Source organism: Vipera ursinii (genome assembly GCF_947247035.1).
Source record: "Vipera ursinii genome assembly, chromosome: Z".
Taxonomy (NCBI): Eukaryota; Metazoa; Chordata; class Lepidosauria; order Squamata; family Viperidae; genus Vipera; species Vipera ursinii.
Genome location: NC_139517.1, coordinates 79,377,296 through 79,449,384, shown reverse-complemented (window position 1 = coordinate 79,449,384; position 72,089 = coordinate 79,377,296). Strand labels below are relative to the sequence as shown.

At 35.8% G+C, this 72,089-nt stretch overlaps 2 protein-coding genes across 3 annotated transcripts in view; both read right to left on the bottom strand.

Moving 5' to 3' along the window:
- The window catches only part of TCAIM (T cell activation inhibitor, mitochondrial), a 23,054-nt gene extending 7,335 nt beyond the window's left edge, over positions 1 to 15,719 (bottom strand). Inside the window, exons 1-9 of one of the 2 annotated variants that reach the window (XM_083378557.1) lie at positions 15,626 to 15,719; positions 14,319 to 14,383; positions 13,609 to 13,732; positions 10,917 to 11,070; positions 8,997 to 9,249; positions 6,414 to 6,536; positions 2,352 to 2,449; positions 1,555 to 1,646; positions 404 to 636 (exon numbers count right to left, since the gene is read on the bottom strand). In XM_083378557.1, coding sequence (XP_083234683.1) covers positions 404 to 636; positions 1,555 to 1,646; positions 2,352 to 2,449; positions 6,414 to 6,536; positions 8,997 to 9,249; positions 10,917 to 11,070; positions 13,609 to 13,732; positions 14,319 to 14,347 — 1,106 coding nt within the window. In that variant the 5' untranslated portion in view covers positions 14,348 to 14,383; positions 15,626 to 15,719. The remainder of the gene's footprint in view (positions 1 to 403; positions 637 to 1,554; positions 1,647 to 2,351; positions 2,450 to 6,413; positions 6,537 to 8,996; positions 9,250 to 10,916; positions 11,071 to 13,608; positions 13,733 to 14,318; positions 14,384 to 15,625) is intronic. The other variant, XM_083378558.1, reaches the window with a different exon arrangement.
- A 7,701-nt stretch (positions 15,720 to 23,420) lies between these two features.
- TOPAZ1 (testis and ovary specific TOPAZ 1) lies at positions 23,421 to 67,345 on the bottom strand (the record flags this gene model as incomplete). The annotated part of the gene is made up of 23 exons (XM_083379016.1): positions 23,421 to 23,845; positions 24,069 to 24,252; positions 25,407 to 25,610; positions 28,532 to 28,696; positions 31,067 to 31,232; positions 32,535 to 32,635; positions 35,999 to 36,014; positions 36,722 to 36,846; positions 37,977 to 38,151; positions 42,687 to 42,753; positions 47,024 to 47,130; positions 48,988 to 49,080; positions 49,566 to 49,717; positions 50,817 to 50,880; positions 54,110 to 54,226; positions 55,615 to 55,721; positions 56,256 to 56,374; positions 59,465 to 59,532; positions 60,543 to 60,625; positions 61,279 to 61,346; positions 62,731 to 64,025; positions 64,101 to 65,026; positions 66,934 to 67,345. The coding sequence occupies 23 exons, from the start codon at positions 67,343 to 67,345 to the stop codon at positions 23,635 to 23,637; spliced, it is 5,025 nt and encodes a 1,674-aa protein (XP_083235142.1). The 3' UTR covers positions 23,421 to 23,634.
- Positions 67,346 to 72,089: the final 4,744 nt, after the last annotated feature.

The window sequence follows — 72,089 nt, the reverse complement described above, 5'->3', positions numbered from 1 at the left end:
TTTTTTTAAAAAAACAACAACAACAATAGTTTGGGGCAATCTCCTGAATTAAAATAGAATGTTATTGTTGGGTTTTTTTTCCTAAATTATGCTTCAGGACTGGAAATAAATTAGAACATATTACTCCTAGAGCAGCCTGGGAAGACTGGACCATTCTCAAAGCATGAGATTCAGCCCTTTAAGCACATTAGGTGGCTTCCTGCACATGTCTCTTTTCCAGCAACTATACCCAACAGCAGAAACTAAAATGTCCTTATGTTCGAGCACTCCCCCACCATTTCCCCACCCCTAGAAGTGCTCCGATCTTAGCCAAAGTAAGTATTTCAGAAAAATCAACTGACTATAACATAACTACCATTAAAGATAAACTTGGGAAACAATATCTACTTCTTTAGATACACACCTTTCTAGAATCATTTGCAATCCACGCAGACTATTAGGGTGAAATGGAAGTCTCTTACTATGGACTTGATCATAAAAGTTGTCAAGAATAGAATAATACTCTTCAATTGTCAACATTGGTTGAAGCTCTTCAATATATATTATTTGTATGCCTCCCAAAAGTTGGCTAATGCGCTCCTCTAGAAACAGCACTTTTTTTTGAAGTGTAGAGTAACTTGGCAACCTCTCAAAAATCTGCACAAAATGAAACATTTTCTTAAAAGTTCATGACAGGATTAAACACTTTCAATCCTCCAAACTAAACAATTTTAAATAATATCTCAGCATTAAACTATTTTTTTAAAAATGTACACACCAGTTTTTCAGTTGTTACTATAGTGAACACTGTTATATATTCAATACAATTTGCCCAGAATTTGCTGTACAATTTTCACTTCTACCCATTGGCAACTTATTGGAGAAAGCTGGTGTAATTTTTCAAAATAAACAATATAGACAGGGGTCACTAGTATTACTATACTCTACTTGCTATTTTAGTTCTTATATTATTTGTGCCCCAAATAATATTAATGTGCAGAAACATGAGAAGTCATACTTGCAATTAACTAAAGTGCTGATGCATATGTCAGCTTTCCTTTGAAGCAAGGGAAGAGTTCAGAAGCCAATCAAAAAATATATGCATCCCAACACTGCCCCCCTTACCAGGTTAAGAGATACATTGAAACTAATTTCAATCAGCTTCCACTTATTAATTTTTTACATATTAAATGGTAAATATAAACACTAATTTATCAATCTATTATTAAGATTTCTAGGTGACAATTTTATGCATCTAGGTGTGATTTTTCTTGCTTTCTATAAATAAATATTTCAGAGAGCATTCTGTGCAGGGAATGCCATTGTAATTGAAGAGTTATCAAGTGGGAGTGGTTGTTTAGAAGGGAGATTAATGATTATTTGGTTATGTGACTATTTTGTGTGTTTTTGTGGTAGATGAAAGCCTTCTAGTGTGTGTAATGCATAAAATCTCAGGTAATAAATAAGGCAAAAGATAGGTAGGCAGGTAGGTAGACAGACAGATACAGACAGACAGAGAGACTCATGTGCTGAATACTGAAAGAAAAAAACATTAACTCAGTTTCCAGATCTTACTTTTGTCCAATGGTGATGAACATCCATTGTTCCTAGCATAACATAGCCTGTTGCATTCATTCCTGAGCGGTCTGTAAATATCACCGTTTGTCCTATTGGAAAGAGAAATTTGTAATCTCTATCATAGATCAGGGTGGATATGGGAATGGTCATTTCACAGAAAAGGGAACAAGTAAGCTAGAGAATGAAACTTTCTTGATTACACATATTTTTCCCCCAAAATGAGTCAAATGTGTACATGATACATAAAAATATGGGTTGCTGGGAAGATAAAATAGTATTTCAATCCTCTTTCTCTATGGAGCAGGGGCAAAGATATATTTTTTATTCTAGGAGCTGCCATTGTTCCAAAGTTAGATTACTGAATTAAATTATTTTTTTGTACTCTGTTGGTTAACTAGAAGGAAACTAATTAGCTCAAGCTTCTCTATCTATTTCCAAAATTTGAAAGTCAGCAAAAGAGAAAAACAATCAACATTGCTGAGGAATTAGTAGTGTAAATAAGAAGTACAAATAGTGCCATGTGGAAGTGTTCTAAGTTAGACAAAGAGCTTAAGACCATAGTAAGGAATATTCTTAGTTATTAGAATTTAAGATAAACTGCTGAGGAAAACTCTGCTTACAGGTGTATAAAGACTGAGTTTCTTTAGGACAAACATAGCACTCTAATTTCTGTCTTGAAGGAAAGCTGGCAGATTTACTAGGTTGCTGTTAATATGCTTCATATTAGCTTAATGTTCTGAATTATTTTTGTTAATGAAATTACAACTAAAGGAAATTGCAACAGGAAAATTTACCTTTAGCATTCTTAGGTGCTTCTGGGCTCTGGTGTGCTAAGCGACTTAAACTATGTAACTGGCTACATCGATGAGCAATACCCCAACTCCTCTGCCACCTAAAAAAAATAAATTCAAAATTTTAATTATTTGAACATTTTACAGCCAAACGTGATATTGATAGTTGATTGAAAAAACAACTTTAAAATGCCACTGCAATGTAAACAATTCCAATTTCATATATATCATACACTTTCTTTATCAAATCTAAATGGAAAACAGGAAACTTAAAAAATGAGAAAAAATTAGTTAAGTGATTGTTTAGGAACAGTTTGCTTTTATTTAAATGGCAATAATGAATTAGACCATAGCTATAACTTTCTGCATCAGTATATTTACTACTTATAAAATGGGTCGGCAAGCCGTGGCTCTGGGGAGGGAGGGAGGGAGGGAGGGAGGGAGGGAGGGAGAGAGTAAGAGAAAAGAAAAGAGAGAGAGAGAGAAATTGTTTTCTTTGTAGCAGTTGATTGACTTCATAAATGCAGCACACTATAGTTTTTTTATACATAGCATAAAGATAAAAAACAATATATGCAGGGTTATCTTCATTTTAGATGTCAAAAGGGTTTTGTGGCTCCCAGTGTTCTTTTCGGTGGGAAACGGGTCCAAGTGGCTCTTTGAGTGTTTTAGTTTGCCTACCCCTGACTTATATTATCTATTTATACTATAATTTAGATATTACAGATAGAAGGCATTTCACAAAGTAAAATCTTGCTACCTGCTAAATGATTATAGTTGCTGGCCTTGTTGAGAAGAGAGTACAGGGCTAAAAAGGCTTTTGGATTGAACTAATTATTGAAAAACTGAAAAAGTAAGCTAATGGAATGTAATAGTACTCACTACCTAAATAGAAATGTATAAACTTTGGCTAAAAACATTTCATTATTAAATACTGGAGGTTTTTCTTAAGTGCATCAAATACAAGAAAATGTATCACACTTGGATGTCCTAAAGGTGCTTTTGCAAAAGGCAACTGGACTTTCTTGTTTTTCCTTGAAGACATTTTGCTTCTCATTCAATAAGCTTCTTCAGCTCTGCCAAATGGAAGGCAAATGGAAGGATTTATATTCCTTGCAGACAGCTGGTCATTTGCATTCTTTTAGAGAGCTGTTGAAGCCACTTGGAAACTTATCTGTGTCCTCAGGGTCACCTGAGTAGTGCAAATGGATGTGGAGCCTTCTTGGAACTTGTGAACATACTGTGTTGTAGATTGGAGATAGATGTCATATCCCTCCCCCTCTGTTGTGAGAGGGCCATTCAGTTTTGACATAGATGGCCTCTTTGACCTCTCTTTCAAACCAGCAGTCCTCCCTGTCCAAAATGTGGACTTTGCTGTCTTCAAAACAGTGGCCTTGTCTTTTAAATGCAGATGGACTGCTAAATCTTGTCCTGATGGATTTGTTCTCCTATGTTGTGCTATGTGTTTATGAAGTGGTTGTTTTGTTTCCCCAATGTACAGATCTGCACATGTCTTACTGCACATACCGTGTTACTCAGCTTGGATCTGGGTGTTTTATCCTTGGATGGACAAGCTTCTGCCTTAGTAGTCTTGGGTTTAAAAGAGGCCATCTGTGACAAAATTGAACAACTCTCTCTCAACAAATGGGGAGGGATACATCATCTATCTCCAGTCTACAATACAATCCTTTCAGCAATTCCAAAAAAGCTCCACACACATTTGCACTACTCAAGCGACCCTGAGAGTTCCGCAGCTGTTTTTTGTATGTTTTGGTCTCCAGGCCTTTGATCATCTTAGTTGATCTTTTGTGATTTTTTTCCAGTCTCTCAGCATCTTTTTTGTGATATGGTGACCAAAACTGGCTGCAGTATTCGAGGTGTGGTCTTACTAGGGCTTTATAAAGTGAGACTAATACTTCGCATGATCTTTATTCTATGCCTCTGTTTATACAACCCAAGATTGTATTCGCTTTTTTGGTTGCTGCTACACACTGCTGTCTCATAGTTAAGTGATTGTCCACCAGGACTCCAAGGTCCCTCTCACAGTTACTGCCTCCAAGCCAGATCTCGCCCTATCTGTTATTTGTTCCTTTGGTTTTTCCTGCCTAAGTGTAGGACTTTGTTTTTCTCCACACTGAAACTCATTTTTTTTGGCCCATTGTTCAAGTTTGTCAAATGTCTTACTGAAATCTAGGTATACCACATCCATTGCCTTTTATTGGTCTACTAGTTTGGTTACTTTATCAAAGAATGAGATCAGATTGGCTTGGCATGATCTGTTTTTAAGAAATCCGTGCTCGCTGTTAGTTATGACTTGGTTTGCTTCTAGTTGTTCACAGATCTCATTTTAGCTTCTAAAAATCCTCAGTTACTTTAGAAATACTAACTGATTGAAGGTACCAAAAAGATTTAACGATTGAGCCTAAATTTCTCCAGTTCAAAAATTGTTTCATTTGTTAAAAATAATAACAAAGGCTACTTTCTTTAAAAAAACATATTTGGAAAACACTATCTGTAATTAATATAAACACTTTTTTCAGTGATGGCTTTTGCTGGCTATTCTTTCATCTGCCCAGACATTCAAAACATTTTTACATGACTTGGTAAGTAGAAGCTGAATATAGAACAGATTTCCTGATGAAAATGTTCCTGTACAAAGAGGAAGGACTGTTGGGTTGACATTAAGTACTTAAAAACTAAGGACAGAAGAATAAGCATTAGAACTTTGATAGAATAGGTATAATGGCCCCCGACCTTCGCACCTTCCGGCGCGACTTAAAAACTTACCTGTTCCAACAGGCCGGCCTGGCCTGACAGCTCTTGGGGTTCATTTGTTTTTACTATTGTTTAACTGTATACATACGTTGCTCTGTACACCGCCCCGAGTCCCTCGGGAGAAGGGCGGTATATAAAACAAACAAACAAATAAATAAATAAATAATGGCAGGCAGCATGTATAAGTAGATCTAGACAGCAATGGCTGTTGAAAACTTATAGTTTTAAGAAAGAGCGCCCAACCTAAATTGGTCTGAGCAGTGCTAAAAACTGGTTGGTTTGTGCAATTTCAGAAAAGACTGAAGAGAACTGTTTGGTAAGATCCTGCTTTACAGAAGAAGATGAAGATACACCATGGAATTTTTTTTTTCTATTCAATGCAAGGGATTTCTCATAAACTGATGATGTTCTGCCAGTAAGAGTCTAGGCTATAAGCCTCTGTGAGTCTAAGAAAGAAAAATACTGTCAATATATTCACTTCTCTTTTAAACAGAATGCGAACATAGTAATCAGAAATACTTCATTACAGCTTGAAAAAGTCAAGTTAGAGTAAATTTAGGCTGTAATCTGTGCAGTACAAAAAATATTCCATTTCAGTACTTATTAACCTCAAATCACTCTATTGGCAGAAAGAAGAGGAGGAGATGGCCTTGTGCCTATCAAGTGGTAACTTGCTAAGAAATGTGATGAAATCAAAAGCAGTTTGCTTACCTTAATGGATTTTCTTAATAAATTCCTCAAAATATAAAAGCTACATTTACAATATACCCTTTCAATAAATCCTGTGAACCCTCGAGAAAACTTGGTCATAGGCTAATTTCAATTTAGGGGGAAAAATGCATTTTTGAAACAACTTCCTTTAGAAGTTGTTGAACTAGTAGTTTGTACTCAAGAATAGTCTTGTGTTTTAGTATTTTTACTAAAACATTAGATGTTGTATAATTAATTTTATGCAATACATATAAAAATAAAGAGAAACAAAACAATACTTAAAATACTTGGAGCATTATAAGCATGACATAAAAATTGTATCCACTACTTTACAGAAAAACTGAGAAAGCAATTATTTCTTGGAAAAGCACTTGTGATACAAATAATGCATTTTTTGAAAGTAAGAACTATTTTTAGCATACTTTATATATAATTATATTGAATAGATCACATGTTTTAGCATAATTTAAAATGTATTTACTAGGGCCCCTTTATTTTAGGTCTATTTTTCTTATTTATCTTGAAACCTATATAAAAAGTTTATATATATAAAGTTTCTTCAAAAAGTTAATGTATTACCTAATATCAGAGAGCTGCAACTGCTGACACAGTTCACTTTTCAAACGATCTAATTCTTTTCTGAGTGGTAAGCTGTCCTTTAGCTTCTTCTTGGCACTTTTTTCATTATTATCTAACCAGGAACTACATGGGTAAGAGGTGGTAAGAAACAAATACAGATTACCACTGCATTTAAAAATTAGCAGCACAATATATAAGTAAAACATTATTATTGGGAGTCTGCTATTCTCATGTAAGTTAAAAATCATGAAGGAATAGAAGAATATCTAATGGATATTAGCGCACTAACAATATATGTTATAAAGTTAAGACCCAGTACAGAATTGCCTTTATATAATACTGAACTGGGAATACGGTAGGTTTTTTTTGTGCATACAAGTCAGCTACCCTTTACCCTCTCCCCAAGATTCTCTAGTCCCCATCTAGTTGTAAACATGCATTTGATTCTAATGCTACATTTATTGCATATAGAGGGATTATATTTCTTTACAGCATTTTCTCATACAGACTCTTCTCTATTCATGAAATGTTAAATGAAAACGCATCCCTGTTTGATGTATATATTTTTAAAGAAATTTAAATCTAAAAAGCAAACACTTTCACTTCACTTTCCATGTGAAAAGTAGCCAGCTTTAGGGTTTTGGGTGTTAACATAAAGGGGGGACCTCACCTGGAGTGCTCATGTTATAGCATGGGTTAAGAAAGCCCAGCAGAGATTATATTTCTTGAGACTTCTCAGGAAACAACAGCTGAATGAAAAACTGCTGGTGACTTTCTGCTGCTGCTCCATAGAGAGCATTCTAACCTATTGCATTGGTGTGTGGTTTACCGACTGCAGATAGGAAAGCGCTCCAGAGGGTCATTACCATCGCCCAGACTATTGGCTGCCCTTTCCTCCCCCCCCCCGACAAACTGTACAGTTCCCCCTGTGTTAGGAAAGCTCAAAACATTCTTAAAGATCCATCTCATCCCGGATATTCTTTTTTTGAACTATTACCATCTGGCAGATGGTGCAGGGTAATAAAAACAAAGACAAATAGGCTGAAAAATAGTTTTTATCCCAGAGCTGTAACCATATGAAATACTACTGTATGGTGCATGGGTCTGAAACCTATGGCTCTGGAGCCACATGCGGTTCTTCCAGCCTTCTCCTGCGGCTACCAGTTTGCAGAGAGAGACAGAGAGAGAGAGGGGGGGAAACTTGCGCTTTCCTTCTCTCTCTCTTTCTGTGTAACACACGGTGTTCTCGGAGAAGCTGACAAGCTTATTGGGCAGGGCTCCTACCTTTGCTGCGTCTCCACAGGAAGCAGGAAGCAGCAGAAAGCAAGGCAAGAGAGCCAGCCCAATAGGAATGTGTGTCCGCTTGTCCAAGAGCAGCGTGAAGCCAGCTTGCCAGGTGAGCAGAAGATCTGAGAAAGGGAGAGGGGGGGGGGAGAGAGAGGGAGAGAGAAGGGAAGTGCAAGTCTCTCTCTCTCTCTCCCCCTCTCTCTCTCACACACACAAACACACACACAGAATGGGGGAAGAGGACTGGCAGACTAAGGCAGAAAGAGAAGGAGGGAGGGAAAAAGAGAGGGAGGGAGGGAGAAAGGAATATATGTGGTTGTCCTTACTGGAACGTTTAATGAAATATTTTGATGTTTGTTTTAATTTAAGAGGTGAGGTATGCGGATAATTATGCTGTATTTAAAGATAGTAGATACGCTACTAAAATTGTTTTTACCTGTTGGGATGAAGGAGAAAGGTTTTTTTCCCCACTTTCTCCTGTCCTTTTTTTCCCCTGCAATTTTTTTTTACTTTTCTGTTTGTAGTTTTTATAGTTTGCACTGGCTTTTTATTTCATAAATACGAGGAGGACTCAAATAGACATTTGAGTATTTTATTTGAAAGTAACCTTCGACCCAGCGTCTTTTTTTGGGGGGGGAGTTCAAAATGCTTTTGTTGCATGCAGAAATAAAAATTTGTTTTCTTTGTAGCAGTTCACTGATTTCATAAATGCAGCACACTATAGTTTTTTTTATACATAGCATAAAGGTAAAAAAACAATATATGCAGGGTTATCTTCATTTTAGATGTCAAACGGGTTTTGTGGCTCCCAGTGTTCTTTTCGGTGGGAAACGGGTCCAAGTGGCTCTTTGAGTGTTTTAGGTTACCTACCTCTGGTATAGTGCAACATTGAAGTGCAATATTAGAGGCAGCGCAATGGTGAATAGAATGTGAAGGATATTTGAATATAACGTATGTTTTTACTTGTGTCTCTTAGTAATGTGTAGTGTGCACTGTGGACAGCACTTTAATTTTGTTGTGAGATACACAATGACAATAAAGATATTCTATTCTATTCTATTCTATTCTATTCTATTCTATTCTAATTCTCTGCACTGAAAATTGGAGGATATAAAAATATTTGACTCAGGTGAAGACATATTTTCTATGCAGAAATTGTGTAGTTTGTTGATATCAAGTTTAAAATCTAAAGGTGCATGGTCAAAGAAAGACAATGGGCTAATTGGCTGGGAAAGATCTCTGCCTTAAACAGAATAGTTTGTAAAGAAGTCAACTGAGATGTTTTTACATCACTACCTCAGGGTGGTTTCCATCCTCTGGGCTTGCTCCAGTTCTTCCTCAGGATCCTTGAATCCAGTAAAAGAGTAGTATGTCTTGTCCCATTTAATAGGCCTGTGAAACATTCTTTTGGTTTCCTGAGCAGACTGAGCATTTGCACCGCCATTCAAGCTTTGAACATGATCCGTAGATAAACTGCAGGAGTTCAGGATATCTAACACTGTGCTTAACAAATCTCTGGTGTGCAAAGTAAAACTGACTGTTCGAAATCCTATGAAAGGCACAGAACAAGATTATAGTTAAATGAATGCAGCATTTATATTGTTTCTGTACTTGCTTTAAAACAGACAATTCAAATCAGAGCTGGAGAGTAAACTTCTATTGTTAGTTAATCATAATGCTAAACCTGAGATTACTATAAAGATCTGATTTCTACTGAGAATACACTCCTGAATTCAGAAGAACTTGTACCAAGACTGACAGCAATAGATTTTCCTATGAAGAGCTTTACTAACCTTATTTTTGATAATTACTATGTTTGGTCAGATATTTGATGTGCAAGAGCTTGATAAAAATATATAAATGTACAGTGTTTTTATGTAAGCCACACAGCACAATAAGAGTGTGGCAACATATTAACCTTCTAAATAAAGCTGCTATCTGTATATAAACCTAAGTACAGACATTTCAAAATAATTATCCATTTTAGTCATAATTTATCCATTACTGTATTTTGCAACCTTCTATAATTCTGTTGTCAGTTAAATGGTATACAAATGGAATAAAACAAACAAACTGGACATTAATCATTTACAGCAATCTCACCAACCTGGTGCATTCAAGATATCTTAAAGCTGAAACTCCTATAAAACTCAGACACCATGAAGGACACTAGATTGGAGAAGAATATCTTATTTTTCCCCCCAAGGTGATTTTCAATTATGCATTCTCGGGGATTTTTTCCTTTTGTTTAATCATGTCTGATTCTCAGAGACTGCCTGGATAAATCTCGGTAGTTTTCTTGGCAAAGTTTTTAAGAACTGATTTCACATTGCCTCTTTCCTAGGATTGAGAGAGTGACTAGTCCAAGATAACCCAACTGGGTAACTTTGTGATGAAAATGAAACTCATGGTCTTCCAGTTTCTACCCTGATGCCTTGACCACTGTACAAAGCTGGCCCTCACAAGGAAAATATTAATAACAGAAAAAAGCTAAGCCCCAAAGTACCATTTGGAAGTTCAAGGCTGTATGTAACTTTTAGTTTCAAGTGAATCTCCTACTGTTAAATCAGGCAAGATATTATGCAGTTTTACAGGTAGTCCTCGATTTATATCCATAATTGGGACTAGAATTTCTGTCACTAAGCAGTGTAAAGTCTGACTGCATAGCTTAGCAATATCAATCCCTGCAGACCTGGTTGACATCGTTAACTGAATCCCAAAGTGGTTAGGCAACTTCTTGCTGGCTTTCCACAATCAAAGTCAGTGGTGAAGCCAGCACAAAGTTGCAGATTTCAGCCCAGCAGGCAAGTAAGTAGCTGCTGGTAGGGAATGGAGTAAGGGATGTGGAGGAAGTCAGGAAAGGTACATGGAGCTACCTGAGAGGTGCCATGCAGATCAGGGAGGGTGTGCAGGGATGCGTAAGTCAGGGGAGGGGGCATAGATATGTTCAGCACCATTGTAACTTTTAACAGTTATTGGATGAGTGGTTATAAGTCAAGGACTACGTGTATATATTGCATTTATATACTGACAAAAGGAATAGTAAAGTCACCATGGATATAGAAGGAAATTATTTTATTGTTTTGATCCAGCACCTTTAAGGGGCTATATTGAAGATGTCCTAGCATATAATGTAAAAATTTTGCAAATACCAGAGGAGTGTCAATTATCCATAATCTGTCAGTGATTTAGTAAAATTCCAAATGTTAAAATTACCTGCAGCATCAAATGGTTCTTGGACACTGGAAGGGCTTTGTTCTCTCTCTCGTACATAAAAAGTGAGCTGAGTTGGTTTAAATGATCTGAAACCTGGTTTTTGGAGATTCTCCAAATACCCATTTAATCTTTTCAGAGAATTTTCATTGATTTCCTGAAAATAACAAAATACCCAAACACAGAGGCTGGTTACATTAAAGCAGATAACATTCCAAGAAACAGATTACAACCACCTTGCTTAATAGAATATATTCCACATGATCAAATACTTTTATTAACTAGATTTTTTTCAATTACACTGAAAAGATATGTGGTGCATTTTTTTAGAATATTGCATAATATCTAATAAGGTAAAAAGTAACACATTATTTCAATGATAAATGAAGAAAATTCACCTGTGCCAAAGAATCCCAGCAATCATTCAATTAATGAAATGTTGCTTACTTATGTTTTTTACATGTTTATTTTAGTAGAATTATATGCTAACTCCAATCTATGAGATTTTATACCTAAACAAATATACAGAATTCAAACAACATAAAACTAACAAAAACCATATAACTATCATGCAGCACCAATCAAATAAAGAAGTTATTGCCAAATTGCCAAAAAAAACTCCAAATGATGTAATTTCCATTCTTCAAGTCTGCCAAAAAAAAAATCAAGTTTGAATAGCTTTTCTAAATCTAAGGTTAGGGTCAGCCAAATTCCAAGTGAACATTGTTTTACAGAAAGCTCCAACTAACTGCATACATTTTAATTTCTTTATTATAAGTAAGCAATATTGTTCTCATATCCAAGTTCTTTTTGAGTGTGTGCTCTTGGTAATATTTTCAGGGCCATTTTCTTCTTCCTAAGGCTGAGAGGAAGTGGCTCAAAGTAACCCATCTGGTTTTATGCATACATCAGGATCAGAACTCATGGTCTTCCAGTTTCTCCCAGGTTTTAGCCTGGTGCTTTCATTCTTACACCAGTCTGATTCCTCCAATCAGTTTGATCTGTAAATACATGTATATATCCTGAAAGGTCAGGTCCACCATCACCATCCTGCGCCTTGCTGATATCCTGTCATTAAGAAGGAGGGAGGGGGTTTATTGGGTGCTATTGCTGAAACTTCAAACAATCCTTGTACCAGGATCTTCAACGCTGCTTGTCCTGAGAATGGACTGTAAGCAGTTTGACACCTTAGAGTTTCTCAAAGCATCTTATTGGCATTGCATTGGCTGACTAGGAAGACTGGTTATGGGGGCAGAGAGTGGGAAAGGAAAAGATAGCTTTATATAGTATGCTGATGATACCCAGCTTTTCATCTCTACCCCAAACCACCCCAGTGATGCCCTCGATGTGATGTCCCGTTGCCTGGAGGCAGTTCGGGTCTGGATGGGGAGGAACAGGCTTCAGCTTAATCCCGACAAGACTGAGTGGTTGTACGTACCGGCATCTCGGGAAATTCAGTTCATTCCATCTTTAATTATGGGGGGTGAGGTGTTACCCCCCGTAGATAGGGCTCGCAACTTGGGTATCCTCCTTGACTCACAGCTCAGTCTGGAAAACCACGTAGGAGCTGTGGCCAGGGGGGCTTTTGCCCAGGTTCACCTGGTGCGCCAGTTGCGGCCCTATCTGGACCGGGATGCCCTGCATACAGTCACCCATGTGCTCGTGACCTCTCAGATAGACTACTGCAATGCTCTCTACATGGGGCTGCCCTTGAGGACCACTCAGAGGCTTCAACTGGTGCAGAATGCGGCCATGTGAGTTGTGATGGGGGTTTCCCGATACTCCCATGTAACACCTCTTCTCCGCGAGCTGCATTAGCTTCCAGTTGCCCTCTGGGTGAGATTCAAGGTGCTGGTGATGACTATAAAGCCCTAAATGGCATGGGTCCTGGATTACTTACGGGAGCACCTGCTGCCGGCGTCAACTTCCCTTCGTCCTGTGCGCTCCCACAGAGAGGGCCTCCTCAGGGTGCTGTCAGTCAGGGACTGCCGGCTGGCGGCCCCCAGGGGGAGAGCATTCTCTGTGGGCGCACCAGCCCTTTGGAATCAATTACCTGTTGAGCTCCAGATGGCTCTCGACCTTCGCTCTTTCCGCCATGATCTGAAGACCTGGTTGTTTGAACAGGCCGGCCTGGACTAAGGGTTTGGGTTTACTTTTAACTATTTATTGTTAGGGCTAAATTAATTTAATTTTACTTTTAACTTTTGTATGTTGTATTTTATTGCCCTGTACACCGCCCTGAGTCCTTTGGGAGAAGGGTGGTATAGAAATTAAATAAATAATAATAATATATTTTGTGTGGAAACATCAGATTCCTCTTGACTTTACTCCAACCAATTTCTTTAAGTAAAAGTTCCTCTCCTTCAACCAAATGGAGTCATAAGTCTTACTTTCCTGAGAGTAGACTGGGGTAGAAGGCCTGACTCAAAGGCATAAGAATAATATTTATCTTTTAGAAAAGGATGTCTCTTTAAACAGATGAGCCATAGTTTAATAGTAAAGAATTTGCATGTGTTTTGTGCGTGGAAAGTACTACGTTACAATACTCATGTCAGATTAATAAGCTGCTAGTTAAGTACAAACAGACTTCAGTTAACACAGAAGTATTAAATAGTGTAGTCTTAGGCATGTTCAAAAGTCAGATTTTTTTAATACATAGAATTGTATCTCAAAAGATAGAAGAATTTTTTTTTACCCTTTCTCTGGGATGCTGACCAAAAAAATCTGGATGTACCGCAAAATAGAATGGTCGCAGAGCATTTATAGCATCAGCACCAGATAATGCTCTTGCCTGCAATTGTAGTTTCTTGAAACATAACCTTAAACAAACAAACAAGCATTGTTAGGCAACCAAATAGAACACAACATTTTCCTTAGGGTAATGACATGTTACATTAAGGATGGGTAAGGCATTAAAATTAGATTGGACCATTCTAAGTTACAACAGCATAGAAAAAAGTGACTTACAACTATTTTTCATACTTATGAAAGTTTCAACTTTCCCCACAGTCACATGTTCAAAATTCAGATGCTTGGCAACTAGCTCGCATTTATGGCAGTTGCAGTTTCTTGGACCATGTGATCATCTTTTGTGATCTTCTGAGAAACAAAGTCAATGGAGAAGCCAGATTCACTTAACAACCATGTTACTATCTTAATAACTGCAGTGATTCACTTTACAGCTATCTCACTTAGCAATGGAAATTTTCAACTCAATTGTGGTCAGAAGTTGAGGACTACCAATATTTTCTGACAAAAGGTACTTGCCTAACATTAAAAAAGTAATTTATAAGATTAAATTATTGAATCAAGTTAAGAATTCCAGGAACTCAATTCATTTTTTATTCAAAGGAATATAACTAACTTAAAATGGTATGTTAAAAACTGTACAACCAACCACTTTACCTTCTCACTGTCAACCAATGACAAAACATCTCTGTTTAATCTGGATTCCAAATGGAATCTAATTTCTATAAACAAAGAAAAAAATCATTAATTCATATTTTCTAGTGCTACTTATATTTCAAGTTACAACATTTAACTGAAAAATATTTGATATTAAATTATTTTAAGTAGTGGAAATTATTTTCTGCTTATCATTGTGGAACAAAAACTTGATAGCTTACAAATTGATGAAAACATGTGTCCTCAAAACAATAAATCCCAATCATTCTTATACGAAAATATTACAGTTGCTTCCCTTGGCATGCAATTCAAAATTAAGATGAAATGTACTAGAAGTTCTTTCAGAATTTCATTCTGAACAAAAATTTTAGAGGAACATAAAGGATAAATGGTATTGAATAAGAATTATTGCTGATGAAATGATACACTCTCTTCTCTATTATTTAATTGTATGTGTACTTAAAAAAATGCAAGACTACTTAAAACTGAGTTATGAACTGGTCATTTTCTTTCAACAATGCAGAAATTGTTAGGTAATGCCTTCTGTCAATATGTCTGATTTTCCAATAACTTATAGCACTGGGATTTTCTGGAATCCTCCTATACAAGGAATGATTAGATCTAAACATATTTAATTTTTTAAGATGAGCAAATGCTATCTAGGTCCTATTTTGTTTAAACATTATGTCTACAGGTTACCATATTCATCAAAGATTCTTGTTAACATTGTAAAAGTTTTTCAAAAGCTTATGTAAGGCAATTAACTTCATGTACTTAAAAACCTAGACAAAATATACTTCATATGCAAAATAAAATGGTGTACAATATAGATCCATTAAGCTGTGTGGCATTCGAAAATCCATTTCTTTCTTAGCCTCTTTGGGAGTGCCTGCATTGGGTATTTACCACACACACACACACACACACACACACACACACACACACGGAAGGCCAACTTGGATTCAATAGTTTTTAAAGGCCTATGCGAAGAACATAAACGGAGAAAGTCGCACAACAACCCAGACGAATGCCTAATGGGTTTTCCAACCTGAAATTACTAAAGCACTGAAAGCAAAAGTAGCTCCTCCAATCCCGTCAGACTAAGTACCAAACCAGGAGCTTCCATTCTCTTCCTTTCAGTCGTGGTTTCTTACACACTTCAGTCCTGCCTTCCTTCCAACCCTTTTACTTACAACCCAGTCATTAGGCGCTTGGGGCGTTACACCAATACTTTCCCGTCACAGTAACCGCTCCGCCTGCTGCCGCTCCCCACCTCAGCGGTTCCTTGAAGGGACCGGGATACATACCATGGCTTCACGCTGAGAAGCCCAAGTTGCAGACGACCTGATACAATCCCTCCACAAGCAACCTCCTCCGCCCAAGACCTTTTGAGGTGTAGCAGGTGCTCCGCCCACCGAACAACGTCACCGTATTACTGCCGCCCCTTTGACGTCACCACCACCACCCCTAACAGCCCCCCTCGCCACGCGCTTTTAAAGGCGGAAGGCAACGCCCATAATTCTGCGCTGCTGCCGTTTCAGGAGGTCGCATCACCTAGTAAACGAATTCAGCTGAAGCGGTATGCAGAGAACCGCATCCAGGTCCCTTTATAATTCCGGTTGAAAGGGCTCGGCCTTTAATTGGAACTGGAATTCAGCTTGTCTTTATTCGGGGGATTCGTGGAGCGCATGTACAAGCACTAGCCCTCAACCGGCTGGCAGAAACGTTCTCCGCAAGCTTATAGTTCAGGGCTAGGCAACCTTGGCTCTTTTATGACTCGTGGACTTCAACTCCCAGAATTCCTGAGTCAGCTGACTCAGGAACTCTGGGAGATGAAGTCCACGAGTCATAAAAGAGCCAAGGTTGCGTAGCCCTGGTATAGTTCATTCATTCTAGACTTCAGAGTAGACATAAGTCTGCGACCATCTCTGCTGCAGAAACAATATAATTCCCAAGACCAACCATTGCAGCTACTGCACAAATACTTGTAAAATGTTATCTTGTAAAATGTTCTCCAGCTGGCCTTGACCAATGGCTGCTATAAGGACAGATCAGAAATCTAAAGGCATCAGATTTCCTGAGTTGAATTTTATTTTGTCAAATGTGATGGAGAAAATGTAGTTTGGGATGCAGTTGAGGCCTTTTAATAAAATATTTAATCTGAAAAAATAGTACCAGAACCTTGATTTTTGGCCACTATAGTCTAACACAGCTGTCCTAAATGTCTCTCTGTGTGTCTGTGTGTCTGTTTGAGAGAGAGAGAGAGAAAGAGAGAGACCCTTTTGCATTCCTACAAGTTTTACTTCCCAATTTAATCTATAATCTTCAGATTTCTTGATGGTCTTCTATTAAACAAGTAACAAGATCTGACCAATTGTTTGGCCAGGTGCTATTGTGACATTCAAATATATAACAGTAAATTTATTGTTGAATTAGTTAAGGACTAAATTGTAATGTATTGGCCTTTTGTATATATTGTGTTTGCTCATTTCTTTGATATTTAGATTTGCTTCACATTTCTTATAATAATGAAATAATTCATAGTCCTGAAAATAAGAGTTGTGTGTTAAAGAATAATTACAGAATCAACATGCACACATAATAGTTGTCCATGCCTTCAAACCTCAAATTTGAACAAGACAATGCTTGGGTACTGATTCCAACTAGGCTTTATGAGTGTGGTATAATCAGCTGGGGTTAACCCAAAATGTGTTTCAAACTGAGTATCTGAAGGAGTATCTCTTCTTAAATATTCTTTCCTGAGGAATATTTAACTCCCTATATGATAAAGGTGTCACAAAAACAAAAAACAAAAATGAAGAGTGATAAGCTGTTCAAGGAGAACGATTTTGAGATTAATCTATGAAATCGCTTTGCTCTATTGCAAGAGTTGGAAGAGAGGAATATTATGGACCAAAACGAACAAATAGTCAAAAACATCCCTGAATCTGCTACATCTATAGCACCACCGGAAAAACACTTTATACCATCAAAAATCTGGTGTAACTATTGATTTAATGAAAAACAGACAATGAAGAATGTTGGAAGTTTCACTAATAAACTGGAGTACCTTGAACTTTGCAAGACCATAAGAAAACATATCCAAGAAGAAATGTGTCAGTTTAACATGAAGCTTGTGAAAAAGGCAATTAAAGAAAACAAATGGATTTATAGAGCAAATGCAAGCTTATAAATAGAAGAAAGGTTTTTGCATTAAAACATGAAGATGGCTCTGTACATAGAACAAGACAGGAAATGTTAGAAATAATTGGAAAATTCTATTCAGAGCTATATAAATATCAAGATCACTCAAAAGTAACAACACCCATGAAAGTGGAAATGCCAGCTATTCTAGAGGAGGGAGTATCAAATCACTGAAAAATGGCAAAGCTTCTGGAAATGACTATGTTGAAATGCTGAAAGCTGGTGGTCACAGTTTACACATGATACTAGCAAAACTATACTTAAGATGCCTCAGAGAAGAAAAAATACCCAATACATGGAAAAATGATGAAGTGATTCTTATACACAAGGAAGGTGCCCAAGATGATCTAAAAAATTATTGCCCAATAAGCCTTTTAGTCATCTGCAAGGTTTTCACCATTAGCAAAAAGAATGAGAACATTAATGACTAAGGCGTAGACACTGCTTAAACTTACTACAATCAATATATGCAAAAACAATGGCAACAATTTGCCTTAGTGATCTTAAAGTGAAAATCAACATAGAACGAGGTGTGTAACAAAGTGATGCAATATCACCTATCCTTTTCTTAGCCTACCTTGAAGTAGTTCACAAACTAGACTAGGAAAAAGATGGAATAAAAATAAATGGCGTCTATTTAAATCATTTTAGATTTGCAGATGATGTTCTCCTCACAAGATCAGAAGAGCTACAAAGACACAAACAAGAGCTGCACAAAGCAGGAAAACCACCTGACTTAAAAATAAACCAAAAAATGACTTCCGGTAGCGCTGCCGCACCGAATGGCGGCGTCTCGAAGCCGCCCGATCCTGGGAAGCGTCAAAGCGCCCGGAGGCAGCGAAAATCAGCTGTCCCGCGGCGCTGGAGCTTCTCCCTCGGGAGAAGAGGGAGAGGCGAGCCTACCTGGGTAGAGGTAGAGCTCCCCTGTGATTCTCCCAAGTAGTTTGGGGGATAACAGTGTGAGCCCCCTCGGAGCCCAGGCTTTCTCCGCTCTCAGGACATTTTCGCTCCAAAAGGAGTGGAACCAGACGCAACAACTGCACCTGCTGCTTAGATGGGACTGTAATTTGTTCTTTGAGAAGCAGGCAAAGCAAAGCAGGAAGATCTGAATTTTCAAGTTGGATTATAACTTTAACTCAGCTTTATTATCTTCTTCAAGTTTTAAGTTTGAAATGGAGCAAAAATGGCGCTGGAATGTTTCTTTCCTGTGCGAAGTGAAAACTGTTATATTTTGCTATAAAGCAAGAGATACAATTTGTAACTGACTTTACCCAGTATCGGATTTTGTTTATTTGAAAGCCTGTTACCCTTTGGGAGAATTTTTATTTTTTCTTTCCTTTTTCTTCTTTTTTTCTTTTTTCTTTTTTTTTTTGAACTTTGATTCTGCTGGGTTAAAGAGGAAATCGAAACCTAAGAGATGGCTGCGAGACGTGGGGGAGGGCCTTCAATCTCTAAACCCACAGTACAACCACCCTCCCCCCACCACCTCCTGCATTTACACTGACAGACATTCAGCGAGTTGTGATGCAGTCAACACAAGTTTTGCAGCAGGAAATAAAGGAAACAAGGGAAGAATTTGTTAACCAAAACAACCAGATGAGGGAAGATATAGTGCTCGCACTTCAGGGTCTGGCTGCACATATAGAATGCCTGGATGTTCGTGTGGACTCAGTTATGGAGTATGTGGAGAATTTGGAAAATAAAATCATTGATGCTGAACAGAAGATTGATAGAGCAGAGGCTAAGATTGACAGAACAGAGGACGAGGTTACTATATCAGAATATAAGAATATGGAGTTTGCTTTGCGTATCAGAGGCCTCAAAGAGAATCCTAAAGAAGACTTGGAATGGGAAATGGCACGAGCAGTGGCTCCTGTTTTGAAATGTGAACCTGAAGAATTACTTAAGGAAATGGATAAGACATTTAGGGTTAACTCCTGGATTGCTAGACAAAAAAAATTACCTAGAGATGTAGTGATTTATTTTTCCAGGAGATTAACCAGAAATTCTATTATCCAGGCTTTTTATTGGGAAAAATTTCAAATTGCAGGCCAAGATATTATGATTTTAAAGGAGATACCTCTAAAAATTCTTAGAAAACGGAAAGATTTTGCCTTTCTGTCTGATGATCTTAAGAGGCGACAAATCCAGTTCAGATGGGAAATACCTATTGGAATTGTGGTAAATTATGCAGGGACCAGATACAGATTGGATACAATTTTAAAAGCAAAAGATTTTTATACTAAAGTCCTGAAAGCAGGCTTACCACCGTCTCCTCGAATCAAAAGAACAGAAGTAAGACAAGAAGATAAACAATTGAGTGAAGGGGCAATGTCACTGCCTCTTGAGGAGATGCGGCAGGCGGAGTCTACGGAGCAGAGTTTGGCATTAAAGGAAGACCCAAAAGAACAGAGGATGACAAGAGCTGCATATAAGCGTATGGAAAAAGAGCAAAAACAAAAGCCTGTAACTGGTCCAGTTACGCAAGACACGGCTATTTCAGAGCTTGTGGGGGGAGCACGTCCGAAGAGAGCAACAGTTGATCTTCAGGCCATGTTCCAAAGGCTCATGGTCACCAGAGATGGTGAAGTTCCTGACATGGGATGTTAATGGCTTAAATTCACCACAGAAAAGAAAGTATTTTTTTATTTGAAACAACATAAAAATGACGTTTGTTTACAAGAGACACATATTGTATTAAGTTTCTTCTTATTGAATTATATGCTCCAAATCAACAATAGCAAAAATTCTTTAAATTTTTACATCAGAGACTAATCGAACTGGATTATAAATTTGTTATTATGATGGGGGACTGGAATGGAGTTTTGGTGCCGTTTGAAGACAAGAAGGGATCCTCTAAAAACTTTTTTAATTCAAAATTGCCTAAATCTTTTTTTGATTTGAAGGAAGATCTGGAATTAAGAGATGTATGGCGGGAAAGGAATATGAGAGACAGACTTGTTCTTGCAGAAAACATATGAAAGAATTTTTTGTTATAAATATGCATAGGTACCTCGATAGGTTTGGGATGCTAGTAAAGTTTATATGAGAGGGGTTTTGATTTATATGAATAATGTTTACAGGCATAAGCAAAAGCAAAAACGTTTAGATATTGAGGAAGAGATTAAAGCTAAGGTGAAAAAGCTTATTTTGAATCCATTGGATAATGGGGTATTATTGTAGATTGTGATGTTAAAGAAACTAATTTGATGTTGAATATGATGACAGCAGTACGGTTACTGGTGGGACAATATTGGAAAAAGGATAGTTTGTCTACTATAGAAGAATGGGTGTCTAAAGTTTTGAATCTTGCAGAGATGTCTACGATTTTTTGTGTATTTGAAAGATCATTCACAGGAAAGATATATTTCAGTTTGGAGGAGATGGATAGATTATATTTAGAACAAATATGGGACTAAAAAGTTCCATTTAGCTTATGAGTAGATCTTAGTGGGATATTGTTATTGGTACTTTGATTGTAGTTATGTTAAAGGGGAGTTAAAGCACATTATGAATTTGGTTAATTGTATATTTGCATAATTTTTATTTAGAATATGATTATTATAACTATAATCCTGTATTTAGCTCTAGGAAGTGGCGGGGGGAAGTGGGTGGGTTTGGGGCGGGGGGGATTTGGGGATATATTGTAAAACTGTTTTTGTAAAACTTTTTAATAAAAAAAATAAACCCAAAAATAAACCCCCAAAAGAGCCAGGTTGTTTAATAAATTCACCAAAGAAAAAAAATGTATATCTGGAAAAGTACTAGATGTAATAGACCACAACATGCATACCTTGGCCTATGGATCTCAGTGGAAGGTGATACAATAAAGGAAATTGAACAGCAAGATAAATGTGGTTGGCAGGCATTCAGCAAGCTAAGCATAATTTTCAAGAACAACCTACTCCTATGCCTGAAAAGTTTTCAGTGTGTACTACCTGCTCTAACATATGCCAGTGAAACATGGACCTCACAATCGATCCAAAGGTACGAGTGGTGCAAAGAGCCATACATGCTTGGCATTACAAGACAGGGTAGAAAGACATGCACATAGATTAGAAAACAAAAGTATATGATATCAAGAGAGTAAAAGAATTGAAATGGAAATGGACTAGTCACATAGCAAGAACTGATGGCAGGTGGACCAAGGCAGCTATAGAATGGATCCCACTTGATAAAAAGAATCTACGAGAGACCTAAAATAAGATCAATGACATCACCAAATATTGTGGGCCCAATAGGCGAAAGAAAGGCTCAGAACCGTAGTGGTTGGAAACATGCAGAAGAGGGTCTATCCTGCAGTAGATAGACGTGGCTAAAATGATGATTACTCCCTACATTTAATATTAGACATCTTCTCATTATGAAATATTCTTTAGGAAAGATCAACTGAACACTAAGAGACCTTTTAATGCCATCAAGCCTTCTAGCCCACTTTGATCATGCTGTATCAAGTAGATTTAATGGTACTAAATGGTACTAATGGTACGACCTACCTACCTAATCTTGTATGACATTAGATTAGTAAATAGGCTTGATCTAGACATGGCATACCACTAGCCAACACTAGGCTAGCCTGAGAAGCAGATTCAACAGGGAAATAAAGCAGAAGGAAACTACTCCTTTACTGTTGCAAACCTACAGACATGTCTGTAACTAGAAGCTGAGCTCAACTCAAAAGACTATCTTTTATTTAATGATTTCATTGCTTTGAAGCTTCTGCTTATGTTTAGTTCCTTTTAAAAACCTACCTCATTTAGTTTGAATAGTGGATTATATATTATGCTGAGCTATAAAATCAGTTTCTCACAATAGCCTTCTTTTCAGATAATGAAACCTCAAGTTTTAAACCTAAATTAGAAAAATATTTTAATATAGGAAATATTTTCATGAAGAACTGGCCCTTCTTGTCACTAGAAACATAAAGATACCTAAACATAAATAGTTAAATTGAATTGTGTACAAATTAAGAATATATTACTGCTAAAAACTATAAACTTACTAAAATTTGAAATGGAAGAACAAGTGAAAGAATGTATGATAAAATGGGCTAAATGTTGATTATAATATACAAGTGGAACAATTTGATAATATGTGGATGAAAGGATTAAAATTTACATTGTAACCTTAGAGAACTTTTATAAAATGTTGTACTGTTAGTATTCATCACCAGAAAAATTGTCTAAAATATATAAAGATACTTCAAATTTATGTTGGAAATATAAAACACGAGGGACCTTTTATATGGGCACGTAAAAAGCCAGTTTTAGATTCAATTACATTCAGAAGATTTTAAAGATTAATGACTGGCATCAGAGATGTTTTTTGGAACTGATGGACAAACAGAAAAAAAATCTTGGACTTTGCTCTTTTGTATCATAACAGCAGTGCTTATATATACAGGTGGTGGAAAAAAAATGACATTCACTACAATGGAAGAATGGATAGTAAAGATGAAGGTGGCTGAGACTGCAAAAATGATAGCTTTGATTACAGAAGACATCGAGTGAATTTTAAACGCTGACTGGAAGACCCTTTTCGGCTTTTTGTGTGAAACAGAAAAATAAATGGTATTATGATATATGGTTTTATATCATTATATCTTTTATAAAAAAAGACTGATTCTTCTCTATACGATCACATTAGAAAGCAAATTTCTCTATTTTCTTTTGTTAGAAACTAATATTGAACAAAGTAAGAGTCTGAGCATAATACAAACAACCTTTATTGATTCATTTTAAACAATTATTGTAATGAAAGTCTTTATTGACTAAAAAAGTCAACCATTTATATGTCCCAAACTATAAAATTTTATTATATACTGTCCTCAGAACTGTAAACTATTTGCACGGCAACAGCCTTGTTTTTGAAAGACAGTAAAGATTATGAAACCTCTAATTCTAACCCTGAACTGTGAGCATATTTTGATGCAGGAAAAAAAAGTAAATGATCACGAACTGGTCCTTCTGAATGACCATGCCTAGAAACCCATATTCTAAATTATTTTTTTCATGTTAGAAACAGAAAAACTGAATTATTAAGAGTCTGAACACAACAGAAACAACCTTTATTGATTTATTTTAAGCAATGATTACTGTAACCAAAGTCTTGACTAAAAAAGCCAGGCTTTTCCTGCCCATTTCATATTCTCTTTCAACCATTTAAGTACGGACACATGCTCCAAACCATAAATTTTGTCCTTATTAACATTGACAGTCAAATGCTTTATGAAAAGCTTTGGATTAGATATCTGAGCAGCCTGAAACAGTCTCTCTGTAGCATTCTGATATTCTTCATTGTTTCGAATATTGTTACCTTCACATCTGGAAAAAAATTAAATAAGAGTTATGATTAGCATTCTATTGTTCTGGAAGACTTTCACTAGCAACATTTCATTTCTATGACTGGAAGTGTCAGCAGAGTTTATGTTAGTTTTATTGTCAAATAAATATCTAAATAAATAATAATACATCTTTTGCAGGGGATAAATCAATACATGAACAACTTTTTCACCTGTTTAGACATGCTTTTTGAATATATACCAACCTTTTTAATACTATTTGAAGTATTTGACTGGAAGCCCCAGGACTCTGAATACTACTGGCATTTGAAACCAAAAAAATTTCAATTGCTAATAGCATTTCAACTTCACTCATATAAGAAGGAATCAGTAGAAGTTTACGATAAAGATTTCCCTCAGGTGATGGATAGCAACCCAATGCTAAAGCATCTAAAAATGACAAGAAATAAATGAGAAGGTTTAACATTAGCAAAACATGTATCTCTGGTTTCTGTAGCTTATTACAAATTTTAAGGTTACTACAATATATAGACAGCTCTGAATTTTCTCCATTTTTGTACTGTTAATCCCTTTGGATATTTTGGTAAGTGGAAAAGAAAAGAAGAATCAGCAATTTAGAATGCTCAAAAACATTTTAGATATGCCAGTAAACTAAGAAGCTGCAAACCAACTTTAACATTCTTCTACTAATTCTTAAACAATCTAGGACTTGCCTAGGGATTTTTCCTTTCTAAAAAGAAGCAAAGTTATATTGCCTAAGTATTTTTTTGCCTTAAATCTCTTCTAAAATAACCCAATGTGTGAAATTAAAAAAGGATCTACCTGAAAATATATGTATCATATTTTGAATCATAACAGACAGACAAGATCTAAATGTTAATAATTATTGGTAGAAATATGTTTTGTTATGAGCTCAAGCTATCATTATGTTCTAGACATTTTGTTGAATTGTTTCAGATTGACTGTAGTTCATTATAAATACAACCTGAAAAGTAATGGTTGCTTTAGAAGAATCCCCAAGTAATTTTACAGGGCAGGTAGATTATTACTACTGTATGCTGCCTGCATGTAGGGTTAGCATGCTGACCTGCCTGCTTGCTACCAGACCTTCTCTGTGCCATGCTTTAGTGCGACCATTGTCTATACATGTGCTCTCCAAGAAACTCCCAGCCTTGGTTTTACTGCTCTTTACTGTGTTCAAACAATTCCAGCCCAGAACAAATGTGTTTTAGTAGGTATTTAGAATAAAAGAATCCATTCTTCCCAGAAACAGACCAAAACATGTTTTAATTTGGGCATGAAGCATCAAAAAAATTCTATTCCATGCACAGAATGGTTACTTTGGACATGTCTTACACAATGCTTTTAATAATCTCAAATAATTTTACTATTTGCTCCTCAGACTACAAGATTTTGTGTAATCAGTTGTTTCATAAATTTAAAATGACATGTGAGTACATGTCTCCAAAATTACTCTGGACGGTATTCAATATTAATGTAATCATCATAATTTTTTTAGCATAAACATTTCCATATGAAGTTGGTCCAACATAAAAAAACGATGCATCTTTAAGAAAGCTTACTTTTATAATGTTTCCTGGCCTTAAGCCACAAACAACTTCTTCCTAGTGTTGTGATTAATGCTCGAAGTAAATTAAATTCAATAGGAATATTTCTTGCAAGTATGAATTCTACTACAGTAGATGATATTTCAATGTTTCTGCTTTCTGAACAAGCACTTAGCAGTTTATTAAACAAAAGGCCATACTGGGATACATCCAAAGAGTCTGTAAGAGAAAATTTAAGAATATCCTTCATCTATGAAGCATACTACTTCTTCCATCAATGAAATGATGAAAACATTTTTCCTATTTTTATATAAGAACAATTAAGAAAGTTATTTTTTCTCCTTCAATTTCATTCAATTTTATTAAATTTTAAGAGCTGGGCACATTGCAAAATTGTTACACATGTTTTATATTAAGAAGTCAAATAAAAGGGCTATAGTAAATCATATATAAAGTACTAAATCTCTCCTGTCAGTCTGTATCCTTCAATTAGCCAAAACAGTGCATCACAGGGCAACAATTTTTGAACCAAGATACCTGAAATAGCCTAATTTAAAGAATGTATTCAAAATCTGGGACCAATTACTCAAGTGAAATTTAAATTTCAAGGATATTCAGACTTGTTGTACTGGAAAAGTTCATCATCACAGCACTACTGCCAGGTGATCATGAATTCTGATGCTCCCTGCCAGCTTCTCACAAACAAAGTCAAAATGTAAGCCAGCAAGAAGCTGGAAATCACTCCTGCTCCTACTGCTTTTTTTACTCACTATAGCCATTGTTTATCCTTTTTGATAAGTAAATATTGACCGAGGATGACCAACGTACTATAGATTTGTGTAATACTATTGAAAATACATTTTATGAAAACACAACTTTTATGAATAACTGTAAACAGGGCTTAAAAATTTCAGATTTCTTAATTATTTAAGAAAATAAATTAATTTCCTTAAAGGATCCCCAGAACATAGAATACAAACAAAACAAAATAGTTCATATGAACTAAACAACAGTTTCCTCTTACTGAAGGAAGAAGTGTTGCCAAGCTTATGTTAGTAAAATAAGATATCCAGAGGAAACAGTAGAAGTAGAACAAAGATACAATTTTATGTGTAAGTGATCCCCATTTTCTATAGATCTAATTTTTTACTATTTACTATTTCTAAAAAATCTATATATTATATTTTGTTATCAGTTATCTTATGCACACAAAAATGGCACATGAGCTTTTATGCATGCAGATGCATTTTTTAAAATTTCAAGATCTCATTCAGGGTAATTGTTATCTAAATTTATCTGGCCATCCATCTTAAACTAGTAAAACTGGGCAGTTAAAAACAATGCACACAAACTATATTAATAAAAAAATCAAAATAAAATAGTACAAAATACAATCATCATTATCACACTATAGCTAAGGTTTCTCAAAACAAGTCATAATACCAACTTCCTGTAATCGGCATGGCAAGTGAACATATTGCTAGTTTTTTTGCTAGCTAGCAAGGCAGTTTTGCAAGAGGAATCACTCCTAAATGATGGATCTGATTCAGCATAACCTAACTGAACAAAGGAGATATCACTGAGATTATCCATGCAACTCTGCACAGCTATTCCTCATGAGTAGACTGGAAACTGTCATTTTTATGGTTGATTTCTGATTGGAATATCTGAGAGTTAGGATTTAAATCAAGCTCAAACTTAATCAGAGATTAAGGCACTTCAGGTTGTTAAGATTTTATTGTAAATTGTATAAATTTAATTTTTTTTTATTTTAATCCCATTTATATCCCGCCCTTCTCCGAAGACTCAGGGCGGCGTACAATTTAAGCACAAACCAATGTGCTTAGCAATTTAATTTTAAGAAATGTATATGACATTTTAAGCTATGCAAAAAGGGTGTTTATATAGGGAGATTTGGAATTGTAACTGCAAATTATTAAGAAGATACATTCTTATGGAAAAAATGGAGAGCCAGAGGATAAAGAAAACAGAAATCCATAGTGCAAACTTTTGATACTTTTCAGCTAAGCTTTTGTATTAAAAAATTGATAAAACTGACACAGCATATTCTAATGAACTTGTAAAATAAGAATGAGCTGCAACTGATGTTTATAACATTAATTTGAATGAGATTTAAATTTAATGCAAATGATATGATGGATGACATATTCCCTAAAGGAGATGAACAGACATTAAACCAGGATAATTCCTTTCTCTTTGATATAAAAAAATAGCTTTGCTAAGATTTGGAGGGCCTTTTTAGAAGTAATAAAAAGATAATTTTTAGTTACAGTTTGGCTACAAGACAGATCTGTTAAAAGTTCTGGAGGATTTTCACTTTAAGACACAAATGAACAGCAAATTACTTTTGAAACTCTTTTTAAAGGGTTAATATTTTTTTTAAAAAAAAATCGGAAGATTTATAAGATTGGTTTATTCGATCATGGTTAAAAGAAGAAAACTTATCTAGTTATCTTTACTGGACTTTTGCTGACAAAGATTGATGTAGCATTTTGATTTTATTTTCCTTACTTAAGAAATGAGCTATGGGGAGAGATTATAAATCCCAAAAATATAAGTCCCAAAAATAAATAAATAAATAAATAAATATTCAGACAGTGAAAATCTATTAAAAATTATTTTTACCTGCTTGGATGGAAGAGAAAGTTACTTCTTTTTCTTTCCCTTCCCTTTTCTTTTTCACACTCTCTTTTTTGTGTTTTTTGTAGTTTGCACTGACTTTCAATAATTCTTAATTAAAATTATTTCAAAAAAGAATAAGTCATAATACTAATAGACATATAGATCATTCTAATATCCTTGCCTTAACATCTTAGAAAAAACATGATCTTCATAGCCTTCCAAAAGGCCAAAAGGATCCAGGCCATCTGGATCTCATGGCATTTCAAATGTCAGGTCCTGTGGCAGAGAAGGCACAGAACCTCTATGAATAAGTAGAGCTACCTATATTAGTAAATCTGATTTATTTTAGTGACTGAAAACACTTAATAAACAGTGATTTTACATTATTTATACATTCCCAAATTACAGCACGTCTGGGTAATGAAAATTGCCATGATGTAGATTCAAATTAAAGTCTATTATTTTAAGTAATACGTAACAAGTAATTAACAACTTACCACAAGTATTCTGAAAACCTGGGAGATTTTTTAAGACTTCGAACGTTTCATCATACCGTTTTTTTGTCATTAATTCAGATGCTACAGCATATAGCAAATTATGTCGATTGAGGACATCCATTCTTTCACAAGGCCACGCTGCTGTATTTATTATCCATTCTGACCCTGTGGGAAGTAATGTTTTTTTTTAAAATTGTTAGAACATGAAGCAAAAAACAAAATTATGGGACTAATCTCAAATATTAGGCTTTCTAAATGGCCTTTAGAAGAAATTTAGGTTCTTAATATTCCTTAAGCTATATTACATAGTTTGAGGGAGCGTAGTAATATCCTTACAAAAACAGCAAGTCCTTATATTTGATTCTTGGAATAGTTGCTGAAAAAATTCCATAAGTATTACTAAAAGCAACACATCACAGGGCTTGGATACAAAACAAAGGGCATATCTGAGTGACGTTATAAGTTGTTATGTAATATTTTTGAGGAGCAAATCCTTCATTGCACATAAACTAGGAAAAGCTACTCGGGAGAAGGGCGGTATATAAAACAAATAAATAAATAAATAAATAAAATAGAATTAAAATAACAATTCTCTATGAAGTAAAACAAAGTTAGGTGTCTAACTTTAGATATCTCAAGTTGTGTGTGAATGTTCAAGAAAGATGTGATATTCAATCTTGCACATGTAAAGATTTTCTCAGCTTTTGTTCATTCAGGGATTGATGGAAATACTCAATTTGATGAGGGAGGATGGTGCACTGTATTTCTTCTTTGAGACTCATTAAATAATTGAAAAATAAACCTTTTATCACTATTTAATACTCTTTCTGAAATTTGTCTTTTAGATTTTAAGTCTGCTAATAAGAATATTTTTTTAGTAATTATTTCAATTATTCTTTGAAGATACCCTTTTGGCTAAATAGTTGAATAAAAATGCTTTGAATGTAGCATATGCTTGTTATGACATTATTCTAAATACATTCCAAAATCAGGAACTAAACATGTCTTTCCAAAAATGATTTTTTACGATATGATAATCTTTATTGTCATTGTCCCATACAGAACAATGAAATTGAAAAATCCACATCAACCCCACAAAAACAACAAAATACATATCAACATACCACCCACCCCACATATACACATTTAACCCCTAGAAACACTCTAACACTCTAAAAACTAAATACAGAAGTTCTCTCAGAAACTGCATTCTGCTGCATTCAAAGCCAAAACCGCTTTTGGATAAAAAGTATTTCTCAGGCGGCTGGTCCTGGTCTTAATGACCCTACACCTCCTTCTAGAAGGCAGAAGCTGAGAGAGATCATTTCTGGGATGCGTGCAATCCTGCACAATCTCCACAGCTTTCTTATAACACCTGGAGGCATAGATTTGATCTAAAGTAGGAAGAGTACACCCAATTATTCTCTCCGCAGTCTTTATGACCCTGGACAGCATTGTTTTTTCCCTGACTGTACAACTCCCAAACCACACACACAGACCATAGGTTAACACGCTTTCTATGGTACAGTGGTAGAATGCCAACAACAGGTCCTTTGAGAGATTATGCTTCCTGAGAATTCTCAAGAAGTATAACCTCTGCTGTGCTCTCTTCATCACAACTTTGGTGTTTGCTCCCCATGTCAGATCATCTCTTACCTGTTCCACATAATTCCCTTCAATAATAAGTGGATGAATGTTCGATTTGCATTTCCTAAAGTCCACAATAATCTTTTGTTTTTTTAAATTGAGGAATAAATTATTTTCCCTACACCAGTCCATCAGCAACTCAACCTTCTTCCTATAAGCTGACTCCCCTTCCCCAGCAGTAATCAGACCAACCACCGTTGTGTCATCTGCAAACTTAATGATCTTATTGCTGGGGTAATACGGAACACAGTCATATGTGTAGAACGTGTACAAAAGCTGGCTCAACACCCCCCCCTGCGGCGTCCCTGTATTTATACTGAGATCCTCTAGGCTTATGTTAAAATAAAACTATAAATATATAAATAAATTTAAAAAAAAATCACAATAAAAATACAGGTTTATTTATTTATTACACTTATATGGCTGCCCATCTCACCAGAAGTGACTTTGGGTAGCATACAGCATCAAAAATATAAAAACAAACTCAATACATAAAGCATACATTCAATCAGCAACAGAACCATCTCAAGAACTCATAGGTCCCCTAACAGCCCAGGCCTGATGACAAAACAGATCTTAGGGACTTTGGGAAAACAAGGAGGGATAGAGAGGGAGAATATTCCAGAAGCTAGTGCCATGGTAGATAAGGCCCATTTTCTCAAGAGTTGTCAAGCGTAGCTCCCTGAAAGACAGGAACCATAGCACGCCTTTCTTGCTGGATCTGATGGATGAACAGATAGAACTGGGGAAAGGCAGACCTTCAACTTGGCCCCATGCCATGAGGGGATTTAAAAGTCAAAATCAGCATCCTGAATTGGACCCAGAAGCAAACTATAAATATTTACATAAATGTGATCAATAAATCCAATTTTGTTAATTTAACTTTACCTCTCAATACCCATAGTACTCCATCAAGTTTCCCACATTTGAGAAAGATTTCCACAGCAACATTAACCATTTGACATCTTGATACTGACTGCTCTGATTCAAAAAGTCCTTTAAGAAGTGTGAAGTGTATCTTTAAAGCATGAAACACATCCAGAATCTTCTTGGCCTAATATAAAAATGGAAAAAGCAGGAATGAAAATTGCAACCAATTTCATGCTTTTTAACATTAGTTCACTTGTAGTTTGGTTAGTGTCTTTATCTCAAAGAGAGCACAGTATACTTTTTCTCATCTCATTTATTTATTTTATTTTTATTTTTATTCCATTTATATCCTGCCCTTTTTCCGAAGACTCAGGGCGGCTTTACAAACTTAGCAGTAGCCTTCATTCTATGTATATGCCTGCTAATTAGGGCTTTCACACACACCCCAAGCGGCATTATTACAAAGTCAGCTTAATTGCCCCCAACAATCTGGGTCCTCATTTTACCTACCTCGGAAGGATGGAAGGCTGAGTCAACCTTGAGCCTGGTGGGATGCGAACCTGCACTAATTGCAGGCAGCTGGTGTTACTTAAGGAGGCATTAGCCCACTGCTCCACCAAGGCTCTTTACCAAGAATTAGCTTCTTGAAAGAAATTGTGCACTATAATTAAGGATATATGTAGCTTTCTTTTCCCAATTACAGGTTCTGCATATGACCATGAAACTCACTGAAACTAGGATTTTTTTAAAAAACTTAGGCAATATTGCTCCTTTAGGCATTTTATTGCATTATTGTAAAATTCTGATATTTCTGACACATTTCAGAATAAAACACAAATTTTGAAATACTATATTTTCTAAGTTTGAATTGTTAATTAAGCACAGACATTGACAAAATTTTCCATCTTTTAATATTAAGGATATTCAAAACATAGCCAAAACTAGAATTCAGCAATGAGGAAGTTATTAATGTAACCTTTTAGGTATTTTTATCGGGGCAAGATTGGGAAAATATATAACTGATTTCTTCATCCCTACAATCAAAATATGCATCTATGAGAAATGATCCAAACATTTCACACTTATCCATACATATTGGCACCAAGTGAGAGAAATGTTTAAAATATCTTTACTTCAAACTTTTGTTTTATACAAATATCTCGATTTCACTTGCACAAAGAAAAATGATTTAATTCCCACTATATACTTGAAAGAAAATACGAACAGTAATTTATTTCTAATTCAACCGATGATCTCTTAGTTGATGGCTATTCAATAGGAAAGCATGTATGGGCTTGCAAGGCATGTATAAATATATAATTTGTTATTTCTAATTCAACTGATGATCTCTTAGTTGATGGCTATTCAATAGGAAAACATGTATGGGCTTGCAAGGCATGTACAAATATATAATTTGTTGCATCTATGGCCCACCCGTCAAATTTAAAAAAAATCACATAATAAACATTATAATTTTGTAAGTTACCTTTGACCACTGGTGTATTTTGTAATATGAAAACATGACACTAATGCCAATCCGTCCTAATGAAGAAATGTCTCTTTCTTCACGATAAGCACCAACATTAACTAAAAAATTAACAATAGTTATCTTAGATTAGCATTGTTTTTAAATGGGGCAAAGGAAGTAAAATTTTTGAAACAAGTATACATAAATATGATATGGAAAGCAAACAATATTCAAAACTTGAATTTCTTCAAGTAGGAAATTATTATTTATTCCATTTTTTTTCTTAAAAAACTCAAAAGTAGAATACATTGAGATTTCCCTTAATTTCCTCCTCAAAATCCTGTAAATTGGTTGGTATATCCAAAAATTAAAATTCATTCTTTTGATAAGAGGCTGAGTGAAAGTGCATTCTGGAAGTTCTGTCAAACTATTTTGGATTAGCTATGGCTTTGAAGAAATAAACACTTTGATTTTTCCAAGTTTCAACTAAAACATCATCTGCAGGAATTCTGGAATTAGTTTATGGAGTGAGACTGACAAGTGTACATTGCACCTCTCATTTCCTCTTCACACTGCTTGCTCCTTTCCCAAAGTTCTCCCTTCTCACCTTGCTCTCAGCTACTCCTGCCAATAGTATATCTCATTGGTTTGCCTGTTCCTGATCTTCCTCGTGCCTTTTCTTCCCTCCCCTGCCTACCCAAATATATTATTTTGTAAGAGAAAGCCCTCAACTTTGCATTTTTTTCTCCCACTTTTCTCGCTAACCAGTCTGGAACCAGGTTTTCCATACAGTGTAGAGATCAGTCCTTCTCAAACATGCATTTCCAGTTGAAGTGCAGACTATTTAATCCATGTTCAGAATTATGCAGATTTTAAAAGCCTATGTGTCTTATTTATTTGCATGTTACTCACCTTTTAAAATTCCAGGCAATTCATAAAGATGCAATGCAATATATCCATAGAATACAGAACATAAATTGGGTCCAGAAAGCTAGTGGCAATTATGCTGTTGCTCTAAATTTAATTATCAAACAGTATGGTAGCATAAACGGTGATGAGGAACATCTCTCTTTGCCAGGACTTTCCTGATCCACAAAGGGAAGCAAATGGCATTATAGTCTAAGCTATGTCTCCACCTGCTATTCTAGAAGTCACAAATCCAGGACATAGAACCATTCCTATAGGGAAAGTATGATTCCACCCAAGCCAATCATCAAAGATGTTACAAGTCAGTACATTTCTGGACTATCAGTATCTCTTTGGTAGGACTCAATCTAAGTTTATTTCAATCCATCCAACTTCTCATAACCTTCCACTACTGGATTAAGACCAGCACTGTTTATCTGTATGACCTCTCCCTGTAGTTTCATAGAAATGTTAAATGGTGAGAAAAGTCCTGTGGTAATCCACGTAATAACAATCATGAATTCGAGGCTTCCTTCCCACAATTAACTGGAACAGTATACTTAGAAAGAAACAGAGCTCCCTTAGAATGGAACCTTATTCTAATGTAGTTGGGCCAAAAGGATACTGCACAGAATTTGATATAAAAAATACCCAATGGGACACTTAAAAGACCAGGAGGAACATAGTCTCTCTATCCAGTTCCCAAAGGAAGTTACACTACTGATCAATGTTTATATATTATATCCATGTTTAAATCTTGATTTGATTTACACAATCATCTGACTTCCAGGTTCTTCTCCAATATTAGCAACACCAAGTCCATCAGTCAACTTGTACTCCTGGGTAGTACAGGATCTACTAGACTAGGCACTAGGAAGCTGAGAACACACTCATCACATTGCACTTCATGGAATTATAGCTGCCCAACTTTCAAGCAAAAGGCTGGAAGTGGGACCAAGCAAACCATCTGGATCCAGATTCAGGAATGTTGCTTATAAAAGGTGTGTGAAAAATGAAAAAAGTAAAGGAGCACTGTGGATTACTGCTTAAGAGCTGAAAATATAGGTTCTTCTGGGCCAACAGAGAACCAACAAGGTTACTTCTGCAAGTTCTCAAAAAAAAAAACACCCCACCTTGCTTGCATATTACTCTAGCAATCAGATTGCTACAAGTTTACAACCAATTAATAAAGAAAGTGGCCAGTCTGTTCTCAACAATAGAAATCAAGAAATAAAAAAAAATACTACACCCTCAGACTGATGGAAAAGAGGACATTTAATCTGCTGAAAAGTTCCTCGTATTTGTGCAGCTTCAAAATGCACCGTAAAAATGAAAGGAGGTTCTTCTATACTTTCTGGTGATCTCTCTCATGAAAAAAACAAAGCTTCACAGCCATTTGGCAGAGATGATCTACTTAAGATGACTGGTTGACTATAACAATTTATCTGATGTAATTCTACATCAGAGCTTGAAATTGCTGACTTCATCATTGCAACTCCAAGTAGCAGATTGGTACTTGATTTCTGATTCTCATTTGTTGTCGCACCCATATTGCCATATTGCTGGCAACTCTGTCCACAGCCTGGAGTTCAATCCTGATGGGCTCAAGGTTGATTCATCCTTCCAAGGTCAGTAAAATGAGGGCCCAGATTGTTGGGGGCAGTAGGCTGACTCTGTAAACCACTGAGGGGGCTGTAAAGTATGATGAAGTGGTATAGAAATCTAAGTGCTATTGCTAAAAGGGTTTCACATAGATTTTCCCTTCTCAATGCTGATGACAGTACAAATACATACTGCTACTGCAAGGGAATTGACACTAAGTTGTGGCATTTTTAAGCAATCTAATATTTATAGAAGCAACACTTACTGCTATTGCAAAGAATATGAAAGGACCAAAGTGATAAGGATGCTAATTAGTCCTTAAAGCTTAACTAGTTCCATCACTGCCTTGACAAGATTTTGTAGTGAACATTCTTCTGGTGTTTGTATGAAAATTGTATTTTTCTGGGAATAGACACTATTTTCTTATTGGAGATAGTTTTTGTCTCAGGCTGGCCAGCAATCTGCATATTGATAAATACTATAGTTTCTTAAATACCACTTGAACTCTGAACAAAATAATATAAATTAGGATGTTTATCAGGCCATGTTTTCATGTACTCACATCACTGGGATCTTGATAAGATATAGTGCAGACCAAAAAGGGGGATTGCTTATACAATGTGTATTTTTGAGGTACTTCTTATGATTAGGTGAACTGGATCATACCTCAAGATACATTCCCTTCTCAGAGCATTCCAGGATTCATTTCAATATCTCCATGTGAAATCTGTAGTAGCACACAAAGCACTTCACTCTCTTCAATTCCAACACTGATCTCTTCAGAACCATTGAGCAGGAGCCATAAAACCTGTTCAGGATTGCTCAAGTGCTTTGGAGATGCTGTGTATCTTTAAGCTTAGAACATAAAAAACCACTGGAGCGCCAGGTACCACTTATTTTTATACCTATGCATTTGGTTTTTCCTGCCTAATTGCAGGACCTTACTTTTCTCACCACTGAACATCAAGTTATACTTTCTTTGATGCAGACCTGGAAGATAAAACAATGATAGGAGGATAAACACATAGATCCCCATATATCAAAATTATGTTCAGGGTTATTTGCTCCTTAGAAGAAAAACCTCCAGGTAACTGTCCACTGACGTTTTGTAATCCAAGTTTCTGTTTTTCTTGTGGAGGATTGAGGAGCAGGTGCCCTTGGTGTGCTTCCATTTGACTTGTAGCCTTGTGCTTCTCTCCTTCCTCTCACAGTGTCATGTAGATCTATACAAGTAAAGGGTTAATGAAACAGCAACTCCTTTGCTTTCTTCTTGCTTGGTGGGTATGGTTAGGAGTTATTTTTTCCCCTCATTTTTGATTTCAAGGACATTTCAGAATAGGTTTCTCCAATTTGAAGGTACCAGAGATTAACATAGATTTGAATTTAAAATTGAGAGCTTCAGCACTGAATGTGGGAATAAAGGGTGGCTTAGTATTTGTGCTTCAGTTGATAAGATTATAACTCAGCTGCCTGGTTAGAATCATTCACTTCCTCTAGGGCAGGGGTGTCAAACTCGCAATGTGTTGTGATGTATTGCGACTCTTCCCCCCATTGCTGGCAATGGGGTGGCCGTGCTGTAGGCCGGCAATTTGATAGCCCTGCTCTAGGGGAACAGTGACTAGGAGTAATTCCTTACAAGCTATTGTATGGGCTGGATCCATGTGTCCCTTGCTTCAGGCAGCTGGTAGTAGCATTACTGGATATCTTTGAGAGGTGATCAATGCCTCTTTAGAAGCAGCAATGTTGCTGAACAAGTTGACAAGGATGGTGATCCATCTCCAATCTGAAAAGGCCCTCCATTGTAGCAGCATTGAGCTAGAGTCTGTGAGATTGAAAAGGAGAAACAAGCTGAACCTAAGTAAGCCCAAGTTCTTGTTTGTCCAGAAACCTTTAATCCTCTGCAATGGAAGGGACTTTAAGCAGGATGTTTTCTCAGAAAAAGAAATGTAGGGGATCTCCTATCCTCACAACTACTACAAGATAGACATAAGGGAGACACAGCTAGAGGAACCTTTATCTAACTTCTTGGAATAAGGCATCAGTAACTCATGATATCATTATCTTTAGGACAAGCTACTGTAGTGTTTTATATGGGACTGCTCTTGAAGATTATCTGGCTAATTACTGGCGACTGCATAATCATTTATTTTTTTTATTTTAATTCCATTTATATCCCGCCCTTCTCCGAAGACTCAGGGCAGCTTACAAGCTTAGCAGTAGCCTTCATTCTATGTATATGCCTGCTTATTAGGGTTTTCCACACACACACCCCAAGCGGCATTATTACAAAGTCAGCTTAATTGCCCCCAACAATCTGGGTCCTCATTTTACCTACCTCGGAAGGATGGAAGGCTGAGTCAACCTTGAGCCTGGTGGGATGCGAACCTGCAATAATTGCAGGCAGCTGGTGTTACTTAAGGAGGCATTTAATACTAGCACACTGCAAATATTTCATTAGTGGTCAGTGGGGACTCAAGGACTCAGTAGAACTAAAGCTGTAAGTGTCAGAGTGAGGGAGGTCAACAGAATTATCAATCTGATCTACTGGCAAAATTCTGGATGAGGAAGCAGCTCCACTAATCCTATTCATAAATAGAATCAGTTGCCACAAATATCTGAATTGCTAACTTCCCAGCAGGCTTATTAGGCTTTTTTTTCCTTCATAAGAACTATCAACAAATAATGGAGCTCTTATTTTTGAACTGCTATCAGATGTTAAGATAGGAACTGAATTAAAGGAGAGAGGCCTCCTTCATACAGTCACCAAAAAAATATTCCTGCTTTTTAAAATCAATGTGATGATGAGCAATGATGTAGTTAAGATAAATTCACAATTTCCACTGCAGAGATTAAGTGGAACTGATATTTTTGGGGATCCACATTCAACTTTAAAGAGAACCTGTTTTTCTTTGCATGTAAGCTTGTAATACTTGACAATATTTGCTCATTTACCTGTAGCAGCAAATTCACAAAATGGAACGCCTGGCTTCTCTTCCTTCACTGAACTGATTAGTATGCTGGCCACATGCCACGAGTATTTTTCAAGATAATCAGCATTTTTACACCCTCTCATCACATTAGCATACAGAATTCCCAATTTAGCCCAGTCACTTTTTTCTTTACAATGCTGTTCAAAAGTGAGAAAAGATGAATAGCATTACTAACAATAATTCACACACATTATAAACTTAATACATAGCATTTTTTTCTTTTTGAAATAGAACTAAATTATTTAAATGGGCTTTGTCTACTTAAAGAATAGTTTATCAATAACTGTATTTGCTAATTTTTACAATTTTATACAATTTAAAGGTTTTTCCTTGTAATATATATGACTGTGAAAATATTGAGAAAATAAAAAAATACTTACAATTCATTCCAAAACCTTGATAAAGTATACAGATAATTTGTTGTTATTTAATAATAACTTTTCTTAAGATTGAACTACACTGTTGAAAGGAGAATCTGTCCGAAGAAACGCTTTTAGTTGTTTCCCTGTTAAATTATTTCTATCTCTATAGTGCTTCATGGTGGTAGTATGTACGGTTATGAGTAAAAAAATGGTAAAAGTGTATGCCAAGAATATAAATACTCCCATCAGACTGCACAGGTCCTCCCAACTGATCAGCTAAAGCAAGCAGGCACCTACATTTGGCAATCTGCTTGAGGTAGATTGCCACTTGAGTGACAATGAGAAAGGTATCATTTATACTGCATCAGAAAAGACAATGAAAAATTCAAGTTTATATAAACACTGATGCAGAAGTTTGAGGAATTTTATGGTCGTTTAATTTGAAATCAATAGATCATTCAGAAAGAATATGGTGCTTGTCATTAAAGACTAGAATGCCAAAGTTGGAACCATTAAGAAGAAAAATATAATTGGACTGTATGGCCTAGGACAGAGGTCCCCAACCTTTTGGGCACCAGGGACCGGTTCCGTGGAGAAAGGTTTTTCTATGGACTAGAGAATGCGTGGTTATGTATGCTGCCTGCATCCCACAGATGGGGTTCTCCTTGTCTTTGTGGACTGGTTGCTGGCAGGCTGGGGCCCGGTACAGGTCCATGGACTGGGGGTTGGGGACCCCTGGCCTAGGAAATACAAATGAAATAGAGCAATATCTATATCTAATAATCCAGTTATCCAGTTATATTTTTCAAATAATCTAAATGACATTTATATACGTGAATATCACCAGATGGAGCCCAGAGAAATTAAATTTACTGTATTAGTGGCACAAGGACATAGAAGTGCTTAGTTTTAACAGCAAAGAATGGGCCAGTTTGTGACTTTAGATCACAAACTACTCATCTGCAAATTTCAAGACAAACTATAGTGGAAGAATAAAGCTACCAATAGAGAATATGCCCATCATTTTCAAGAACTTCAACGATTCTTTTGATGTCCTAAACAAGGTTCCTAGAGGAAATCACAAAACATCAAAATAATTGTTAAAAAAGAATGCGAAAAGATTCTCAAAGACCTAAAAACCAAAGCAACCAAATTGGGTATCAGAGTAGATTAGGGGTCTTCAAACCTGGCCCTTTTATGACCTGTGGACTTCAACTCTCAGAATTCCTCAGCCAGGCATGCTGGCTGAGGAATTCTGGGAGTTGAAGTCCACAAGTCATAAAAGGGCCAAGTCTGAAAACCCCTGGAGTAGATGGTGGAAATTGTCAAGAGAAGACAGGCAAAGCCAAGAATGACAAATTCTCAGGCAGAAATTTAACAAAGAATTAGTGGAAGAAACAAGAAGCAGGACTACCATGATATTATTTAAGACATTAAACATGAAAAAACAAAAGATGACAATGGATATATAGTAATAATTTCAAGAAAAACAAAGTTGGAAAGAAAAAGAGACATAACTGATATGTGATAGAAAATTGAAAAACCTAAGAATACAAAAAAGAAATCAATATGTGTTTCATGAATCGTTGTGTAGCTCATATCAAGCTATGGAGTGTGCTTAGGAAAATAGGAATCCCAGAACATTTCATTGTCCTCATGTAAAACCTATATACAGATCAAGAAACCACAAGCAAAAAATATTGGTTAGGAAAGGAGTGAAATAAGATTGTATCCTGCTTTCTTATTTATTATATATATTCTGAATATGTATTGTGAGAGCTGGATTGGAAGAAAATGAGCAAGGTTTTTAAAAGTGGAGGAACATACATCAACAACCTGTACCAAGTTTATGGCACTGCTCTGATAGTTGAAAATGCAAATCATCTGCAAACTCTAGTAATGGAAAAAACCCAGCCAATTAAATACAAATAGATTAAATTAATAACAATAGCCACCAAGCTTAGAAATGAAGTCACTGAAAGGGTGAATAGCTTTTGTCTTTTAAGATGGATTATTAACAGTAAAAAGAAATAGCAGTCAAGAAATATACCAGGGAGTAGCATTTTGGGAAAGCCTTGAAAAAGATATTCAAATACTGGGATGTCTTTATATCTATTATATTCTGGATATCTTTGTAAATTTATCTCCCTGAGAAGCCATTAATGGTTGGAAAAATGGAAGAGATAATGGGAACAGCTTTCTAGGAATGTTGCCTTAGCTAATTTGATTTCATTTGTGTAAACCAGAAATAATCTTTTTTTTCTAGAATGTATCTATCCAGCCCTCATGACACAAAGAGGTACACATCAAGGGTTCCCAACCCCCTGGCCACAGTCCATTATGAGTGGTGGGCCAATGAGCCCACTCACATGTGCACAGCTTAACTACTGTAGTCAAGCTGCATGTGCACGCTGGCACACTGAAGAGCTAGGTGGTGGCATATCATTCTGGGGAAGGTCTATTTATTGGTTGCTGATGATGACCTGATGGCAAATAATCAGTCAATTACTAAAAAAATCGTGCATGTTTTCATCACGCTGAGTGTGTAAACTTATAATTTGAGGACTATCTGGTTTGGTTTCTTCTTCAGACCACACTAATTTTGTTAAGGATTAAAAGAAAGCACTCTAACAGACTACTCATTGGCACAACACAGAGAATCAACAAGCTATAGGAAAGGTAAAGGTTTCCCCGCACATGCGTGCTAGTCGTTTCCGACTCTAGGGGCCGGTGCTCATCTCCATTTCAAAGCCGAAGAGCCAGCGTTTGTCCGAGGACGTCTCCGTGGTCATGTGGCTGGCATGACTAGACGCCAAAGGCGCACGGAACACTGTTACCTTCCCACTGTAGTGGTCCCTATTTTTCTACTTGCATTTTTACGTGCTTTCGAACTGCTAGGTTGGCAGAAGCTGGGACAAGTAACAGGCGCTCACTCTGTTACACGGCACTTGGGATTCAACCCACCAAACTGCCGACCATCTGATTGACAAGCTCAGCGTCCTAACCCACTGAGCCTAATGGCATAAAAACCAAAGACACAAGAAAAAAAATCTCATAGGCATTAAATATATACAAATATTAAGCTGACTAAGAATTAACTATAACTGCCAAAACAAAAAGACAATGTAAATCACAAGACAATGAACCTACAAGATTTTCCTATCAATAGCAAACAAAAAAATTAGGATGCCCCATAAATATGTTTTTTCTATCTGTATCATCCCGGATCCTACTTTGCCCATGATGAAGTCTCTTATATTTTCTTGCTCATGAATGCTAACGATCTATGCTACTACAGGAAATACTTTTAACAACTATTAGTCCATCAATTGTTCTAAATTATGATGCTGCTGAACAAAGGGAATAACAACTCATGCCTGAAGTTAGGTCTGTTGCAGTACACCTGTGGTCATATGATACAAATTTAGAAGCTTGACCAAATGCAGGGGTGCTGCAACTCCATCTGCCTGTCCCACAATTACTGCTTTCAGCAGTCTGAGGTAGCTGTCAATGCCCAGGACTCTACATCAGTCCTAGCACTGCCCTTGCCACCTCACTGCACCTCACTGCATTCTGTAAAACTTGAGCCTTGGGGAATGACTCCCCTGAAATTGTGAGAGGACATGGATGAACACCCCATTTTTTTGTCATCACGGGGACACTGCAACTGCCCTAACTTCAGGCATGGATTGTATCTTCCTTTGTTCAGCACCATCTTAATGTTCAGTTAAGAATGCTGAAGACGCTGAGCCTCCACTTCAGGGTAGGCCCTGCCTCCAAAGTGCTGTGTTTCAGAGCTGAGCTGGGGTGTTTGCAGCTTTCTACTGCACTGCACCTATCCAACACACACATGGCTGTTTTGGGCCTCCCTTTCCCGAGGTACCCATTGTGTCACTTAACAACAGCAAGAGGGAAAGTTGGGATTGAGATCATTGAGTAAAACAGTAACATGGGCATCTCACTTTACAAATGCAATGACTTATGACCAAAATTCCAGGCTCAATTGTGGTCGTAAGCCGAGGACTATCTGTAATATAAAAGATAGATATGGATTAAGAGAATAGTTCATGAAAATGAAAACTAATGACTATATGACTAACTACTCAGTTTAAAAAACAATAATTGAAGTTTATTTTCTATATTTACTATTTTCATAATTTTTAAATAATTCCTTTTTATTTTTACAATAAATACCAGATTAATAAAACTGAGACAGCAACAGTACTAATACTAATACTGTGAATGCTAATGTTTTACAAAATAACTAATGATTAATATCAAGGTCCTATAAACAAATATATAGATGGTACCTGAAATTCTGCTATTGTTGAATCAAAATCACAAAAGAAGGCCTTGTGAAAACGTCTTTCCTGAAATCTTCAAGAACAAACTTTTATTTAGTAGGCTGCAACTGAAAAATCTTTTAATTAGTGTTTAGCATAAAAGGCAATAGGTCAAACTCCAAATCACTGCATCAGTGCAGCTTTTTCATGCCAAAGATCATATTTTATCTTTGGGTAGTATTCTAAGGAGCCACATTCAAAAATGTACTCAACAAAAATAAAAGTCAATTGTTAAAATTATTTCAGATTATAATTACTGTATGATTGTACAGTATTTATATTGTATTTGATTGTATTTATATTTTAACAGGTTTTTTTCCATTCTACACATTAACATATAATTTCCCATCAACCTTTTAAGGGACTATGGAGCTGCATCCAAATAACCATTGCAGTTTGGGAAGCTCAAACTGTTCATATCTATCAAACCATTAAGTATTCCTCTATTGTATTAGGATTCAACAACACATACTTTGCAAAATATACTTTTAATGTGTTTACTCCTAACACGTCAGCATAGGAAAGCATAGCAAGAAAACTGTATCTTATGGTACTGCAGAAGATTTGAAACTGGATTTTTTTACCCAGAGTACTTTAAAAATGGGGGATGAAGATGAGTGATGGCTATATCTCTGACATTATTTCAAAAGTATATCCTTATCACTGCTACTTATCAGACATTGCCTTTAATTTTGTCTCGGTACCAGTATTTGCCCATTACTGACATACATATATATATATATATATATAAGCTATCATTGGGAAGTATTTAGTTTCAAAGTGTGAACAGCCTATTTATTTTTGTCATACATGCAACTCATGAATAATGCTGCATTTGGTGTTTGTGTGGTTGTGATGCAGAACTCTGAAGGAAAGTGCTAGGATGAGTCTCAGGAATTTAGAGGTTGGGGACAATGGATGTTGTGGATTGTGAACAATGCAGAGAATATATAAAAAACTTGCGAAGTGCAGAAGGATAATAGAGAAAGGAAATCAGCTAGAAACTAATATCAAAAGAGAGATTGAGAAGATGTTACCACTTTGGAGTCCGATGTAATTAGGTCCCATTTGTTCACAACCTGATCATAGATAAACTAATGTACCTAGCATGTATTCCCCAAATATAATTTAGTGAAGTCAACAATGTTGCCTTCTCCAAAATGTGGACTCCCAGATTTCAGATCTTTCAGCAACTATAACTCCAAAGCCAGGGAGGGGATGGCAATGATCTTCCTGGATATCATGGCTCAAATCAGAGGCCCTACTGCAGAGATGTTAGGGTGCAAGCATTTGTATTTGAAGCAGGAGTATAAGGGTAAGGTTCAAGATTCTGAATGTAATAATAATAATAAAGTTGGAAGGGACCTTGGAGGTCATCTAGTCCAACCACCTGCTCAGGCAGGAAACTCATACCATTTCGGACAAATGGCTGTCCAGTCTCTTCTTAAAAACTTCCAGTGTTGGGGCATTCACAGCTTCTGGAGGCAGGTTATTCCACTGATTAATTGTTCTAACTGTCAGGAAGTTTCTCCTTAGTTCTAGGTTGCTTCTCTCTTTGATTAGTTTCCATCCGTTGCTTCTTGTCCTGCCTTTGGGCGTTTTGGAGAATAGCTTGAGTCCCTCCTCTCTGTGGCAGCCCCTGAGATATTGGAACACTGCTATCATGTCACCCCTCACCCTTCTCTTCATTAAACTAGACAATTCCACAAGCCATTCCTTATAAGTTTTAGTCTCCAGCCCCCTAACCATCTTTGTTGCTCTTCTCTGTACCCTTTCTAGAGTCTCGACATCTTTTTTACATCGTGGTGACGAAAACTGGATGCAGTATTCCAAGTGTGGCCTTACCAAGGCATTGTAAAGTGGTATTAATACTTCATGTGATCTTGATTCTATCCCTCTGTTAATGCAGCCTAGCACTGTGTTGGCTTTTTTGGCAGCTGCAGCACACTGCTGGCTCATATTGAAGTGATTGTCCACTAGGACTCCAAGATCCCTCTCACAGTTACTACTATTGAGCAAGGCAGCCCCTATACTATACCTGTACATTTGGTTTTTCTTGCCTAAATGTAGAACCTATGTAGAATCTGTACTACCTTTCCAGTTCCCTGGGAGGATCCTGTACTGACATCCTGGATTCAATATCATCTGGTTTTGTAATCTATTGTTAACTGATCTTGAGGTATTTCAATTTCTGTGGTGAGGATGGCGATAATCCACACAGCATCCACAGCAACCAAGAATCTCCCTGGTCCTATTCCAGGTAATTTCTGACCTGATCCATGTAGGGGATCATATACTACATCTTGTTTTTATTTCAGAATAGTTGGCTTATGGTATGATAAGCTTATGCTATAAGGTTCATGATATGAAAATGGTTACTATTAGTTCTCTGCCATGATCAGAGATAATTTTTTGATCTAGCTGCTCATCACTTTCTGTGATCTTTGTATATGGAAAAACTAATGAGAACGATCTGCCTCACATATTATTATTCCAGACAGATTCTAGAAATTTAGGATTTACCTAGGAATCTGGAAGGTAATACCAGTGAGCAGCAGTTGAACTTTAGAAAACAGAGGTAATTAAAGTGCTGGATATGACTGCTTGTGTGTGGCCGCTTTATTTGCCAATCTATGGGAACTCCTTAAATTATTGATCAGCTCAGAGAGATGAAACAATGTAAATGACACCTGCACTGCCAGTATAGAAGACTAACTGACATTTAATCAAATGCTTTCATAGTATCTCACTGATAAAAATTGCCATATTTGCTGAAAACTGGATTCTGTGTAGGTGAGATCTTATGAAATTTTTAGGGCAACATCACTGCTACCTGGAATTTATTTTAGTTTGCTGTCTTTAAAAATGTGAATATGGATCTTCAATGTATCAACTTCTGGAATGCTGGGGAAATGACTTGGTGGAAAGACTGACATTTATTTGAAAGTAGTTCTACCTAATGGCCTAAAGGAGGAAGTGATTGAACAATTACTGCCATGTTTCCATCTTCTCTTTTTAGGGATGGTAGTGGCATGTTAGCCATAGAGCAATTCAGAAGAAGTAGAGCAATTCAGAAGAAGCCCTTTCAGTTAGGGTCAGGCCTGAGGAAAAAGCAGAAACCATACTGACTGCTCTGCTGAATGACTTTTGTCAGGACTTGGATGCGGGAGATAGCCCTCTTCATCAACCTCTCAACGGCATTCAGTGCCATCTATCATATCTTTATGGATCACTTGTGAGGATTACCTTCTGAACTGTCTTCCCTATTTAGAACTAGTTCATTTTATACACTTATTCGGCAAATGGATGTTTAATAATTTCTCTATTCAAGAGATTGATGGAAAAAGGTCTAGAGGCAATGTTTTATCTGCTGCAATCTCTTAACTTTCGAGCAGATTGGGAAGCACTTGGTTCCTTTTTTAAAATCCTCTAGGAATGTCATTAAATAGTGCTGTTTCGTAGAACCTTTGATCTGTATAACCACTAGCAAGATTAATGCCAATGGTATTTTTAAAATTTAAACTGCTTATTTATTGCTTGTTATGTTTTTATTTAATTTGGGAAACAATGGGGGTCATTGTGGAGTCTAGCAGCATAGAAAACTTGTGAATAAATATTTCAGGCATGATCAAATACAGCTAATCTTTAACTTACAAGAGTTCATTTAGTGACCATTCAAAGTTACAACAGCACTGAAAAAAGTGACTTATGACCAATTTTCATACTTATGACCATTGCAACATCCCATGGTCACATGATCAAAATTCAGATACTTGGCAATGCAGTGTCCCAGGATTATGTGATCACCTTTTGTGGCTTTCTGACTAGCAAAGGCAATGGGAAGCCAGATTCACTTAACAACCATGTTACTAACTTACTAACTTAACAATTGTAGCAAGAAAGGTCATAAAATGGGGCAAAATTCACTTAACAAATGTCTCACTTAGCAACAAAATTTTGCAGTCAATTGTAGTTGTAAGTTGAGAACTAGCTATAGATTCAGTTAGTATCATATTACAAAGATCATGAATACAAAACTGTATAGAGCAATTTGGTAGTTAAAGATCTTTCATTTTCAAGTATTTTGCCATTGCATTCCCTCATTTGAAAGGAATTATGTATTTTGAGCAATTCAGTACATAAATTGAGGAATAGGTATCAATGAAGTTAAAAAACATAGTAAGATAATAATTACTTATGAACAAATATAACTGGTACAGATTTATATTTTACAGCTTTAGGGGCATTGATACTTCAAAACTTTATCCATTTGAAGTTTTAAAAGCATATTAAAAAGTACATACCTGGACATAAGCATAGTAATTTCCTGACTGGAAACATGTAACTGGTTTAATAAGTTGGTGATATGTCTAATATGTTCACGTTCAAGAACCATTCCAGTATCAATAAGCTATATTAACAAAAATCCATTGATAAAAGAACATTTCAAGATTTCTACAATTAAGTGCTTGCAAAATTCTTTACAACAATATGGGAAAAATAGGTAATATATGTCAAAGGCTCTTATGCACAATGTGTTTATGATTAGGGATATCAAACTAACAGTTGAATCACAACATTTTCATAGTTCCAAATACCCAGATACTGCTAAATTAACCAGGGGCTGGCTCAACAACTGGAAGATAATACTATTTTGTTAACATGGCCAGAGTATAGTTTACTATGAAACAGTCATATCAGCCAATATTCAGATTTTTATATCCAATAAACAAACTATAGTATCAGTTAATGATGTATACTTTTAAATTTCCTATCTATCTATCTATCTATCTATCTATCTATCTATCTATCTATCTATTATCTATCTATCTATCTATCTATCTATCTATCTATCTATCTATCTATCTATTTGAATTTGTATACCGCCCTATTCCCGTAGGACTCAGGGCGGTTTACAGGGCAGTTAAAACCATGAAATACAAAAAATTAAAATCAATTAAAACAATTAAATTAAATTCAAGCCCCAAGAGTAAATCTAAAACCCAGTTAAATTAACAACCCCACAGTCTGGACCAAACAGATCAAAGAGCCAAGTTTTCAGGTCCTGGCGAAATGAGCGAAGGTCGGGGGCAGTCCTAAGTTCCGTGGGTAGTTGGTTCCATAGGGCAGGCGCACCCACACAGAACGCCCTTCCCCTGGGAATAACCCACCGGCATTCATTAACTGGCGGTACCCTGAGAAGGCCCTCCCTGTGGGGGCGCACAGGACGATGGGAAGATGATGCCGGCAGCAGGTGTTCCCTTAGATAGTCCGGACCCAAGCCATTTAGGGCTTTATAGGTCATTACCAGCACCTTGAATCTCACCCGGAGGGCAACCGGAAGCCAATGTAGCTCACGGAGAAGAGGTGTCACACGGGAGTATCGGGAAGCTCCCATCAAAACTCGTGCGGCTGAATTCTGCACCAGTTGAAGCCTTCGGGTGGTCCTCAAGGGCAGCCCCATGTAGAGGGCATTGCAGTAGTCTAACCGGGAGGTCACGAGCGCATGAGTGACTGTACGTAGAGCATCTTGGTCCAGATAGGGACGCAACTGGCGCACCAGGCGAATCTGGGCAAAAGGCCCCCTGGTCACAGCTCCTATATGATCTATGTATATGTATCTATATGTATAAATGTGTTGAAAAATAGTAGCAACTGCTTTCTTTCTAATAATATGTCGCCATAATCTCTATCAAAGTCTACAGCTGGTGGTAAATGCCAAAATTTTAGGTGGACAACCCTAACTCAAATTAATTGCTACCAAATCTTTCATGCATTTACCATTTTAGCAGAACCAAACAACAATATTTTTATTTATTATTCACTCAAATTTATTAGTTGCCCAACTCTAATGGATTCTATTATATTTCTATTGCATTTCCAAAAATTTGTTCCTTTCTTATATTGTTGAGCTATAATAAACATAGTACTTTCTAAACATGGTCATTTTCATTTAACCTTCTCTATCTTTTTGGCATACATCTTTTAGCATGCATGTGCAGGGGAACCTTTACCTTTTACCTATCTTTTTGGAATTTATTTTATACAGATTGCATTTTCAGTTGAAAATGCCTGTAAACCATTTTTAAACTAGATTATCAATCTAATGACTGTTCTTATTCTTTAGTATGAGACACCATAAAAATAAAAAGTGTTATTTGTGAGATTATCCCCAATGTATCATTTTCTCATAGAGACTATAGTAATACTGAAAATGAATCTCTAGAAACGAAGTTTGTAGGAAGAAATTAAATAATCCAAATCATACCTTACAAAAGATGTCAGATAATTCAGGTACTGCCTCTTTTACTTTCATAGAAGCCACTTCTTCAAATATGTTGAGTAGAATGTCTACAGTTGGCTAAGGAAAAAAAAAACTTTAATATTTAAAAATATTAAATTTACAAAAAGATAAGCAAATGTAAAATATAATCAATTTAAAGATTCACATTTGCACAACTTCAAAAAGATTTTAGATGTGCCCTGATGTAATATTACCACTTATGAAATGGCTTGAATTCAAATCCGGCGCAATTATCATAGACAGAATATTAAAGATCAGGCAATATGATCCTGTGGAAACAAACCGTATCTACCAGCTCTAGATTGTTTTCAGTTCCATTTTGGCATGATATCATAAGAAATTCAATGGACTACCATGGGAATTCTAAACTAGGTCAACAGCTAAACAGCAATCCAAAATCCAAACAGCATATATATATGATTAATCACTATCTAATCAGGAAATGTTTATATTACTATCTTATTCCACTTATCTGAGAGTAGGTTCCGCTAAATTCATTGGGATTTATAGAATGTTATTACACATACTGAAGGATCACTTACTAATATTTTAATCCTGATGCCAGTGTGCACTACATGAAAAAGTTCTTTCAGCAAAGAGAACTGGAGCAAAGATGTTAGGAGATCATGGAACATTTGCGAATCCAAGTGATATACACCAGTACCTTCTTTGTAGTAATTTGTGAATATATGTACTAAAGAAAACAGGAAATTTAAAGGTGAACACTTAAGTATTATTTAAGTAATTTATTACTAAAATGATTTAGAGATAATCCTCAATTTTGTTTCATGATGGCTCAATGTTACAATATTCTCAGAAAGGATCTATAATCAGACGTATGACCATTGCAAACCATTGCACCATCCCAGGAGTCAAGTGATAGCAATTTGGTTGCGTGACATTTGTCTCACATTTATAACTGGTGGCAGCATCCTAAGGAAACATGATCAAATTGTGACCTTTTTTGCCAATTTCCATTGAGGAAAGTGTATTTACTTATTAAACACAGTCACTCACTTTACAAAAATCATTAAAATGGTCATAAAATTGAATCTAATCACGATAACTTATGACTGCAATGACTTACAATGGAAATTCTGGTCCCTAGTGTGGTCATAAGCTTTAGATTTAAATGCCCAGTGTTTTAAAAATGCAGTGACCTTGTCTATAGCAGCTTTATCTTGAAGAATGACTTTTGAATTTTTTTTAAACTGAACAGTCATTAATTTCATATGTATTCCATAGTAATGTTTGTTTTCAGGATTAAAACCTCTACATACTGCTTTAAATATTCATGGTTGATAAACTAAAAGATTTCCAAAAACTATTGCTAAAAATGCTATAAAATGCCATAACACATTTTATTTCAGCTGGAATTCTAGTTCTGATGTAAAAGGATTGTCTTTGGCTAACTTCTTGAAGATTTATATAAGTTTAGAATCTACATGCCAATCTGATTATCAATATGATGACTAGGAACTTGGCAACCTGTTAAATCCTAATTTCCTATTATTTGTGAACTACTATACTATGGTAGGATAAAGATTTAAAAACTATACACTGGCTTCAGCTTTATGGAAATACACAGCATTCTTAACTAGGTCAAATCTGACTGATTTAAGTGAGTCTTTTCTAAGATCAACTACATCAAATTATTGTAATGTCAAATTTTTACTCAGTGTAATATCAGGATGATTCTTGATCTATTAATATATATTATATTCTGAAAAATCAGCACACATCAATCTGAAGCTCAACATATTGAGTATGTAGTAATGTTGAAATTATATTACCTGCCCGTTGCAGCAAAACTACGCCACCAATGCTTATATATTTCTTAATTATTTCACTGCAAAGCTAGTAAATAAAATCAAATCACAAAGTTATTACTCTCTGCTAAACAAGAAAAGAAACAGTGCAAATTTATGTATTTATTTTAGGGTCCAAATAGTAAAAAACCCTATTTTTCAACTAATCAAAAGAAAACATCTTCTTCTATTATCATACATTTATTGTGAACTAATTATTTTTAGAGGGTACGATTCAAACCATGTTTATATGGATATGTTCCAGTGATATTTATAGGACATTATTCTCTATAAATGGAATACAGAAAATTCTCAAATAGCTAGATCAATTCCAATATAGTAAAACAAAATAAAAGCAAATGTGGAAAAGTGCTATTATGTACTGATAATATTCAAATATACATGATAGTTAAGTACTCAGAAATTCTATTCCCAAACTTTGTCTGCAAAGAACTATTATGTATTTTACATCATTCTTATTTCCCTCATTTTTTTCTTTTCTAAAGTTCTGTGGCATGTACAGAAAAGTCAAGAAATAGACCAGCGTTGTTCTTTTGAAAGCAACAGTTTAGTGATGCCTATTATAAAATCTCAATAAGAGACAAAGAATCTTCTCCAGACAAAGAATCTTCTCTTTTTCTCTTCAATATTCCATGAAGGTGATTTATCTTTAACAAGCTATATTTTGCACAATTCAACAAGAAAAAATAAGGCAGACTAGCCGTTATAGGAATGAAAGTAATTTGGGAAATAATTTTTTTTCCCAAATTGATTTTCTCACATAAAAGCAGTGACACCACTGATATATGCAAGAACTATGTCAATTGAGCAATTCTTTTTTTTTGTATTGGAAAAGAAAGTGTGTTGTTTCCTTTTGAATTGGTTTTGGCAAAAAAAACCCACCATAATTGTTGCTGTTATTTTTGACAAAACTCCAAAATGATACACAGAATAATTATTTATTTACAAGAAAAAGAAAAATTAGCTTATCTTCCTTAATGATAACGTCACAATTGAGAAAATTCCAGAATCTGACTCCTCTATGATCAAACATAGAATTATACTGACCACACCAAAGTCCCATTACAATTTATTTGTCTAGATAGGTGAAGATGGGCATAAATCCCACCCCCAGCAAAATCTAGGAAACAAGAGACTCTGCCAAAAATCAATAAAAATATGACAGAACAGAATAGAACAGAACAGAATAACTTTGTCACTTTAAATGTACACTAATCAGCATACATTAAAATGAAATTTCATTGCATAAAGCTCTCAAAGGGTCACCACCTCCAATATACACTACATAAGCATACATAAGCACTAATAATGCTACTTAGTTAGGGTAATGAAATGCCTGCAAGAAAACAAGCAACCTCAGAGGACCAAGGACCCCTCATACACTACATAACTATACCAAAAAAATTGCATATACCCACAAATCCACATATACTCTATGACACACAGAGAAACAACAGTCTAGTTCAGATGTATACATGTACATGGTGAGAAAAACGAATCTTTTAAGTTTACCAAATGGATGGCATAAGGAACAAAACTGTTACAGAATCTGGCAGTCCTGCTGGAAATACTTCAAAACCTCCTCCCAGAGGGGGGCAACAGAAAGTCCATAAAGTGGATGTGTGGGGTCTCTAACAATGGTTCGCGCTCTAAGCACATAGCACTTATAAGCAGTGTCCTGAATAACAGGAAGCAAGCTTCCTATAATCTTCTCGGCTCTCCTTATCACTCTGTGTGGACCTTCTATCTGAGGTATTGCTACCATCAAACAGTGATGCAGTTTGTTAAAATGCCTCTGTAAAAAGTGGCCAGAACAGAAGGAGAAAGATGCAGGAGATGTAGATGTTGGTTTACATGTTTCACTAAGAATGACGTGTGGAGAGATGGCAAATTGATGATGACAAAATGCTATAATAAAATAGTTAACATGCAAAACAAATCAGTATAGTTTGGAAAGACTTCTTCCCCTTAGCAATGTTATGAAAAGTGCAGTAAGTTAAGTAGTAACTAGCAAAAATGTAGTGGCAGGAAATAAAAAAAGAAATCAAATCTACTTACACCAACACTAATCACACCATAATTTGAAAATCATCCTTGCTTCCACCATTTTAAAAGATTCATATATTGCTTTACCTAGTGCTTTTTTGTAAAAGAAAAAGGTGCCGGAACTCACATGTCATACAACCCGCCTTGCCTATCCTACAAGGTTCCATCCAAAAAAGGTGCCGGACCTCCGTTCTGAGCGTTCTATGAGAAAAAAGCCCTGGCTTTACCTATATTTTACGTATAATCTCTCTCCTGAGAATCAACTCCATCAAATGGATGAAGTTTCCTTCCTTTCATCCTATTCACTATTTTTATAGTATTTTGTGATTTAATCTCCATTCATTCTGTGTGACTGAATAACCAAAATTTATTTCATTTCTGTGTGGTATTTACATACATTTATAGCCCTATCTCATTTTACTTTACACAGTTCTTAAGTAATCCATTCCCACTGCATTGTTTTTTTTCTGATACAGCCACTCTCATTTCCATACAACAAAGTGGATAGGTATATATTGTTATATGCTCCATTTTCAAATATTTTGACATTAATTTCTTGCAAAAGTACAAACTTCTCTTTAAATTTCTTGTTTGATTTTCCCATTTTTATTAATGTTCAACTAAGAATGTTAATAAAAAATCCTAACCAAAGTTGCTAGTAGTCAGCACATAAATTTAATAAATTTGTTTTAAGATACATATTTATTTGCTCTTATTTTTTCATTTTTTGTGTTTGTAATAATTCATTTTATTTTTCCTGTTGTAATTATCTTACACTTTGATAATATTTATAATGGTACAGTGCATTTCAGATGCAAACTCTCCATTGAATCAAACAATCTACATCCAGGTTCTCACCTATAAAGGTACACATTACGTATTTAGTATTTTATGTATTCAACAAACCTCTAACATGCTTGAAGACATTTCTTATACAGCAAATTATAAATACGTTAAATTAAAGCTGAACTATGTTTGGTGCTTTTTATTCTAATATTGCATACAGCAAGTATCCAACTTTATAATATTTTACTGAAATCTATTCACTTTTATCATACACTTTCGCAAATCAATAAATATTAAATGAACTTAAACATTCAATAGTTATATCAATGATCTGTTAAAAGACAAACATTTATGGTGATTTTGATGGCTGTATTTATGGTTGAAAGTTAGCAAAGTATTTTATACTGAAATGAAACATGTTTTACCTTATCATCACTTGATACAAGAACATGCGAAAACCAGCAGTTTGGTTTCTCACAGCCATTCAGTGAATTGAAATGGTATCTGCAATATCCACGAGGTAGAGTCAATCCTAAATTAGTCTGCAAAATAATTCAAGAAAGATAAATCATTGTCTTCAGATTCATTCAAAACCAAAATGGAGGAAGGGGGAAGAGAAAGGTAAGATTTCTCTGTTATATACTTTTTGGAACCAAAGCTTGTAAGTGAAAAAAAAGATGCGCCACCACACCATATACGCCTATCGAGTACTGGAGAGACCAAACTGGTCAACAAGAAAGACCAAACAAGGAAGAGAAAAGAGGCATGGAAAGACGAAACATTACATGGCCAGTATATTATATAAAAACTAGCAAAATAGATAATAACAAAACCTAGCAATGGCTAAGTGCAGGAGAATTGAAAAAAAGAGACAGAGGATCTAATTCTGCCTAGACAAGACCAAGCCAGAAAACAAAATGTATACAAAGCTAGAATTGAAAAGACAGCAACAGGTAGTAAATGCTGCCTCTGAAAAGAAGCTGAAGAAACAATGGATTACCAGATTAGCTATTGGAAGATCACACAGACTCACCACAAATAATGGCATGACAAGTAACAACAATGGTGCATTGGAAGATTTTTAAGAAATACTATTTGCAAGCAAGATCTGGTGGGACCAGAAAATAGAGAAAGCTATAGAAAATGAAGATTAAGTGCTTTTGGACTTTAGAATTCAAACAGAAATGCACCTCCCCCATAACACCCCAGACTTAACAATTGTTGATAAGAACGACAAAAAAGTCTGGATAATGGATGTGACAGCACTTGGAAAATAGAATTGCAGAGAAAGAACTGAACAAGTTAACAAAATACAAAGACCTCCAAACAGAATAGAATGACTGTGGCAAAAGAAAGCAAAGGTAGTGCCAATAATAAGAGGTGCCTTGGGTGCAATCCCAAAACAATTGCAAAAAACAGCTTTACTTGGAACATCTTATATCCTACAATGATATCTGTTACACTATCAAACACCCTCATCTGCCTATCCCAGGTCCTTGGAAAGGACCTGACGCGAGGACAAAAAAATCCAAATCCAGTCTAGCTGACTGTGCAATGAACCATAGTAATAACAACTGCCACCTATACCTAATAAATGTATTAAATCCTATTTTTCCCAGCAAGTTCAGATACTAGAAGCATCTTAAACCACTCAGAATCCTTGGTGACCCTATGTTCCTGTCTTTCCAAGTATCTTATGAGAAAAAAAAACACCCTTCTTGGTCGTTAAAGAAATCACATATTTTACATTTGGAGTGGAAATCAGTCTGAGATCTTTCTAGGCAAACTTTTCACAAGTTGTGGTAATAAATTATTGCATAAATATCAATTATTTGTTTGTTTTAGAGATATTGACAAACTGAATATATATAAACTTATAAACATGACTTAGTTTAAGCTTATTATAAAAACATGTTGTTATAAAACTTACCCGTGGATGTTTTTCTCCTTTCCATGTTTTATAACTATTAGTAATTGATAAGGGCAAACGAGGACATTTCCTTGGGTATCTGAAATCTAATGTTGAAGGTAAGAATGCTGCTTATATAAAAATATATTAAATAATACTTAAATTACTTTAAAAATATTTCTCTGAAATTCTCATTTCTATATTTACAAAGCTTTAACTTTTTGCAAGCACTATGATAGAAAACCAAGTATAAAACCAACAATAAAAAATATAAGTTATCATTCCAATGTTACTATTTTATGCTAAGTAAGTTCAGTTTGCTTTAAGTTGACACCGTTTTTATAATTTTATCTAGATGAGAGTACAGTGTATAGTTATTTGTATACACTTCTATTATACAGACATTTTGACAAGCATTATAGTATACACCAAGTCTATGTTACAATGGATATAGCTTCTTTTTCATCCTCTCCAAATAGTCCTAAAAATTCTGAAGCATAATTCATAAACATATCAAATAATTACATTCTTATTAGATTCTTTATAGAGCAATTCAAAATTGTTCAAATAACCTCCTTGAACTGGAACAGGATCTTTATGTGTAGATGGACAAGTAACGCAACAGAGAAGTAATATAATACTTAACCATTATCAATTTATACCATTCATCCTTGATTTTAGTGTTGGGTCTTTCTGTTGAGGAACAATGACCTTCACAGTAGGAACTGGCAATTCCAATTGATGATCACAGATCAGAGGTTCAACAGTTAGGGTATTCTCACTAAATTTCAGATGAGGAAATAATTATTAACATGACTATTTATGCAGAAAATAAAACACTACATTATTAAATTTGCACTATTATCTGTAAATATGTATCCCCTTCCAAAAAAGCAAAAATGCTACTCTTAAAGCACATATATTCCTTGATTCATGGTAAAGTAGCAAATGGACTTTTGTTTTTTATTTTTTAAATACTTTTCAATGTCAGCTATCCAGAGGAAAATGATAATAATGATAATGATAATAATAATAATAATAATGATGATGATGATGTTGAAAGGGACCTTTGAGGTCTTCTAGTCCAACTCCCTGCTCAGGCAGGAAACCTTATACCATTTCAGAGAAATGGTTCTCAAATCTCTTCTTTAAAATTTCTAGTGCTGAGCATTCACAACTTGTGGAGTCAGGTTGTTCCACTGATTAATTGTTCTAACTGTCAGAAAATTTCTCCTTAATTCTAGTTTGCTTCTCTCCTTGATTAGTTTCCATGCATTGCTTCTTGTCCTGACTTCAGGTGCTTTGGGGAATTGACTCCTTCCTCTTTGTGGAAGCCCCTGATATTGGAACATGTCACCCCTAGTCCTTTTCTTCATTAAAGTAAGGTAAAGGTAAAGGTTCCCCCGCACATGCGTGCTAGTCGTTTCCAACTCTAGGGGCCAGTGCTCATCTCCGTTTCAAAGCCGAAGAGCCAGCGCTTGTCCGAGGACGTCTCCATGGTCATGTGGCCAGCATGTCTAGACGCCAAAGGTGCACGAAACGCTGTTACCTTCCCACCGTAGTGGTCCCTATTTTTCTACTTGCATTTTTATGTGCTTTTGAACTGCTAGGTTGGCAGAAGCTGGGACGAGTAACAGGCGCCCACTCTGTTACACGGCACTCGGGATTCGACCTGCCAAACTGCCGACCTTCTGATCGACAAGCTCAGCATCCTAACCCACTGAGCCACCGCGTCCCATAGACATACTCAATTCCAGCAATCTTTCTTTATATGTTTTAGCCTCCAGTCTCCTAATCATCTTTGTTGCTCTTCTCTGTACACTTTCTACAGTATCAACATCTTTTTTACATCATGGTGACCAAAACTGTATGCAGTATTCCAAGTGTGGTCTTACCAAGGCATTATAAAGTGGTATTAACACTTTACGTGATCTTGATTCTATCCCTGTTAATGCAGTTTAGCACTGTGTTGGCTTTTTTGGCAGCTGCAGCACACTGCAGGCCATGTATAAATTGCATCAATCAATCAATCTTACAGCCTTCTTTATTCTTATATTTCCAAGGTGGTTTTACTGATAGCTTTGTATCTTAGTTTCTCAAGCAGCATCTATGATATGAACTATTATTAAGCAGCTGAAATTGACATGCTACGTGCAGTCAAAGTAAACTGATAGCTATAGAGTTATCCACTGTTTGGCTTTTCCATATTTATTAATTGCAATGCTTTGGACATGATATTGCCTTCAATATTAATCCAATTTATATAACAGCTATATGGATAACATTGAAAATGATAAACTGGAACATATTAATATAATTTGTAACCCATTTCTAAAAAGTATCATATAGAATGACTGCAATAAATTAAAGAAAATCCAAAATATCTACATCCAAGTTTCTAAGTAAAAGTCTCAACTTCTGCAACAAACCTAGCTGATGCCATCTTTGTCATTTGTTCTCAGTTGCCACATGAAGAGAAGAGTGGGATCAGGTTGCTTTTACTTTTATTAGATTAAACATAGCTATGGGCAGGGAATTTGTTCCCATGCATGAATATCCTTGAGAGCCCCCCTCCTCACAGACTTTGACTGAATGGATGACATTGTTACAGAGTGCTTGGGCAAATGTCAAGCAGGTTTTAAACCAAGCTGCTAAAATCCACAAAGGAGCAAGCCGACAAACAGTAATCTCCTCAAAACCATTTCATGTCGGAGAAAAAGTCTATCTCTTCACTAAGTATCTTAAGATTAAAGCTGGGACCAAAATTTATTGGCCCTTTCCCCATAGTAAGAATCATAAATCCTGTCAGTTGAGTTTAAACTTCCTCATTTTTTGGGAAAGATTCATCCGGTATTCCATTGTAGCTTACTAAAGCTGGTGACAGATTCAATCTTGAGACCAATTCCTCGCAAAGCACCAGGTCCAATTCTAGTGAAGGGGAGACCCACTATGAAATAAAATGCATCCTTGATTCTAGACTGCATAAAGCAAAGTTGCAGTACCTAGTGCAGTGGAAGGGGTATCCCTTGTCAGAGGCTAGCTGGGTTAAAAGCAGTGAAGTAAAGACAGATAAAGTTTCACGATAAGCACCCTGAGAAGCCTAAAGAGCCTCCAGTACATAACTGATGGAAAGATCCCTAATGTATTTCTATACTTGTTTTCTAGGAACACCTTTTTCTTTAGGAGGGGTCCGACTGTCAACTTCTGCAATGAACCTAGCTCATGCCATGTTTGTTGTTCGTTTTCAGTGGCCACTTAAAGGGGGAGGATCAGGTTGTTTTTACTTTTACTAGACTAAACATAGTACGATCCCGTGGGAACCAAGATCATTCTCACCGGACCCCGAAGTGGAGAGAAATACTATCAAGACTGCCAAATGCACATTGGATAATGTGATCAGTAGCATAATAGAAGGGAGGGAATTGATAAATTTTTATTACTTTGAATCTCTGTGGGAAAGTTTAGAGTTGGTTTCACTTTTGATTGGGCCGATATTATGTATCCAATAAATATGTTCTTTGAGGAATTCTCAAGCCTCAGAGTTCTACTTTATTCAGTTTCATTAGTCGAAAGCTTTTCACATGTAAAAATTAATAGTTTTTATGGTAGAGTTTCTGAAGTCTTTTTCTTGCTCTGCCCTCAATCCACGACAGCAAAGAACGTAAGAGGCCAAACTGCTTTCATTGGTAGCTCTCAATCTGAGAATGCACTTCTCAAATAGGTGGTTTTTTTAGAGTTTCTGAGCAGTTATTAATATTTGGAACTGACATCTAATTTTAATCTTAAAATTAGAGGAAAATAAATCTGAGAAAGTTGGTCTTTTAACTTCACATAATTAAGACTATTTGAATATTACTATCTGAATACATACATTTCTGCAAAGTCTTGAATATTTGTTTTCTGTTCTTGCATAGCAAGCAATTTCTCTGAAAATTCATACTGTAAAATGAACATCAAATAAAGTTATATAAAATTTAGAATTTATTTTTGTTTTAAAAGCAATTCTTAAAAAGAAGAGGTATTATTCTTTTTGATTATATTCTTGTACTATAATTCTCTAGTGGACATTTTTACAATGTAATATGCATATCCCCAATAGCTCTCTGAACGTAATTCAAAAACTTTATTATGCAACCCATCTTATTAATGAGGCCATGTTACAATAAAATTTTATATATATCTCCCTTGCCTCTCAGCTAACAAAACGAGAAAGAGCCTGTGGCTTAGAGGTTAAAACAACTGCCTAATGTGTGCAATTGGCCCAGGTACGAATCTCAGAAGGGTATGGCTGACTGATGAGAACAAATGAGTTTGAATATATATATATATATATATATATATATATATATATATATATATATATATATATATATATATATATATATATATATATATATATATATATATATATATATATATATATATATATATATATATATATATACTGTGACTACTGCCTGTTCGATAGCCTTCAAGATAGGCTGAAAACAGGAAATAAAGATTTGCCCCATGTTTGGGGCCTAGCAAGGTAATCTAATAGTTACCATTTGAAACATATATATATATATATATATATATATATATATATATATATATATATATATATATAATCCTCATTCATTTGCTATACTTCATGTCAAAATAAATGTAATAGCACCAATAGATTTCATACAAAAGATTGTGAACAATCTTTAGAAAAATGTTTATATTTAGCAATTTAATCTTCAGTATCTAAAAGTGAAACCTACACATGTCAATTCCAAGTAAACTCCATTTCTTTTAATTTTTTCCCCAAACTAGTATGCTAGGATAGTAACTTTTACACTACACATACATACATACCTATGTAAAAAAGTGCAACATATTACTTGTAAAAGTAATAAATTTCCCCAATGCATTCATTACATATTAGATTATTATTATGCAATGAAATCAATGTATTTTTATACCTTTTCATCTGTATCAAAAACTTTGGTAAGTTTATTCAGTTCTGACAGTTGTCCATCTTCAGGAGATGATTCTGATATTCCTCCTATAGAATTGATTCCATTTAGAGCCTCTGACTTAATTTCATTAATTGGGAAAAAGAATATGTGTACTTCTGAACTATAGCAACATTAGAAATGGAATGCTTCACTGAAAAAAGGGGTATTTTCTAGTATTCCTAAAGTAGTAACTCTACATTTAAAATGGCATTTCTATGGACAGAAACTTGGGGTACCAGATAATGTGACATTAATCATTTGATCAATGATGCCCACTTATACCATTCAAAACATGAAGTTACAATTATCATGAGAATATGCCACTATTGAACTCAATTTGATACTAAGTCCTAAATACTCCAATAGAGGTTAATAATGTCCAAATTCTTAAAATAAACGTTTATACATTTTAAAAATCCAGGCTAATGAATTTTTAAATTTCACATGTGCAGATTTTTTTCTGAGGTTGTCATAACTTTGAATAGTCATTAAACAGTCACAAGTCAAGGACTACTATAATGACCATATTTCTGTTTGGTAATCTATTATTTCTAAAATCTGAATGGGCCATTGCTAGATATGTGCATTATACATATATATTGTCCATCACATGCATCAATTTATTTTATTACACAATTATGTAAATTAACTATATTGTCAAAAATTATGTAAACTTTTTTCTCCATTTTAAACTTTTTACCTTGAAGCACCAAACCATCAGTATTTTCATCCAATTTCAGTGTTTCATAATCTTGAATGAGGCTGTCTCTTTAAAATGAAATATTTTATAAAATTTAAGAGAAATTGTATATATAAATCATTATCATCCTATTAAAACAGCACAGCATAACATGCTCTACTTGACTCATAACTTATGCTTCCCCTTCATTATCCAGCAACTCTCCAGCTGGCTTGCATCCCTCCCCACACCTACTGGAGAAATCGAGAGAATACTACTTTCCTTTCCAAACAATAGTGAATACAACCCTGTTTTCTCTCCCTGCGCTGTTTGGAAAGGATTGGAGCACATCACATAGGAAGACCTGGCTGGCTGGAAAGAAACTTCTGGAGGACCAGATGTAGCCCACAAGCTAGTTTGGAGACCCCTGCACTACACCAAATTGGCTATATGTAGTAGTTACACCATACACCAATTTCATCAGTTTCAATCATTATAACAGATACATGCAAATTGGTTCAGGAATAACATCAGAGATAAACTACTCTTAAGTTTTCAACTAATTTGTTCAGAAAATGCCAATTAAATAAAGAATTAACATCTAGAAGGTGAATTAACATCAATCTGAAGGAAATAGTTTGGAGATGAAAGTGGATCTTGTGGGCAGGAGAGTATTATATCACAGGTCATACAAGTAACATCTTAGAGATCCATGCATGCCATATTTTATTATTTTAAAGACACTAAGTTGGCTCTTTTGTTATACTTATTTTTCATTAAATATTTTAGTATTTCAAGAAAAATTGCATGCACACAATAGTTCTGGAGAATTGTTCCAAAGACAAACATTAAGCATTCCTCTCTAAAATTAGTCTTTTACCACATGACCTTATCTCACAATGGTCAAACCTGAAATACTGAAACCATATTGATAGTTCATTGACTGTTTCCACCATCTAAAATGGATGTTATTGCGCTACTTGACATTTAAATAGTTAATGCACTATTTGACATTTAAGTATTCAGATTTATTTATTAGTTTAAGGGAAAAAAGTAATGCAAAATAATTTATATTTAAATTTTTAACATTTGAGAATATAATCTATCTTCTACTCCTATCTATAATGTATAATAAAGTGAAACCCAAATAAGTTTGAACTTAAACAGCTAGATTATTTACTATAGGCAGGCGCTATTGCATATTTAAAATAAAACTATCACATAAAATCCTAATATTATAAAACATTTTTGCTTTACAATACCATTGACATGCTTCAAATTTCGCTGTGAATATAGAATAGTAAGGAGTACTCTTGATTATCCCAACTCCCAAATTCTCAATTATCATACCCCTGTACTAGATCACTTCATATTCTATAGTTCTAAGATTTTGTCTTCTTAAATGTCTTTGAAACATACTTTAAGAAAAGCCATATATATCCATTACACCAAAATTTAAAGCAACAAGCCTACCTAATACATTTCAAATGCTTGCTTTTTGAAAGTTGAGATGATTTCAATTTCCATTCCAGATTTTTTTCTGAAAAAACACTGGTATAAATGTTTTTAGTACTATGAATCTCTGTATAGTCATCTTCTTGTTCATCATTATCTCCGAACAGATCAGGATCATCTTGAATAACATCAATTATAAGAATATCATCTTCATAAGCCTTAAGAATATCTGCACAAATGTCATCTTTGTCCTGTGCCAACTTATTGTTGACATTAATTTTATCAATAGTTTCTGAGGCCAAAGCAGAATTTAGCATTTGTTCCTCCATATTTCCAGTTCTCGAAGAGAAAGGAGTAGCATTCAAAGTTGGTGATTCTAGTTTATTCTCATGTGATTTACTCTCAAAAGTATTACAAATTCTTCTCTTTTTAGAAACGTTCTCAGAAATATCACTGTTAAATTGAGTTATGTATTTTTCCAGAGCAGACATGTAATTCTCCTGTTCAGATTGAAATTGTGAACTAGAATTTTCGTCAGATGAAGTCTGTTTAATTCCAGGTTCTTTTGGAGAAAGAGCATTCTCTAAAACATTTGAAGAACTGCAAGTATCTTTTTCACATGATGTTTCAGTTTCTAGTTTTTTAAAATTACCTTTATCCTTAAGTAAAGGAATTTTGAAGTTTGACAAATTTCCTGATGTCACATTTTTCAACACTGGCTCTTGTTTGATAAGTGATGCTTTTCGATTATCTGTCCTCTTTTTCCTAATGCCTGCAAACGAGTCATTATGAATATTTATATTTTTTTCTTTGACTTCTTTACCTAATGAATTAAAAATCACTTTTGATTTTATAATTTCAGTATCAAGTGTACTTTGTTTAGATCTTTCCATACCATTAGAAGAAAATCTATTCTCAGTAATAGGTGAAAGTATCTTGCCTATATGCAACATACAGTCTGAAAGTGGACTTTCAACACATTCCATTGTATTTATAGATATTTTACTATCTAACAATGGTTTATGGACCTCCAATTTGCTGCATTTTGTTACTGAATCAGTACCTTCTAAATATCCTCTTTGTGAATCTAATGCATAATTTTTCCAAACCAATAAGGATGTCCTTGCGCATGATTCACGAGGCCATATCTTTTTACCACTAATTGGGATTACTCTTTGACAGCTATACAGTTGCGGTTTCCAATCAGTTTTATTTATTTTTATATTACATGTCCTTTTTCTTTTCATGTAAGGAGCGGCATTACTATTACAGATCATACTTTTTTCACTATCCAGTGTCTCTGCTATGGATTTCTTTTTATCCATTTTACTGAAGTCAACAAATGCCTCTATTTCTTTTAATTTATTCTTGTCACTTTCAAGAACTACCGATTTGTCAAAAATACTGTAACCATATGTAATGAAGTGCTCTTGGTTTGCTGTTTTATTGCTAGACATAGTGGCAACTTGATTTTGAGAAGGCAGCTCCAGATTTAAATCAGGTATGTAATCAAGTAAAGATAAGATACTTGTTTCACTATAATCTAGTTTTTCTGAAATTACCGCAGAATCTATGGCAACAGTATTATCTTCTATTGGTATTCCATGTTCAGTGGAAATATCCTCATTTATGAGAACTTTCACAACTGCTGATTCTTCTAGGTCCTCTGGCATTTTTAGTTTTTTGCTTGGCTTTTTAAAATCCATGGACAATTTATTTTCCATGATTCGCTTTCCATTTTGACTTTTAGTATGTTGGAACATTTCTCTTGAAACTAAAATGTCTTTTTGTGTGATTACATTAGAGATACTACCAAGTTCATTCTGTCCCATACCCTTAGAAGATAGGGATTTTTCTTGATCAAACGCACTATGCAGAGATCCACAATTAATTTTATAGCTTTGAGACTCAATATCTGTAGGTTGTAACAACGTCTTAATATAATAACAATTGAATGATTTTACTACTAGACTCTTTTTGCAGGGCGGAATATTATACATAGGAAGCCATTCAAATCTTTCATTCCGATACTTCACCAATGCGCTTTTTTCAATTTTCTTTTCAAGTATTCTTATGTCAAAATTTTCTGGACATGTAATATTTGTGATAGAAAAAATAGCATTACAATATTTGTTAGTCTGCTTCCAAAAGCAAAGTCTAACAGAATTGTTGTTCTTGATCTCAATTGCCTCAGTTATTAGTAGACATGCAGACTGTTCTAATGTTGTCTCTATATTGCAGTCCTTTAAAGTATTCAGAATTGTATGTGGCAGCCTTCCATACTGTCTACTTAAAATGTCAAGGGTATCCTCTCCTGATTAAAAAAAACAAATAATCATTAATATACTTAATATATTCTCAAATACCATATTTTGCTATAAAGATACTTTTATAAATACATATTATATAAAACACCATTAGAAACAGAAACTTAACTTGCATCATCTAAATTTATTCTAGGACCCATTTTAATTAGTACAGGTAGTCCTTGACTTATAATTTATGGCTTAGGCCCGGGGTACTTGCGAGACCACCTGCTGCCAATGTCAACCTCCCATCGCCCGGTTCGCTCCCACAGAGTTGGCCTCCTCAGGGTTCTGTCGGCCAGGCAATGCTGGCTGGCGACCCCCAGGGGGAGAGCCTTCTCTGTGGGCAGGCCGACCCTCTGGAATGAACTGCCTCTGGAGCTGCGGACGGCCCCTGACCTTCGATCCTTCCGCCGTGACCTGAAGACATGGCTGTTCCAACAAGCGGGCCTGGACTGATCATGGTTTTTAAATTTGGTTTTTATCAGCTTAAATTGTCGTTTATTTCTCTATTTTGTTTAATTCTTTTTTAATCTTTGTATTCTATGTTTTTTAAATTTTTTATTGTTGTGAGCCGCCCTGAGTCCTTAGGGAGAAGGGCGGCATATAAATTTAATTAATAATAATAATAACAACTGTAATTGAATCTGGAATTACAATTGTAAATCAAGACATTACATGTCTAGATTTGAAGATATGACTAATTAAGTGAATGCAACAGTTTTTAAACGTATCTACTTTCTCCATGGGTGTTTTTTGCTGGAAACTGACAAAATAAATGACAAATAGTGGTCATATGACCACACAATGGTGCAATTAACTGTAAAGATGACCTGGTTGCCAAGCATCCAAAGTACAATCAAATGACCATGAGGAGAGCAACCTGTGGCTCCAAAAATGACTCATAAATATCTTTAGGGAAGTCTGTCATAATAGCAAGCAACAGATAAGTCAAGGATTACCTGTACAGTAATATGGTTATTATTACATATATTTATTTAATAAAATAATTTAAAAACTAAAATAATTATGCAAGCATATATAAAATGGTAGGGAATTTTGACAATGAAATGATATACAAGGGAATTTTAATTCTAATGTAACATTAGTTTAGTGTAAAATACAGTAGACCACAAAAAAGTGATACATTTAAGAGAATAAAAGCTATTGAAATTTCAGTTCTATACTCCTTTCAATGGTAATCTTTTCACTCAAATCAGATTTATTAAAGTGGAACTGATATAGCTCCTAAAATCCCAGTCTAAATATTTAAAAACCTGAATACAATGCATATTAAGCCATCATGCTAGTTTAGTTTTCAGAAGTGTTTATATTTTCCAGCCAAAATATAAAACAAGCAGCTTTATACAAACTGCAGGTAGAAGTGTGCCCAGATGTGCTTTTTCATTCTCTATAAAGGATTAGTGTCTAGCTAGACAAAAGCCCCTACTTGATTTTGAAAAAAACTAAACACGGTCAAACATAATTACAGTAATAGTTGGATGACAGACCATCATGAAATAGTAAAGCTGTTGGCTAAATTGAGAAATGTTTTGAAAAATCCATCTGAAACAAAAACTAATCCCAAATTTTTTTTAAAAAAAAACCAGCATGGACATGGACATTAAATTATCAGGAATCAGCTCAACCTGAAGGAGACTCAATTTTAAATGCCTGATTTCAAGCATGGAGCTTTGGCCAACATCTTTTGGAGAAAGTTTAAAATTGTAAAACGTTTGAGCTACAATTGCAAAGATACCTACTTAATTTTTTGCTAGTTATACTATCCCAATTTTAAAGTCATTTGAAGTTTTAAATTTAGATTCAAGCAGACAATAATAGATGGGAAAAACAGAAATTCAACTCTAAAGTCATAAAATAAATATTCAGATGAAAAAGGACTAAGCATCCTTACTAAATGTTTTGATTTCTTTTTTAAGATCAGTTGAAGACACTATTTCATTCTTTCCATATGTCTCTTCCTTACTAGTTCCCTCTGTTTTGGTAACCAACAGTTCCTTTTTAGATACACAATCCATTTGTTCTTTAGTTATTTTCTTCTCTGAAATCTTCTGGCCATATTCCAGGATCTCTGTAACACTTCTTTCGGACTTCCAACTTTGCTTTTCAACATCACTTGTATATATTTTTGATTTTGAAAATATTTGTGTTACCATCCTATTTATTCCTTCTTCTATATTCCTTCTGCATTTATTTTCTTCAAATTCTGCTATAGAATGCAATAAATCTTGCCTATTTTCATCTGAAGCTTTTATACTTTTCTGCAATTTTGAGACAGTTAGTTCTTTTTGTTTTACAAAATTCATCCTGATAATTTTTCATCAGACTCTCTATTCCTTCTATACAGTTACTTGAAAAATGTGACACACCAGCTGACATCACACTAACTGGGTACTTTACATATACCTGTGATTTTGGGAAATTCCTTTCTCTATATTTTAATACACTTATGTTCTGTTTGATATATTCTAACTTACATATCTTTACTTTCTGACTTTTGTCCTGTTTTTGTCCTGGCCAAACTGGTTTAATCCTCTCCCTAAAATTCCCTATTTTCTGCTGAAGTCTCAATTGTGAGACTGTGCAATGACGGCTGTTCTGCAGGTTCCCTGGTGCTTTTTCAGACCCTAAATCTATTATTGCTGAAGTACCATGTTTCTCAGTTAGATTTCTCTTTACACTTTGACTTTTGTTCTGCTTTAGTTCTGGCCAAACTGGTTTAACCCTTTTCCTAAAATTCCATGTTTTATGCTGAAGTCTTGATTCTGAGGCTGTGACTACTGTTTTTCTGCAGGTTTCTTGATTCTTTTTCAGAGCTTAAATCAATTATTACTGAAGTCCGATCTTTTTCAGTTACAGTTTTCATCTCCTTGTGTAATTGTCTCATTATGAAGGAATGCTGGCACTTTTTCTTTAAATTCTTTGCATTTTTTGTGAAACTTTGGATTTTTTGTTCATGTTCTAGTAAAGAACTAGTATATCTATTTTCTATGACATCTCCTTGAGATCCCACTTCCAATGAAAAACTCCTATGCCTTCTTTTCCTGTCCTCTGATTGCAGTGTATTTTGCAAAGCAACATCATGCTCCCTTTTCCTCACACTTGATACTCTCTTCTTTGAAACTCTTCCTTTTATCAAAACCTCATCTTTCAATTTAATGTCTAGAATGTAGTTACAGCTGACCAGTATAGTGTCTGTATCATGGCAACTTTTCTTCTCCCTTTTCTCAGAGACAAAATCCTGGTTCCGGTGATCCTTATCTTTTATTACTGCTTCAGAAGTAGGAATGTATTGCTTACTTAGGTTAAGAGATTTTACTGGAATCAGTAAAGAGAAGGATTGATCAGTGGCCCCAATCTCATTTTTTTCAGAGTTATCTATAACAGATGTTGTCTGTCCAGTTTGGATTTCCATTCCAACTTCTAGTAGCAAACAAAAGTAAATGCACTGCTGATTAATTTTCTAATATTTCTGAATTAGTTTTAGGCAATAGAATAGGCAAGATATGCTGGTAAAACTGTAGAAACAAATGAGCTTTTCAGAAAGCCAACTGTGAGCTTCCTAGAAACTCACATTCAACAATGTCTCATCAGAACTATAAACATAAATTCTTCCTTGTCAACATAGTTACAACAGAAAAATTCCTACTGGTTTTGTTTCCAAAAAAGCTCAACCCTATGAGTTCGTTTCTGTAAAATAATTATTATTTAAAGACAGTATTAAGAAAGTCATTCAAGTAGACTTAATCAAGTAGACATTAATCCAAAGTTTCTTCTTCGGGAATGCTATAACTGAAAGGGGGAGGGGGGATTGGGAGAAAGAGAGATAAATATTGTCTTCAAACAACACAGCCTGCTTCTATCCTCTTATTTTTTGAGATACTGAAGGCTTTAATGCAACTGGGAGGACTTCTATCCAGATGCTGAAAAGTAGCCTAGTTTGCGTAGACTCTTCTCCAGAAGAAAGCGGAGACTTCTATACCGCCTACGCAGATTCTTCACTTTGCAAGTTTTGCGCACCATGCCGGCAATAAATCCGAAGGAACATTATTCGAATTACTGTAAAGCGAACAATGCAAAAAGTTGTATTGGGAAGATTCCCAATCACAGGGAACATAATTTCCTTCCACCCCCAAGCCCAATTACCGCATTTAAAACCAGGCCAGGTTGCCCTAATTAAACTTCCCTCTCGCTCCAGGCCCACCCAAATCCGCTGCCGCTGCCGCCTCCACGCCTGCCTTCGTGCGTTTGCTCTTGGAAAAAGGCGGACCCCCACTTGTCGCGATGAGTAAATAAGCGGCGAGATGCGGCTTGGGGGTTGCACGCAGGCGCTTGAGGAGGGAAAGAGTAAGGGGACGAGCAAATCAATGGGTTTTCCCTCATTCAAGAATTTGGGTGCCTGTGGAACAGTTAGACTGCCCGTCTTGGGGGCGATGGGGGTTGGAGGGCTGGGAGAGTCGGTTGGATGTTATTACCTTGATTTGCCTACTGGGGTGTTCTAGAGAGTGAATACAAAACGTTTCGTCTCCTGTTCCCAATATTTTAAGAAAGGGTATTTTGGCTGCGTTACAGCAGTCGTAAACAGAAGGAGAGATTTGCACTTAAAATGGCGCCCGGGGATTTCGGGCCGTTTGGCTTCTTTCCTCGTGTCCGCGCCGGCCTGGTCCTGTCGTACAGCAGAACCTACGAAGAGAAAAGGAGGGGGTGGGGCCGGTTCTGCCAATAAGCCCTTTCCTTCCTTTTCCTTCCCGTTTCTTTTTAAGGGACCGGGACATCCCTGGTCTCTTGGAAACGGGAGTTGGTTTAGTGGGGCGAGAAGAGGTGTTTGTCTTTAGTAGAGTTGTTAGAGGGGTTTCATTAGTAAACCGATTTCGCGCTCACATAAACCCAATTTTACACAACGAATTCATTTTAAATTAAATTATTTTATTTAATACTTACAATATAGAGTAATATATAAAAACATTAGATTTAAAATGTAAAAACATTAGATTTAAAACATTAGATTTAAAAACAAATCCAGGCAGGTATCTAAAAACCCAGATTTAGTTTTAAAAACCCAACTTTGGTAATCCTGGTCTTTATTACTCGCTTGCGAGTAAGAGAGCAAAGCCTTACTTCAGCTTTACCAGTATAAGGTAGTACAATTCTCCATGCTGGTCTGGACATTTCCAAGGTAATGGCCCACTGCAATGATCAAGGGAGCTGTAGTTCAGAGCTGGAGGCTAGAATACAAAATCACCCAGTCACCCATGTCCCTTGTTAGATTTAAAGTGCTACAGCTCCTTGCTGAATCGATTCTGGATGAACATAAACATCACTAATTCTCAGATTGGAAGTTAATCATACATTCACTGTACAATTTTATTGCTGTAAGAGTTTTCTGAATGATTGTAGCCCAGCAATGGCGAAACTTTTAGAGACCGAGTGCCCAAATTGCAACCCAAAACCCACTTATTTATTGCCAGGTGCCGGGTGGGCATGGCCTACTGGGTGGGCGTGGCTGTGGTGGTCATGGCAGATTGGGTGGGTGTGGCCAAGGTAGGCATCTTCACCTCAATGTTGCTCATGGGGATGGACGCCTATGGGGGGTGGGCAAGGATGGAGGAGGTCCACGGGGTCTCTGGCAGGTGGGTGGTAGTCAGGAGGCTCGTCCTGCAGGTTAAGGCAAGGCAGGGTGGGGGTGCTATTGCCATGGGGCAAGGCAAGGGCCAGGGCAGCTGCTGCCTGACACCATTGGTCCCCACACACAGAGGCCAGTGAGCGCATGGGGCCAACGGTGTTCCTCAGCAGCCACAGCCTGCCGACCCCTTGACCAGTGCACTCTGGGGCTCCGCAGCCCACCTCTAGCAGTTCAAAGAAGCTGCCTCTGAGCTGGATGGCTGGCCAACAGCTGTGGAGGTGATGTAGTGGGTCATGCCCAGGAAAAGGATTGCATATGAGGCCAGGAGTGACTGGATGGGGGGGGAGGGAAACCAGCTGTGCTGGGCTGCATCCGGCCATATGGGACCTCAGCGAGTTACCGGGTGGCTGCTTGAAGAGGGACAGTTGCCATCTCCGGAGCATGGCGAGTATGCCCACAGAGAGGGCTCAGTGCCGCCTGTGGCACGCATGCCATAGGTTCGCCACCACTGTTGTAGCCAGTCATTCTCAACCCCATGGATCTCACAGGGCTATTCTGGGAAAATATGCAGAACTGCACACTGTTGCCACCTAGATTCATTGTTATGAGTTTGGAGGGGAATATAAATGTTTTTATAAAAATGCTACATTGAGCTTCTGGATAAAAAGTGGCATATAACTCAAATATGGTTAACTGAACTGTAATTTATTCAATTCAATGCCCTGGATCTGGATGGTGGCTTTTGTCTCTGATGTATCAAATGCCTTTATGTGTCACTGAAAACTTGAATATTCCTGGTGTTGTGAGAAAGGGAGAAGAGAACTATCCCTTTTGCCCTTATTATGCATAATTAAAGCAGCTTACTCTATCCCTTCTCTTTGCTGTAAAGCAGCCTCATACTTTGTTAAAATTAGACAAATAAAACACAATATATCTGTTAAAATTATATTCTGCAACTCCATAATAAAGCATGGTTATCTGAGCTGATAAAGCAGCAGATTTTCTTTGTGCTTCTGTGTGTATGTATGCATATATATAATTATATCTATATATCTTAATGCCTTCAGAGTTGAGTGGTTAATTTATAGTAATAATGCAACTGCTTTTAAATGATAAAAAGTTAGACAAGGATTTATAATGATAAACATTAAGCTAAGCTTAATATAGCTGCAACCAACATGCATTGTACTCCTAGTTTATGAGCAGAATAGTAGCAGTCTCCTGATACTTTCCTAAATACAGTACATGTTATTGCCCCAGGGATAGGAATAGGGGAAGGAACTGAACATAAATGCAGGGAATTCAGTGATCCTGCAATCCTTCAAGGATCTTGCCATCATTGTTGGCTTTCTTTGAAGAACTTTAATATGTCTACCAGTAATTGGTGCTGCATAGGTGTGTCATTTAGAAAAAAATGAATTTAATGG